Raw genomic sequence first — 72,089 nt, 5'->3', positions numbered from 1 at the left:
CCACTTACAACCCAACCAGACTGCTTAGGTCAAGCACAGCTTTTTTGGCCCGCATACCCAAGATAAGGAGGTCCAGGCGTGGAGGTCGCTCCTTTTCTTAAAATGCGGCTGGGCTGTGGAATTCCCTCCCCCTCCAACTCAGATCGGAACCCAAATTGCTAGTTTTTCGCAAACTGTTGAAAACCTGGCTGTTTTATAAATCTGACTACCTCTGATTGCTATTAACCAAGTGTGACGTCTGAGCGCTAGGACGCCTGAGGGTAAGCTACTGCGCTATATAAATAGTCTTTTCATTTTATTTCATTCATTCATCCATCCATACTGGTAGGCATTTTGTAAGTGTGCTTGGTCTGGAGAAGCACTAACTCAGGATTTAGAATGTAGCACAATGGTTAGGGTCGCCTTCACTAATAAGAATGTATTTCTAGCCAAACAAACCCTTTTTACCAAAATTAGTATAATGAAAGACTGGAACAAAAAACATAACTTTCTAACCTAGATTATGATTGTAATTTATGAACTGCACAGTGATCTCTGTGACAAAAGCAGTACCTTATGGAGCTATGCACATAACATCTGCATAGTACATGCTCTTTGCAGCAGGCATATTAACTCTCTTGCCTACCTTAGATGAGTCAAAACTGCCTCTAGACAAAACTCCAATCGCTCTCATGCAGGTATATTAATCACCAGAGTTATCTTGGCACTTTTATTGTTGTCTTAAAACTGTTGAATATACAGAGAACTCTGCTGTGCTTTTAAATCTGCTGCACTGCTACAAAACCAGCCCCCCCCTGATAACAAAAGCAGCCTCCACCCTTACTTCACCTGATGCTCTGTACTGTCATTCTGGCATTGTGTCATGGTTTTCAGAGCAGTTCATATAAAGGCAGACGGAGGCAGGTTTTTTGGGTTCCAGTGCGGAATAAGTTATCTGCCCCTATCAGAAAGGCATTTAGTTAACACGCAGGATATTGTGTGTAAAAAGTTGCAGTGTCATAGTCATGTGTTTTCTGTGTTGCTGAGTGGCAACAATTAAGTCATTCTGTGTCCCACAGTCGATGCAAAAATTGTTGCCCCACTCTGATGAATGGCCTGGTATTCAGAGTTGGAAGAGGGAGCGGTTCCGAGGGGCACGATGTGCCCATACTTTTTTATTTTCACAAAAATAGTTCCCCTAATTTATGTTAAAAGGCAACGTCCCAGGGAAGTTAATTCTTGCATTTGAGATGCTTCAGCTGAAGTGAAAGGGGAGAGTGTTTCCTGTGCTGTGAAAGGGAGGGACTGGCAAATGACAGGGTGTCTGTGGCTTAAAAAAAAAGAAAATGTGCACATTTGGTTAATCTACAAATGTAAAGGCTACCAGGATTGGCTTTAATTGATGGAGTCACTTGAGGAGTATTCTTTTTGAGAGGTACTGTGACCTGATGAGATGTGGAGCGAGTGCTTTTAATGGACAGTTCTAAAAATGTTTGCACTAGGTACAGACTGCATATTACTCATATCTATATTTTGGAAGCACTTTTGCATCTTAAACCTACATCTTTTTATGCACTGTGTGGGAGTCTATCTTATACTGTGCATAATGCAAGTTTACAATAATGATGTACATATTCAAGGTGCTTTTTGTCATAGACTAGGACCTCGTAGCACTAAAAACACGTCACTATTCCCTACTGCACAACCAGAATTCAGTACTGTGGCTCTGGTTATGCACACAAATAACTGCAGTGATCGCATTAGAGGTTTCACAACATAAAATAGTGCATCTTGCATCAATTAGTTTAACTTGCATTTATTTTTCATTTAAGGTGAGTAATTATATATGCAGGCACTTTAAGGTGAAAGACCAACAAAATAGTTACAGGATATTTTGTTCTTTTTAGCCACACCTTTAATTCCCCCCCCCCCCCACGCTCACTGCCCCTGCCCCTATTGGACATAGGATCACAGTTCCCATGCACTTCGATCACTGCTGGTGATTGACTGACATTGCTAATGAACAATTGTTTATAGATGGGGGAGTGTGTGTGTATGTGTCTCTGTGGTGTGAAGTGGAGCAGATGATAGGAAGTATATGCAGAAGCAACAAGCATAGGCCAAGCCAATGCATTCACGTTGGACTTGCTTACTTTTTTCAGGCGAAATCGTGTTACCTAATTTTTTGACATTGACAGTGTTTTTTGTTGATGCTGTTCCACATTAGTAAAAAAAAGAAAAAAGCGTATTTACTGACGTGAAACAGCATAGGCAAAACTGAAATAATTGGTGCCAAGCAAAAGGTCTGTCACGCTGACATAATCGTGTGTAATTTTATGAATTTTGGATCACACTTTTAATGCTAAATTCCTGATAATATGTCACTAAGCCAAGTGGCATAATTATGTTGCGGCAACATTTTAGTGCGAGGGCACAGGAACAACACCAACAACTAGAACATGAGCTGCTGTTGTTTACAGATCTGGAGTTTGTTTTGCACTATTTTGTTGTGCAAGATACATTCTTGAGTCCAAAATGGATGAAAGAATGCACTTTGTGCTAAATTATAGAGATAGATGCCAGTTTTGCATTTTGCATAATTTTTTGCCATTTTTATAGAAATTCACTTACTCAAATTGCAGAAATTTCGCACAAATTTATGAAGAGCCACTGCAATGCAGTCACAAACACCTGCACATGTGCTGCACCCTTTTCTAACTTTTAATTTAACATTCCAAGATGGCAAACGCCCATCTCAGAGCTGTAAATTAAAAAATATGGGGGACGACTTAACATAGATAAAGCAGTTCCAGCAACAAATTACAACTACTGGGTGGACCAAAACCACCCCCCTCCCTTTAAAAAAAAAAAACAAGTAACGCTGGCTTGTGAAGAGTGTTGTAAGATCAACAATGAACACTATTCATTGCTAAGAATTGCATTACCTGTTATTAATCAGGGTTAGTTTATTTAGGATTTCCCCACCGTAATAAGTAATTGACCCAAGCGTTATTGACCATAACATCGTTTATCAGAGAAAAGTACAAATGCAGGGTATTCTGGACCATCATCTAACCTTGAAGAATAAACCAATTTGGATATGTCCCCTGGTGTCTTCACTAATGCTATCCTGATCAAACACATAAGCGCCTTGAGACCCTAAAGGGTGACTAGCCGTGCTCGATAAGAGCTCTGATTGATTGAGCTACTATCTCTCATGCCATCATCAAACAATTGGCTAAACTTTACTGACCCTTAAATTACACTACTAGCACATCTTTGGTATGAGGTCAGTAGTAGGGGGGTACTTGTGACCTGCTGACCCAACCTATGTGGATTTAATGTTTGGTTTGTCGTCATAGGTAGTATCAAAGTGGGGAAGCAGGTCTTCTGATGCCAGTTGTGAAAGCGTAGCCCGTTGCTTGTACAGGCTGCCTCTGCCTTTATGTGTTGGTTGGTGACTGTGATGGACGAGTGGTATGCGTTGATAATATACCTTGCATAATTGTTCTTCAGCTGCATTTAGAGCTGGAATATTAGCAGAGTGGCCCAGTCTTCTTTTTAAATGAGTAATATGTATAGTGTCTTGGTCAGATAGCTACTCATTTCATGAAGCTTTATTTGGTGCATTCAAAAGTAATGACCATAAAAGCAAGCAAGCAAAATGTTAACAGTAGAGAAGCACATAAGTTAAAAAACACATAAGGAATTAAAAAAATTATACTCTTCCTGAGTTGAATAGACTTACATAAAAACGTTGCAATAAAAAAAACATTTGTCCGGCGAGTTCAATTCATAGATCATATTCATGGCATCCTCCACATTAAAAATAGCATATTTTTGGAAAAGTGCTTTTAAATAGACAATCCTCAAATTCATGAATAATGTGCAAATTAGCAAAAAGTGCAGGGTACTCTGCTTCGAGTGGCCATCACATGGGCATGGTCCAGCCGGCTGTCTCTTTAATTGTGGAAAAGCCACCAACCCATGGGCTATCCCCAGCCTAAGCCTCGTCAGAACAAACCTATGGGCTGGTTTGGTTACCACACTCAGATACGTTTGAAAGCCACCACTTTGCACATATTTATTGTACTAGGTAACCGAAGTGAGGCGCCCACTTAGGGCATCGCGTTTTTGGGCTCGGTGTGCCAAGAAAATGTTTTTTAAGTCCGACTTGGAGTAGTTTCCCACAGAGCTGGGGTCTGCAACAATGTTTAGTCCAAATATCTTTTGAAAGCTGTCCACAATATAACCGAGCCATGATATCTTTAAAAAGTAGTCCAGTTTCAGGCAGTCCACAATAATAGACCGGTTAAAAGCTCCCTCATCTGTAGTCCAAATGGCCCTCCATAGCAATAATGGTCTTAACATAATCAGGTCGCTTAAGTAAGTAACTCCGACCTCCCTATGGGTAAGATCAGTGGAGGCAGAGATGGGGACACAGAGCAATTTTTTCAAAAAGCAGTTTTCTTCCCTTTGCAGGCAATCGACATTTGAATGACCCCATAACCCTGCCCCATATAAAGCAATTGAAACACTTTTCGCTTTATATATTTGTATCATATCATTAATTCTTCTATCACCAATCTTAGTTGCAAATTTAAAAATGCCATAGGAACTTTTCTTCATTTTAGACCTTACATTCTGTAAATCATGGGACCAACTACCATTATGGGAGAAGATGACGCCCAAATAGCAAAATGTATCCACATCCTGAACTTTCACCCCATCAATAAAAAATACATTGTTTTTCCTGTTTCTATCACCACATACCATTGTATGGGTTTTACTTTTATTTATGACCAGCCTCCTCTTACTAATAAAATCAGAAAACTGGTTCATCAACAGCTGCAGGCCTATCGAGGTCCTTGACAGGAGCACAGCGTCGTCTGCATATAGCAGAACTGGGACACTTGTACCACCGAACTTGGGGGCATCTGCCTGCACTGTTTTCAGGGCCTGATCAACTGCGTTTATAAATAAAGTAAACAGAAAAGGGGCTAAGACACAGCCCTGTCTTATACCACGTTTAACATCGAAGTTAGGGGTACACTCCCCCCAACCCCAAAGCGCACACAAGTTTGCATTTTATCATATAATCTAGCTAGGAAGAAAATGATAGCCTTGGGTGCTCCAAGTTCCAACAGGACTGGCCAAAAAATTGAGTGGTCCACCAGGTCAAATGCACTACTCAGATCGGCAAAGCAAAGATATAAGGTACCAGGCTTAGCCCTGGTATACTTTCCGATAATTAATTCTAAGTTCAGGCATTGATCAAGTGTACCACGTCCCCTTCTGAAACCGTATTAAGAATCCAACAGAATTCCCTTTTCAGCTGCCCACTCCTCTAGCCTATACATCAGCACTCGGCTCATGATTTTTATTGAGAAGTCTAACAAGCTGATCGGGCGGTAGTTACTAGCTGCAGCCTTGTCCCCTTTCTTGTAAATTGGGACGATGATAGAGTCGCCCCAGGTCGGTGGGATCCGGGTAGTGACGGCTGCATTCAACGCCAGGGTTAGTATGGGTCCCCATAACTGCGGAACTGTTTTATAAACGTCCATGGGTACACCATCTGGGCCCTGTGCCTTACCACCCTTACTCAGTTTTATGCTGTGTTCCACCTCATCCAAAGTGATATCTAAGGGAACTATAGGCCAGGTACTTAAACTATAACTTGTAGAATCAGCACCTTGAAAGATGGCTGAGAAATGTGAAATCCAGGCCTCACTACTGACATTAGAAACAAGATGGGGAACTTTATTGTCACAGAGAAAAGGGGAATTAACGGTTGCCCAAAATAGGCAGCTATTTGAAGTTTCTGCAGCCTGTGTTAGATTGTCCCATGCTTCTTGTTGCAGCGCCTTCTTCCTTCTACACAAAGCCAATTTATAATCAGACCTCAAGCGGAAAATCAAAGTTTTATCCCGGGGTTTTGCTCCCAGGGCCACTTTCAGGCGGCTTAAAGTGGAGGTACATGTATGATCGAACCAACCCTTTCCTTTAGGGGGCTTAGCAGATCTATTACTAGTGAAGACTTCCTCAATAATTTTACTGATTTTGTTAAAGTAGACCATAGTATCAAGAGGAGGACTACCCACACTCAGGATCCCTTCAATTTCAGCCATGGATTTAGAGACGATCATACTCATAACAGTTGCTGATGTTTCCCCTTTCCATCTTATCCGTGTCCCATTTCGCCTATGTGGCTCAATGTCACACAAATGTTTAGTCGCCGGTTGTCTGCTGTGCATACATAGGTCAGTTAGCAGTACAATTCGATTGTGATCACTAAGTGACAAATCCTGCATAACACAAATCGAAGTACTTGGCACAATACAGGAGGACACCATAACATGATCAATGAGGGAGTTAAAATTCCTTCCAGTAAATGTGGGTATGATATGGCCATCCTCATCCTTCCCTTGTTCTAGTAGCTCTAAATCATAGGTTGCCATGAGATTATTAATAGCGTCACCATAGGCATTATGTGGAAAATGTGCTATACAATTGTCACTATCATCTAACATTCCACATGCCCTAGAAAGTGACAAAGGACAAATTGAAAGATTAAAATCACCTAACAAAATAAAGTTAAAAGAACATTTTGCTTCATAAACCAGCTTCACGAGTGCCCTTTCTAATTCGTCTATAACTAAATGACGGGAGCTATTAAAAACATTATTATAAAAATTTATAATCACCACCTCACAGCCACCCTTTTCCTTGACCCACAAAATTTGTGAGTGCGTTCCTACGTGATATATTTAACAACTGTAAGTGGTAAGTCGACAGACAATAGAAAAAGCAAGCCACCCTTCGCTCTACCATGCCTTGATTCTGTTGCTTCTAAGCAGTAACACACAAAACCATCGACACTAAGACTACTGGTACACCACGTTTCCTGTAGACAAAGAATGTCATAGGACCTAACTAAATCCGCCCAACCCGGGTTCTTTTCCTTAGAAGCCCACCCTGAAACATTCCAGCTCACCATAGAAGCCCCCCTCTTGACACTGCTATTAGACGAACTGGTCCAAGTATCAGACGCCTTGTCCCCATTCAGATCCGGACTGCCTTCAACTATACCAACTCTATTGGGCGTAAAACAGTTATAGGTCGAATCGAATGTCACCAATTTGGAGGCTTTTAGACTGGTCCCTGAATCTGTCCTAACTGACACATCCAGGCTAGGGATGGGCACTAATTCTTGATTACTGTTGATAGTAGTGATCAGAACCACATTCGTGTTTACCCTGGTTTCAGTTGCACCCCAACAGGATTCGTTATTAAACTTCCCCCCCCTTAGCTAAACTATGCCCCCGAACCTTTGGCTGTCAATCATTCATGTCCAAAGAACTTAAAGCTTGAAAGCTATTAAAAGTTGGAACCTCAAAGGTCGGTTTAAGGATAGGGAAAATGGGTCTACCCCTGGTAGCAACCTGCAGTACTTTATTCAGGTGGTCATAGAAGTACCCCAAAGGATGAACATGTACTTTGTCTGCATTAGGGTTTAGTGAGGCAGCTCTAAGTAAAACAGTTGCCACGTGTTGTGGGTGTTTGAAGTTGACAATTATACAATCACCCCTGTACACTTTCTTAGAGTTGCCGATCCAGTTAACTCTCCTGGTACTAAGTATTTGGTCGAAGTAATTTAGAGGAAACCCACACTGCTTATGTAACCAGGAAACAGTTTTATTTTTCAAGGAATCATGGGTTTCACTGTAAGATGATAAAGGGTTGGGGGCTAGGGGTGGCACATTAGTAAGAACCACCGTAAAGGGTGCACAATCAGGAGGAAGGTCTATATAACTACCCCTGCAGACTGGTAATTCCTTCTTACTAGCTGGTGCCACAGTGGCCTTCCTACTTTTATCAACTAGTACAGTGGCGGGCTTAGCCCTTTTATTCAGGGTCCCTAGCGGAGCTGTAGCCACCCTCTTATGCTGGTCCACCCTAGTGATTGATGTAACAACATTACTTATACCCAATAAAGCCCCTCTTGGTCAGATAGCTACTCAAATCCTCTATTGGTTCGGGGGTACTCTGCCTGCCCCCGTGTCACTGGTGGCCATGTTTCCCTATAGCATATTGCCTGTGACTTCCAAGGCCCGGTTCTTATCCTTCCATGTCTGTTGAAGTGTGTATAATGTGATGAAAGGTGAGTAGTCAGTCGTGTAAGAGAGAGGGAGGGCTAGTATGGCAGACAGAGAGTATCACATTAGTTTTAGAATAATTATTATCTATTTGTGGGTGATTAGTAACATTATTGAGAGAGAGAAAGAGAGCAGGCAGATAAGCAAACCTCATTTGTATAAGGTAACTAGTTTATAGCTAGTCATGTTCCATTATGTCCCAACGCTGCCTGCACCATGGTAAACCTTTCTGTGGCTGGGCTCTTGGTTTCCTATATTTGAAAACCAGAGATATCCTGTATCTATCCATGTCCCTTCCTGCCTATGTGTGAATTCATATGGGGCATCAAGCCCTCTCCGTACCCATCAAACACTGCTCCTCATTGAGCCCACCAGATCACCTAGGATGATATTATTTAACAGCAGAGGCCATAGGCACATAGGCACCGAATTCCTACTATCAGTGTCACAGAGAATTCAAGTGATAGAGTAGACCAATTTTTTAGCTATTGTGGATTAGACCAGAAAAGCAGAAATGTTTTGGATGATTCGTTTGACTGCTATTTGTATGATGAGCAGTCTGTCAATTGCATAATTTCTAAGCGATGATACACAATCAGAATCTACTTACAATCTTCACACTCTTGGATTGAGTTGGAGGTATGAAATCCTTGCACCACAGTACAAGAGCAAAGACAGAACGTGGTCCTCAAAAATGGTGGCATGACGATCTATTAATCTCACACACATTTATGATCTTCAGAGGACTTCTGATGTTTCATCCCACCCATGGCTAATCCCATTACCTCACGTGGGAAGAAGTCATGGCTGAACCCACAACTCACCAGCTTTATGATTGTAGGAGGTAATATAGTGAAACCGTAGCCTTGTCTCCCCCATTTTGCAGTCATGATCAGTGTACTTTGCACCTTTATGAAAATGCATGAACACGTATAAATATAAACTGAGTTATATGATACATATAACTCTAATCCTTCAAATAAAGTTACAACAACGTCCAAAAGAGGATACTAAAGAACAACATCAAGTAAGAGAGGTAGCTGAGCAAGATAACATTTTCATGGAATGACTGACTCTTCCACAAGACTTATTAAAATGCTAGTTTCCTCTACAACGTGTTGTGTAGGAGGCTACGCTGTAAGCATGAATATAAATGCAGCATTACTCAGTGACACATTTGTCTCAAGTAAGCGAATACAAGTTTCATATCTGCATCAATTTGTTTTCTAGATTTAAACCGTAAAGTTATTTTTGGTCAGGATGTCACAGTGGCACTGCACCATCCTCACAATGTATATACTGAGGTAGTACCTATAGCATAATCCTCTCCTCTCTCCACCTCCCTTCCCTTCTCACCACCCATAATCTCTTCTCCAAGAATACATTTCCCAATCGTTCATTTAACAGATAAAGAAACATTATGGAATGACTCCAAGTTCCAAATTCAATTTGTACTCTACATGGGGGAAACGGTTTTATCATTTGTAGATGGTCTTGTATTGCCAGAAACTTTATTACAGAGTTCTCATACGGCGCAGAATCTGGTAAATGTGTTGCTTCTAGGAAAGTTAGAGATACCCAGAGATTTAAAGAGTGAACAAAAATAGCAAACGAATTAGTAAAATTCGAACACGTCGTGTACAGCAAGTGAACGTGTGAATTCTGTATTCAAGAAACTTTGTACTGGTTCACATAGCGAGGCAAAACCAATATGCACTGTTTTGTTTATTTGGTAGTATGGAAAGGAGGAAGCACATTTTATCCATTCCATATTACAGTGGGGATTTTACAGCAGGAGGTAAGTAAAAGAATAGACCACTGCTAATCATGTATATCACACTTTTTGCCATTATTCTAGTCAGTGAACAATCCTTAAAAAATAGAAGGCACACTACTTTTGCACCATTTTGGATACTCCTGTTATATGAAAATGGAACAAAAGTATGTTGCCCCAAACACAGTCCAAAAGACCAGAAAATGCATTGCCTCCCCTTCTTATAATGTAAACATAGAGGAAAGAATGTAGAATCTGTGCATTGGTTGTCATTGTGCAAACACTGTGTAGTCCATTCCATGTTACTCAATCTACAAAATGTTGTAAAAGTGCCACTGAAAATGTGTCAATAATGTGAGACAGGTCTGCAGAGAAAGCAAAAGCATACAAGGATGTTGTAAACAAGATACACAAGATGTACACATAGTGTGAAAACATACACACCCAGACTAAACAATGTACATGGAGCGTATGCCATGATTAAAATAACAGGATGACCACAACTTGGACCATAACACAGACACAATCGAAAGGGCAAAAACATCTGGCACCATTTGGCTGCAAAAAGTGATAGCCGAACACATTTTGCTCCAGTCTGTAATAAAGTTCTTTATATCAAGGCCGAAAATATGGAAGTAGATTCTGGAACCATTGCTAAACATATATAACATTTTTGCTTGCACATTTAGAAAAGTCACATTGATTTTGCTTAAAAGATAGTCCCATCCTTCATTTGAAATAGCAATTAGCATAAATCAGTTCCTACTCATGCAAACGTTATTTGCACCATTCCCTGTGACAGACAACAAAGCGTGGTGTATATGGCTGGGCACGAATTTTTGTACCGGTGCAACGTTTCTATACTATGATGAAGGTGTTCACAGATGCACAGATAATAAAGGCACACATTTCGAGTGTTCACAGAATTAAAGCTTGAACATTGTGGAGACCACAGAGATAATGAATGTGTAATCATGCGTGTACACATACATTAGAAACCCATGAAAATAAGAGTGCACATGGATATCACCAGAAGGTGTACACAGAGATGATGATTAAAGACTGAAAGACTGCCCATTTGCACACATCATAGGGCAAAGCTGCACTGAACATGTTGCCTATTACAATCATGACGTGCACATTGTGGGAGGGACTAGGATTGGGAAATGCAAAACTGCTCATTGTTCCGTCCTTAGGGATACTAATGTGTAAGTCATAACCATATACTGAAAGCTGAGGCTGGAAAAAGCAGGACACTGAACCAGCAAAACCACACAAGCAGCTATCACAGAGCTCATTAAAGCAGAGAGAGAGTTGAAAAGAATGAAAAAGGTGGATGAACACAAGGTGCATCAACACAGGGTATACACTGGTTGAAAAGAATGAACACAAGCTTAATTTATATGTACATTGTGTAGAGAGAATGTAAACAAGGAGCACACAAAGCAACAGCAGAGGCTGAATAAAGATAGAAAGGAATGAACACTGTGGGCCCGATTCATAAAGGTAAACCTAGACCAAAAGAATAACTTTACTACTTTTCGGTATTCACAAAGTCAAGTTAATACTAGTAAAGTTAGACTTTTGGTCTAAGTTTGCCTTTGTGAACACCAAAATGTAGTAAAGTTAGACTTTTTATCTAAGTTTACCTTTGTGAATACAGAAAAGTAGTAAACTTACACCAAAGTGCAAGTTTACCTTTGTGAATCGGGCCCAGAGTGTGCACATATAATAAAAATGAACAGACAATGCATAAACAAAAGCTGCAACAACTAAAAAGAATAATTTCACACAGCATGAACAAAGGGTGCAGGTACACAGGGTGGACAAGGATTAAAAAAGAATGAACATGAGTGAAAGGAAAATCATAGATGCAAGGCATAAACGCGGGAGGGAGGGGGGAGGGAGAATTGCAGAAATACAGAAAAGTGAACATGATGTGCATAGACTATAAACAATTCTATGCAAACTATTAACACAGGGTGACCAGGCATTAAAAAGAGTTAACACACTGTGTGCAGACTATGAAAAAGAACCCCTAAAGCATGAACACAGAAAGAACATCGATAAACAAGCATTGGGAACGCCAAAAGGTTTTGCCTCTGTGACCTGTTCACTCTACCAGTGGTTTTTGCTCATTTTGTTAAGCATGAACAAACACATTATTTGAAAATGTGGATGACAGCCATGGCAGTCGCATACATTTGCAGCCACGCAAATGTGTCAAGACTCATGTATCTGAAGTGGGCATACATTTTTTTCATTAACTGATCCGAGTTGGATCTGTAAATAAAAATAACAGTGAAAAAGCACAAAAACACTTTTATTTCTAAAGCAGATCGGCCGCAGAATTTGACTACTGGGCCCACCTAAAAATAGGACAATGGAGGGAGAAAGAGAGGTTCATTGGAGGAGAGGGTTTGGGTGAGGGAAGAAAGCAAATAGAAGCATATGAGGGAGGAATCAACAAAGAAGGTAGGGGAGATGCACACAAAGGAGAGAGCACATCTGGGGCAATTGTAGAAGCGCACAGATGAGAGCAACAGAGCACGTGCTCTGAAAGAAGCACACAGCCAAGAGAGGATAACAGAGTGTGGGGGAGAGAAGCACATGGGCAAAAGAGAGCAGCATGGGGGAAGAGAGCATATGATGAAGATAATAAACACATGCACTTTCATAGAGTTCTTAAGCAAAAAGAAAAAAGAAGTTCCCTAAAAGTGAATAGTGGAAAAAGAAAAGTAAAGAAGTTATGTTCCTGGGCAGGGACAAACACTAAATTGTCAAGGCAAGTCATCTAATAAGTAGCAAGTAAATAAGAGTGAAAATAAAGCCAACCAATGGTAAGCAGAGGGCGGCAATTAATCTCACTGCAACTCCTTAGGAAGCTGACAAAAGATCTTTGGTAACCAGATAGCTTGAGTTGTCTTGTAGGCTTAACCTGAAAAAACAGAATGAAAGCAGGGTGCATAAACATAGGGTGTGCACAAAGCGAATAGAATGGACAACTAAGTGATAGAAGGATCATAGGTGTAAGCATTGATTAAAACATGAATTTAGGATATGCAAAGAAACTGATGCAGTGTGTACAGCTTGCAAAGGGGACGAACAATATGGACACAACCTGTGCACAGCTAGACAAAGCACAGGTGGTATACATAGAGTAAATACAAAACGCTTGTGAACACATTTTCAACACATTAGGGCCATGAAACTCTGACTGGTGCAAAGAAACAGGTCATGTCAATTTATACCATTTTGCTGCTTGTGTAATGAAGAATGGAGCAAACAGTTTGCTTCAGTAGACATGAACAATGCACCATGGAGATGTAGACATTGGGAGGGCATATCTACAAGGACATTGCGCCACCGGAGCGTCACTTTTACTGACACTCCAATGGCGCTATGCCATGCTCCATATTTACAAAGCAGCGCTAAGTCACTTTGAGTGGCTTAACGCCACCTCGTAAATACGCCCCTTTTCATGCATCACTTTGCATGAAAGGGGAATACAATGGGTGTTACTGTGGGTGTTTTCATGCAACACCCATTGCATTTTGACGCTGCCCTAGATTTACAAGAGTTTGTAAGTCTGAGGCCGCACCAAAACCTTACACCAATGAAAGGCAGGCATTTAGAATGGGGCAATGAGGAGAAATACTTTTATTTTTCCTCATAGTTTGCTCTTTCTATGTGTGCTGCATTCTGCAGCATACATAGCAGGAGTAAAACACCATTAATGATTGTTTATGTGCAGGAAGGTGTCCCTGCCTGCACAAATACTATCATTAAGTAATAGTGATTTGCTATTTCTATGCGTGCTGCATAATGCAGTACACATAGAAGTAGCAAATCACCATTATTGATTGTTTATGTGCAGAAAGGGAGACAATCATCCCTGCAACACAGGCACCCTTGCAAAATGGCACAATGGTGTCTGAGCTGGTGCTAGGCAGCTATTTTTACAGCCGGCGCCAGGGTAAACACAGAGGTGCACAGTACGTTTGTGAATACGGACCATCCCCATGTTTTTGAAATGACGCAGTGCTGCAAAATTGCTCGCACCACCACGCTGCCCCATTTCCTAGTAAATATATCCTTGGATTGTAAAACAGCATACAAGACATGCATTGCTTTCAAATCATTTCATGTGTGTGTATATTACTTTTGCTACTTACGTAATAAAAAGGAATACAATAATCTTGCACTTACATTCAAGTTTCACATAAATAGTAAAAATCATTTTTGAATTCAGTTTGCTCCATTGTTCACCCAATGCAAATACCATTTGCTTGATTCAGTTTTCCACAAGCAAAAACATGGTGTTTCTTCATTTGCTCTGATTTTGTGATGTGGCCGTCGGGTACACAGAAATAGTGAAATTAGAAACCCAGGGGCAAGTTTACAAGCCCCTTGCACCACTTTTGCATCACATTTCCCATGTTAAAAATGACGCAAACGTGGTGCAAGAGCCTAGTAAATAAGCTCCGCAGTGTGTAAACAGCATTACAGAAATCCGGAACACGGAATTTATAAAGAATTGTGTGTTTCTACTTTTCTATTCTGTGTGTACAAATTGTATTTACACTTCTACCTATCTGTGTAAATAAACGTGTGAACACATAGTGTTCATACCGAGAAACTGATGAACACTTGTTGTACAAGGAGCGCAGGGAAACAATAACACGAATTGTACACGTGAACATTGTTCCTTGACTAAGATTAGAATTTAAAATGCATGCTCAATTGTCAACTATGTCATTAACAATCAAAACAAGTTAAGACGTTGCATTTTTTGAACATGTTCTGCAGTATTTCTCATGAGAACAAAGGCATGTGTATTAGGCAATACAAATAGGCTTCTTTGATTTTTTTTGCACAATATTAAATGTGCACAAGGACACGCGGTGCAGTCTAAAATAAACTATCACTGTCTCGGGAGGGAAGAACTCTCCAATAAGGCTAGTTGATTGTGTCTTTTTTAATCTGGTCAAAAGTGTCTCCTTCACTGAGAAATACTTTGTTTCCTTCACTAACATCTCAAAAATCCGCATTGGTTTCCTGAAATGGTTGGAATATGCCCAGGTCGGTATAACAGTTTGATAATCTTAGTTACAGCGTTGATAAAACTTTGCATTCAATACATATACATTATATAATTTCAACGCTTCCCCGACAGCCCTTGTATGTAATAGATTTTTCATTTTTGGTGAGCCTGCATGATAATAAAAATTCAATAAATCTTTTAAACCACAACTGTGGCATATTCCTTATTGTAGCCTGTCTGCTTGTTTATGTATATCTAAACTTATTTTGTTTAATATAAATGTCCATTTTATATAGTTCTTAATAATTAGGCGACCTTCTTTCTGAGCTCTCCCAAAGACTTGTCAAATAATGGAACTGAGGTACATGTAGATAAAATGGTTTGCCCAAGAAGACACGATTCATTCAAATGGAGAATCCAGGATCACAAGTCAGGGGTCCTCATGCTTCCATGATCAGAAATGTAGCGGCTAGACGATTTTCAGATATACTAGCCATCAATATCTTTCAAGGACTATCCACATTTCTGGGAGATCCCACGCGGTTAAGCTCCAATGCACAATTGGAACTATGTTGTGGTGGAGGTGGGCTTCGGTTTAGAGATAACCTTCTTCTCCTTCACTCTCCTGTTCTGGAACCAGATAGTGATTTGTCTCTCGGAGAGGCTGGTGGCAGTGGAGATATGCCTGCGCCTGTCCTTGGTGATGAACTTGTTGGTGGCATACTCCTTCTCCAGCTCTCGCAGCTGGCTTTTGCTGTAGGGCACCCTCTTCTTTCTGTCCCGGCGGTAGGGAGTGCCATCCGGCTGATGGCTGCCATGATCTGAAATAGGCAAACAGAAAAGAATTAATTTATCTGGGAGAAGTCAGGACCAAGCCCCACCCACGTTACATACCCTAGGTCTGCTTAGAACAACGCTCATTTAAATCCCTACATACTCATGTCTGGTGAAGTATAATTCTATTGCCCTTTAATAGCTTGCTCACAAATAGCATAATATCATTTTCTTTGCTAATTCGAGTTTACACAATCTCTAGTCTGTGAAAAAACTTGATACAATGCATGTATTCTTATATTTTCCTCATATTTGAAAGGCTGAAATGTATAATGCAATCTCACTATAAAGACTTTTGATACTGTGTACATATATATATTCCTTGCACGAAGAACATATAAAGTCAACCTGATACCCTACACGTTGGAAGCCAAGACCCTCATCTGAGGTGTACCCCAACTAAGCACCATCTCTCAGTCCGACCATATTCCTGGAGCAGCCCGTACAGGTAAGAGCAGTGGGGCAGGGTGGGGGACTCGACAGATGACAACAAGGAAAACCGAAATATTTATTTAAGGTTCCCTCGTCGTCGTCTGTCGAGTCCCACCCCCACCCGCCTCACCGCTCTAACCAGCACGGGCTGCTCCTGCCTTATTCAACATCTACATGACCCCACTGGCTGACATCCTCAGATCATATACTTTCCAATGAAGACATTACCCAACTGATAATCTCTGTCAGACAAGACCCCCACGTGACAAAAAACAACGCTGTCATCTGCATGACCACAGTAGGCACCTGGTCGAGGTATAACTGCCTTAAGCTCAACTCTGACAAAACAGAAGTGGTGATCTTCAGAAGAAGAACCTACGGCAATGCCGTCTAAGCAGTGATCACCAAAAAGCTCATGAATAGACTCCAAACAATCCAAAACGCAAGACTCATCTTAAACCTACGCGATCATCAAAAATAGAATGGACACTGGTATCTACAAAACCTTTGGTTTGTATTCGAAAACCCTCATAGACATCCTGGTTTTATCGTTGCGGTGTATCTTTTATCCGCCCCCTCAGGAGTCATGGCGTATTCATAGGGTAGTCGATTAACATGCTGGATGCCTGCCTCACCCGAGGCTACCTCCGGTACAGGTAGAAGTGTTCAGAGATAATGGAAAAGGATAAAAATGGGATAAAAATAGTGTCTCACCTAAGAATTTATTTATTAGAAAAAAGAGGGGTAGGCACTATTGATAAAAGAAAGTGCAATAAGATGGTAATCGTGTTACTGGATTACCGCATGTCTTAAAAAATGTGTCAACATGTTTCAGCTCTCACGGCCCAGCCGGGTCTACAGAGCTTTCGTCAGGACAAAACACAAATGAAAAAAGGGATAGAAAGTTATTAACTCACACCACTTGTGTAGTTTTGATGATAAGTATGGTCAACTTATACTTAGATTCCCTGTGCTGTGGAAACAAAAGCCAACAATATCCATTATATATGTGGCTCCAAACGTGAGGTGAGCAAGCAGACATGTCAAAATTACATGTGGAGCACAAAACTCCTCATCAGGAGCGTACGCCATGCTAGTGGCAATTATTACCGTATCGAGAAAGGAAAGGATTAAAAACAATGTCCAATACAGGAAGTACATTCAGGATTGCAATGTATGCGATGTTATTTTTATAAAAGACCCACTAAAGTAGGAGGTCCGTGTTGGTATAACTCATTGTGGACGGAATTTTTAACCCTTAGTCTCGTGATCTATTTACAAAACACTACAACAAGGTGCGATATAATTACCTGTATTGAGCTCAATGATAGCTTCAACAGGGGTCGGAGAGTCGCTTGTGGTCTTTGCTGTTGTGGTACAAACGAGCCCACTCTGTTAGTAAAACAGTTATGTCTCTTACCAGATAATCGAGATCAGGTCCTGCTGCCATTCTTGCCCACGAGGTTCGGCGCTGCGTCCCTTGTGCTGACTCTGCCCCTGGCTATGGGCGTGTCTCGTTTTACCCTTCTTTTAAATTGGGCTTAGACATAAAGAACGGACTAATTGCGGGTAAAGAAGCTCCATGTAAGATGGTTGTCTCCCGATACAAGAAAGTGTACACATTAGGTGTTATACAGGATTAAATGCTTGATGTTATGTGGAAAAATATCCACAACAATCGTAGTGTATGTACAAAGGGCAATTCCGTCACAAAATTGTGAGTGTAGTTAAAAATGGTTATCACAAAGACTGGGACTCATAGTTAGTACACACTTGACTCAGTAGAATTGGTGCCACGGGATGTTATCGTTCATCCCCACAATGTCTGTTCTGAGACGGTCCACCCACCTTTGTTCTTTTTCAAATAGGACCTGCTCAGCGTTGTTGTTTTTGTCTAGTAGCATTTCAAGAACCGTCCATCTCAAATCGTCACATGAATGTCCTGCTTCCACGAAGTGAGTACACAGTTTGGTGGTGTTTTTCTTGAGTCTTACATTGCTTCTGTGCTCTCCTATGCGGAGTTTGATTTTGCGACAGGTCATGCCCACGTATTGTCGTTGGCAGGGGCAGGTCACTAAATAAATTACATGTGTAGAGTTACAATTTGTATGTTGTCTCTGGGTCCACAATAAGGTGTCTGTGAATTGTAGGACCTTCGTGGTCTTGGTGAACTTACAGACTCCACAGGTGCCACATGGGTAATGGCCTGTAATTGGGGCCATAGTGATATCTCTGATTATTGACTTCACTGGTTTCTTTTTTGGTCTAGTCTGTACGAGGACATCTTTGATGTTTTTGGTTCTTCTGTTGGCGAATCTTGGCTTGGGCCAGTTGAATTTGCCTGACGTAACAATCTGCCAATTTTTCCTTATCAATTTCTGGACGTCAAAGGTCGCAGGGCAGTAGGTAGTGACACATGTGACTAGATCCTTAATAGGTTTTTTACAGTTGTTTTGTAAGAGACATTCACGGGGCTGATGTTTTGCGAGTTTTTTACACTTAGAGATTACAGCTGGGGTGTAATCTCTAGATTGTAACTTTCGACTGAGCTCCTGTGCCTGTTTTCTGTAGTCACTCTCTTTACTGCAGTTACGTTTGTGTCTTAAAAACTGACTGTAAGGGAGATTATCCCGCAAGGGTCGGGGGTGGAAACTTTGATAAGAGAGTAGGCTGTTTTTGGCTGTGGGTTTGGTGAAGGTTTTGGTCTCCAATTTCCCATTTTCACAAAAAATCGTAAGATCCAAGAAGTCAATATGCTGGTTACTTGAGGTGAAGGTGAATTTTAACCACCTATCTCTCCCATTGAGCCATTCCATGAAGGTAGTGAGATCTAGTTTTATATCCCAGATTAGAAGAATGTCGTCAATATAATGCTTCCAGTGTATTATACTGGAAACGTAGGGGTTGGTATTGTTGAGGACAAATTCTTGTTCAAACTGGCTCACCGTCTCAGAACAGACATTGTGGGGATGAACGATAACATTCCGTGGCACCAATTCTACTGAGTCAAGTGTGTACTAACTATGAGTCCCAGTCTTTGTGATAACCATTTCTAACTACACTCACAATTTTGTGACGGAATTGCCCTTTGTACATACACTACGATCGTTGTGGATATTTTTCCACATAACATCAAGCATTTAATCTTGTATAACACCTAATGTGTACACTTTCTTGTATCGGGAGGCAACCATCTTACATGGAGCTTCTTTACCCGCAATTAGTCCATTCTTTATGTCTAAGCCCAATTTAAAAGAAGGGTAAAACGAGACACGCCCATAGCCAGGGGCAGAGTCAGCACAGGGGACACAGCGCCGAACCTCGTGGGTAAGAATGGCAGCAGGACCTGATCTCGACTATCTGGTAAGAGACATAACTGTTTTACTAACACAGTGGGCTCGTTTGTACCACAACAGCAAAGACCACAAGCGACTCTCCGACCCCTGTTGAAGCTATCATTGAGCTCAATACAGGTAATTATATCGCACCTTGTTGTAGTGTTTTGTAAATAGATCACGAGACTAAGGGTTAAAAATTCCGTCCACAATGAGTTATACCAACACGGACCTCCTACTTTAGTGGGTCTTTTATAAAAATAACATCGCATATGTTGCAATCCTGAATGTACTTCCTGTATTAGACATTGTTTTTAATCCTTTCCTTTCTCAATACGGTATTAATTGCCACTAGCATGGCGTACGCTCCTGATGAGGAGTTTTGTGCTCCACATGTAATTTTGACATGTCTGCTTGCTCACCTCACGTTTGGAGCCACATATATAATGGATATTGTTGGCTTTTGTTTCCACAGCACAGGGAATCTAAGTATAAGTTGACCATACTTATCATCAAAACTACACAAGTGGTGTGAGTTAATAACTTTCTATCCCTTTTTTCATTTGTGTTTTGTCCTGACGAAAGCTCTGTAGACCCGGCTGGGCCGAGAGAGCTGAAACATGTTGACACATTTTTTAAGACATGCGGTAATCCAGTAACACGATTACCATCATATCGCACTTTCTTTTATCAATAGTGCCTACCCCTCTTTTTTCTAATAAATAAATTCTTAGGTGAGACACTATTTTTATCCCATTTTTATCCTTTTCCATTATCTCTGAACACTTCTACCTGTACCGGAGGTAGCCTCGGGTGAGGCAGGCATCCAGCATGTTAATCGACTACCCTATGAATACGCCATGACTTCTGAGGGGGCGGATAAAAGATACACCGCAACGATAAAACCAGGATGTCTATGAGGGTTTTCGAATACAAACCAAAGGCTTTGTAGATACCAGTGTCCATTCTATTTTTGATTATCGCGTATCTGTCCAGGGGAACTGAATGGACCTCTAATCCTCTTCCCTCCACTTTGATATAAATCATCTTAAACCTACCTCTACGTATCCACAACCCTTACACCTCAGGGAACTTCACTGGCTCACCATACCCAAACGCACTCAGTTCAAACTTCTCACACACATATACAAAGCACTGCACAACACAGGCTGTGCCCATCTTAACAGTCACGTACAATTCCAACAACCTCCCAAGTATCTCTGCTCAGCTGGACTCAGTCTAGCCAGTCTAGCACATGTAACGCTGCATGCATAAAAACAGAGCAGGAGGCCGCACTTTCTCATACATTGCCGGAATTACCTCCCTCATCACGAGAGGCTCCTCATCACTTCTCAAGTTCTGCAAGACAATGATGACCTGTTCCTTTGAATAAGCAACTTTCTCACCTGCAAAGCGCCTGAATACCCTCACAGGTGATTAGAGCTCTATTCAAATAAACATAGCATATATATATATATATATATATATATATATATATATATATATATATATATATATATATATATATACACACACACACAGCGATCCTGACCTTACTCGAAGAAACAGACACTAACACTCTGCAGTATATAATCACAGAAATTGTACTGAATCAGAATGCTCTGAGACGCGTTTCGGTGGACGGACCACCTTGTTCACAGAAGTCAGCACCAGTAAAGTGAGGACATTTAAAACTTTGCCATGGGAACTATACTGATGTCATGGACATAAAAGGAATATACATATTCTATATAGGCAGGTTTGTTAACATTACAATGCCTGTCACACATTAAGTTCAGAACAAAATAGTTTTTTTAAATAAAATAAATTCAACAAAACTTAGCATTGGAAATATTGATTACACTCCTGTGTGCACATTGCTCGACAAGTTTCAGTAGAAATACTAATCACATGGCAATCATTGAGTGTCACACATTCTCAAAGGTCATTAGTGCCCTTTAGTATCACATGTACCCATACATTGCACAATATATGAAAAGTTTACTGTTCTGCTCGGTCACATATAAACTGGTCAGTACCTTAAGAGACTGGTGAATGTTAATACGTTATATGTGCCTACACAACCTGCCCACATGGGCATGGGATCTAAAATCGAGTTCATACATAGGTAACATACTGGACTCCACCTCAAAAGACCATGTGCTGGGTACATATGCAACAGGTGTTACTCTTAAGCCCAACCAAGACAAATTCCAAAATTAGACCCAATGCTATTAACCCACGGCAAACAAAATCATAACAAAAAAATCCAGACACATGCACTGGAAAGGCTGCTATGGAGTGGGTATGGCTGAGCTAGGTTACAAGAGTTCAACCCATGTGGGATTTTGCTATTGAGCATGATGATATATCTTGATTCTAGCTCTCTCAATTGTTGCTCCCTATTGCCTCCTCTGGGGTTTTTGGGAATGGTGTCAACGACATAGTACACCAGATCTTTCGCGGATCCATGGTGGTGCTCATGAATATGTCTAGCTACAGGGTAGCACTTGTAAAAGATAGTTATTGTACTAAGGTGCTGCAGGATCCAGATGTGAACCATGTGTATGGTGCTACCTACATACTGCTTGGAGCATGAGCATTCCAATATGTACACTGCAAAATCTGTCTTGCAGTTGTATCTACCTTTGATGATAACAGGTGAGTTTCCCAAAGGTGACTGGATGTTTTTCACATTTCTTCTGTGTTTACAGGCTTTACACCTGAAACATCTCTGAAAGCCTTTATTGTATGTCAGCCACTCTGACCCACATCTCGGTTTGGGTGTACTTTGGACCAGTTCATTTCTCATTGATTTAGCCCTTCTAAATGGGATGAGAGGTACACGAGGTATATCTTGCCCTATTACGGGATTAACTTTTTATCAACCACCAGTGTCTGTATAGGATGTTCCGGAGTCTGGCATGAAACATTGAAAAACCAGTTATCAGGCGTATCTGACTTGAGTCTGTGTCTCTGCGCTTTCTCTTTTTGGTCCCAATGAGCAGAGTTTCCATTCTTTTATTGTCAACTTTGTCTCTAGCTGTGTTCAATATTTCACTCATATAGCCCCTTTGGGACAAGCAGTTAGACAAGTCTGTCTGGACCTTTCTCAATGAGTTCTCACTGCTAGGGTTGCGCCTCATATGCAGATTCTCTGCATACTGGATGCTCTGTTTGAGTTTTGTAGGATGAAAACTGCTGGCATGCAGATTAGAATTGCAAGCAATTGGGTTTCTGTATGCTTTTATGTGCAGTCTGTTGTCTTCTACAAACACTACCACATCTAAGAAATGGACCTCACTTTTGCTGATGTCATATGTGGATGAGAGATTTAAGTTATTCGCACATGAGGCTATATTATCAAGAACGGCGATAACATTATCACCGTTTTACTGGCAGGAAACTGCAGCTAAAACGGCGATAATGAGCTTGATAATATGTCCTTGTGAATTACTATAGAAGCCCAGGTTCTGGTCTGATAGGATCATGGTGAGAGATGTTTGTCTGAGTCTCCGAACCAGAAAGGGAATGAGAGGGAAAGGTGGAAAAGTGTAGGCAAATATTCCTGACCAACTCATCCATATTGTGTTGCCCTTGAATAGTGGGTGTGGGTACCTAGAGGAAAAGTTTGGGCCTTTTGTCTTTTCGGATGTGGCGAAAAGGTCTATTTGAGGAAGACACCACTTTTGAAAGCAGGGACGGAGGACTTGTGGGTTGAGTTCCCACTTGTGGTTCTGTTGCTGTATCATGCTGAGGAGGTCTGCAAAATCGTTGTCTACTCCTGGCAGGTATTCCACTAAGAGATAAATGTGATGGTGAAGAGCCCAATTCCATATGGTCTGAGACAGCTGTGATAGCTGAGAGGACCGTGTCCCCCCTGTTTTTGTAAATAATAAGTGGCTGTCATATTTTCCATCTAGACTGTTAGAAATGGGATTTTTGGTAGGCTAGGACATAAGCCAAAGCCAGGCAGAAACCACCCATCTAGTCAGGATAAGGGAGTTACACTCCTAAAGTAACCTCTGTTCACCCCTTGGTAGCTTGGCACGAGCAGTCAGACCTATCTTAGAGGCAGTGTTTGAAGCATTTGCACATAACCAATAGTAATACAGTGTAAGCACTACAAAAGGGCACCACACCAGTTTAGAGAAATATCCAATATTTTTATATACTTAAAACAAGACCAAAAACGATAAAAATCCACAATACAGTATTTAGAAATCTTCCATTATCAAAATGTGCTTGAAAAATAGTTTCTTGATGTCGATAGCTCCCTCCGAACTATCACGGCGTTGTGAACAAACAAATCCAAACAGTTCTGGCTGACCGCGGTGTCGCAGGCAAGCTACCGTGTTGGGAAGACCCGCAAGACAGTACCTTTAGAAATGCAGGGTGTTGGCGACCTCTCGTTGAGCTTCCGAAAGCACGGCTTCCACTGGCGTCGGTTTCAGAGGTCGGTGCAGGAGTCGCTGGGGCCCTCGAAGACACACGTGTTGCAGATCGAACTCCTCTCTGTTGAAGTCAGGAGCGCTGGCGTCGGCAGGCGCAAGGTGCTGTTGTGCGAAGTGCAGCGGTACAGTGCCCTCAGGTCGCATTGCGAGCAGCGGCTCGGTGACGGCGTCAGATGACGTCGATGGTGAAACCAGGACGAAGTGAATGTGGTGATTGTCGTGGTGCTGGCAGGTCGCAGTGCAAGCAGCGGCGTCGTCGTTGCTGAAGCGCTGTTATCGGCTGACAAACTGGACTTGATGGCGCTGGCATCGGTAGGCCATGGCTGCGGTGCGGTGTAACTTTACGAACGGTGCCCTTGAACCACGGTGCAAGAAGTGGCATCGATTTCGGCGTGGAGCGGCAACGTCTGGGATACCAAGGCATCATCGTGAAGCGAAGCAGTGCGGAGTGTGGTGCCCACAGGTCGCGGTGCATGCAGCGACTAAGCATGGGCGAATTTTGCGAATCTCGCGTTCGCGATTTTTGCGGATTTGCGAACTCGCAATCCGCAAAATCCGCGAATTCTCGCGAATTTGCGGATTTTTTTTTTTGTGTTTGCGCGGGTTTCTGCCAGTTCGCGAGGGTTTTGTACACTTTCGCAAATTGCGAACTTACCTGTCGGGTCGCAAGTTTCGCGAACTTGTTGTTTCTACGTGTCCAGCCTGTTTGGGACACTCTTCTTCATCACTGCCACTCTCTGTCACCACTGCCACTCTCTGACTACTCATGCCACCCTCTGGCCCACCCATGCCACCCTCTGTTTCATCACAGCACCCTCTGGTTGTCCAGTCAGTGTACATTATTGTGGCAACGCAAGCACACCTTCCCTGCCTCAAGTGACCTGAATTAATTTGGGGCTGATTAATGTGTCACAGAATATTTTTTTAGCTGGCACCTGCTTCCTTAGTGCTTCCTGATTAGTGATCTTTTGCACTTGCTAAGTGCTTTCATTGTTGCAAAATTAGTTACAACACCTGCCCTGCCCCAACTGACAATAATGAATTAGGGGCTGATTAATGGATTTGAACTTCCAGCCTGGCTCCTGCTTGTCTCCCTTAGCTGTAATTCAGGACCTTTGTGGCATATGTGTAACTATTCTGAGGTTCAGAGCAGGGTCACATAATAGTTGCAACTGGCAACTGGCAACTGAACTCTGGAGGGGCCCCTCAGGAAGCACTACAGGAAATGGCTACAAATGATGAGCCTGAACTTTTGAACCTGGTAAGTAGTTTCAGTTTTGCTAAGATCGTATTTCTGCAATTTTGCACTTATTCGCGGGGCGCGAAGTTGTACTGGGAAGCCGCGAACTCACGCGAACAGTGCGAGCAGTGCGAGCAAAATCCGCTGCTCGCGGATTTGCGGATTTTGCGGGAGATTCGCGAATCTCGCGGATTGCGAATTTACCGAAAATCCGCAAAATCCGCGAGCGAAACGGATTTTCCGCCCATGCTTAGCAGCGACTTGGTGGTGGCGTCAGCAGGCGTCGTCAGTGAGACCAGGGTCGGGTGCAGCGTTGCGGCAGTGCCCTCTGCAGTGCTGTCAGGACATGAAGTCGGCAGCGGCATCGTCGACGGGTTGCTTTTTCTTCTGTTGCAGCACACAACACACAGTACTCAGTGCTGAGGGCAGAAGAGTTTGAAGTCTTTGCTGTTCCTGAGACTTCTTGAACAGGCGGCAAGCTCTACCTCAAGCCCTAGGAGAAACTCACAAAAGTAGATTGCAGAAAGTTCAGTCCAGTCCTTTCACTGCCCAAGACAGAAGCAGCCGCAGCAGGCCAACACAGCAAAGCACACAGCAAAGTGGTAGTTCCTTCTATCAGCTTCTCCAGCTCTTCTTCTTGGCAGTCTTCTTTGTCCAAAAGAGTTCTACAGTTCAGGGGTCTGGACCCCAATATTTATATCCCAACATCCTTTGATCTCTTAGGCAGAGAGTATCTGTGCCCAGCCAGAACCAGTTCTGCCTTCTCTGGTGTGACTTCTCGGCAAGGAGGTGGAGACGGCATTGTCAGAGGCAGATCAGGCCCTTTGAGGTGCAAGGAAATCTCCTCCCCTCCCCTAATTGCAGCCCAGGTCTATTCAGCCCTTTCCTGACCCACCTATACTATCTGGAGCCACTCCTGCTCTCCAGACTTCTGTCATCCAAAACCTAGACAGGCAATCCAATTCCAGCAGAGGCACACGGGATGACTGAGCAAGAAAATACCTACTTTCTAAAAGTGGTGTTTTAAAACACAGACTGTAAAAATCACCTTCACTATAAGATGTATCTTTAGATTCTGAGTTCAGGCATACTAAACTTTATTTCCCTACCTAATTCCCAGCTCCAGTTATGTTTATAAGATGTTATAAACAAACTCCCCATTTTGTCCTATGGGAAACAGGTAGCCTTGCAATAGTGAAAAACGAAATTGCCGTAATTCAATATCAGGACATGCTACACACACCAGGGAATGTCTTACCTTTCCGATACACAGCACCCTACCCACAGGGGTACCTTGGGCCTACCTAATGGTGCAAGACCTGTAAGAAAAAGGAAGGTTAGGGACTGGCAGGTGTGTGCACTGGCCAAATCGACATGGCAGTTACAAATTGTGTGCAGACTCTGCAATGGCAGGTCTGAGTTACCTTTTCAGGGCTACTCGTGTGGGTGGTACAATCAGTGCTGCAGGCCCACTATTAGCATTTGATTTGCAGGCCCTGGCACCCTCAGTGCACTTTAAAAGGGACTAACAAGTAAATCAAATATCCAAGCATATGCACTTTAGCACTGATTAGCAGTGGTAAAGTGCCCAGAGTCCTAAAACAACACAAACAGGTCAGGAACAAATAGGAGGAAGAAGCAAAAGGTTTGAGGATAACCCTGCAAAAAGGGCCATTTTCAGCACAGACTAGGACAACCTTATGAGATAGATGAGGAAGGGAGCTTTTAGCGCTACAAGGATCGATTGAAGTTTCAAGTAGTTGATGTGTAGGGTTTGATATTTGGCATCCCACAGACCTTGGTCCTGTAGATAGGTACCCCATCCCATCTCAGAGGTATCTGTTGTGAGAGAGAGGTGGGGAACAGGATCCAGGAGAGGCTGCCTTGGTAGCAAGTTGTTGGTGTTCCACCATTGCAGAGACTGGTGAGTGCGGCCGTCTATCAACACTAGATCCTCGAGGTGACCCTGTGATTGAGATCACTGATGAGCTAGACATTGCTGCAAGGGATGCATGTGCAACCTTGCATGGGGAACTATGGCAATACAAGAGGCCATCATTCCCAGCAGACGCATGAGTGTCCGTACTGTGAGAGTTTGGTTCGGCTAGAACTGAGGTAGAGATACCTGAACATTTTCAATTTAAGCACAATTAGGATAAATAACCTAGTCCTAAATGCGTGTTGAGGATCCCCCCTAAGTAAGGTTGAATATGGAGAGGTTGAAGGTGAGGCGTGGGAATGTTCATTGTGAACCCTAGTGTGTGAAGTAGATTCACTGTCAATTGAGTTTACTGTCGACACTGAAGGTGGGTACTGGCTTTGATGAGCCAATAGTCCAGGTATGGAAATACATGAACGTTTTGTCTGCACAGATGTGCTGCAACTACTGCCAAGCATTTCATGAAAACTCGAGGTGCTGTAGTCACCCAGAAAGGTAGAACTATGAATTGAAATGTGTTCCTGCTATGTTAAATCTGAGGTATTTGCAGTGTGCAGGGTGTATTGGTATATGGGAAACAGGCGTCCTTCAGGTTCAATGTTGACATAGTTGCCCTGTTGGAGAAGTGGAATAACATCCTGTAGAGTAACCAAATGGAAATGTTCTGATAGGATGTATTGGTTCAAGGGTCGGATATCTAAGATTGGTCTTTGTGACCCGTTTTTTTGGGAATAAGAAAATAGAGAGAGTGCACCCCTTGTCACTTCTGTTCAAGTGGGACAGTTTCTATAGCCCCTTTGAGAATTAGTGCTTTGACTTCTTGTTTGAGAAGTGTAAGATGATCTTGTGACAACCTGTGAGTGGGAAATGGGATATTGGGTGGTATAGAAATGAGCTCCAGACAATAGCAATGTTGGATAATGGCTAGTATCCATTGGCGTGTGGTGATGGATTCCCAAACTGTGTGGAAAAATTGTAGTCTGCTCTTTTATGAGCCGTTGCAGCAACTATGGAGTCAGGTGGGACTTGATCCCTGCTAAAAAATGGGTCAGCATGAGCTGCCTTGAATTTTTTGTCCGCCCGTGGGGTGATAACTCAGGCACGGCTGGCTCTTTAAAAATGATGTTTACATGCCTCATCATGCCAGAAAGCATGGGTAAATACTGGGTATCCCTATGTGTGGAATATAGGGTGTCAAAAAAACTCCTGTTCCAGAGATTCTTTGTGAAGCTCAACACTGTAGAATGCAGCTGTCCTGTCAATGACTTGTTTGAAAGAAGTGGCATCTTCTGGAGGGGAGGTACGAGAGGGATATAAATCCAGGTCGTTGGGGGTAAGGCGATCAGTGTCATATGCATCCCACGGATTGGGATCCCCAATGGTACCTGTAACCACCCATCATATGTACCTGGTGACCCTGGAAGTATAGTAGCAAGTGGGTCATGTGCTGGAGATGTAGAAGGCAAAGAAGGGGGTGGAGGTGGTGGAAGAGGAGGCTGATGTGTAGGGCTGGTGTCCTTCATCTTCCTTTTTTTGAGGGATAGCGCTGTCCAGTGCTTCTTGGAACAACAGCTTCCTATTTGGTGGTGGAGAAGCAAGGATCCATATTGTAACTTCCTGGATCTGAGTTTTCCGTTGCCTAATGTCCATTTTCTTGAGAGGGTTTGATTGGAGACATGGAAGCCAAAGCAGATTTAGAGGTTTTCAGCTCTATAATTTTCAGACCCGAGGGTTTCGTGTGAACCAGGGTTTTTGGTTGGCACTGAGGTAGATGTGGTTGGTTGCCGGTTCGATCCCAGAGGTTAGTCTCGGTCCGTAGAGGTCAATACCAAAGGCTTGGCCAAAGTATCAGTTTTCAGTGCCAGGCTCGAGGGTGGGGCATCCGCAACGGTCTTTCAGATCCAACCATGTCCCGAAGAGAGTGGTGGTGCAGCGACCTCTTTATGAGGATGTTTGGAGGCGTGCTTGTGTTTTGGAGCAGTGTCAGGGACAATAGTACTCACGCCCTAACCAGATGGAAGGCTAGGCATCTCCATATCGTTTACGACATCTAAGCCAGAGGTTTCCTCAGGGGAGAAGACGCCTTGTTCATCTTCCAAAGTTGGCTCCTTCTGGGCATGTTCTTCGCTGAAAATGTTGAGACATTTCCAACCGATGCACCCTTTAAACCCAAAGGGTTTTCTTGGACCAAAAAGACTTACATGCGTTGCACACGAGGTGTTGGTTGTGTGCGGATAGTTTGCGTGGCAAAGCGGACCAAATCTGAAAGGTCTGCATTCCATCAGAAAAGCATCCTCGATGGAAATGAGTACATGCAGGAGTAGGTCCGACACAGGTGGCGTCCCAAAGGGTGGTCAGTTGAAGCCTGAACCAGAAGTGAAAAATGCGATCAAAACAATACCGTTGAGGACAGTAAAAAGAACTAAAGACTCGTACCAAACTGAATCGACACACAGAGCAAAGGCAAACACGTCCAAACCCGACAGTGGAGAGAAAACAATCTAACAAAGGAATCGATGCCCATGTGTAGTATCACCGAGAGGAGTCACTAGGTTTTGTGACTTGAAAGACTTCTTTGAAGAAAAACAACCTGCACAACTCCGGACCCAACACGAGATGGCAGGAGTATGCAGAGCATGTGTATCTACAGTGTATCTACAGCCATCAGAAGCCATCAAAAATATGTTTTCTTTGGCTAATAGTCTCACTCACAACTATAGAGATGCTAGCACCACCTTTGTAATGACTTGACTAATTTTACTGCAATACTGGTAATTATTTAAAAACCCATACATTATGGGAACATCAAACCTTTGAATTATCTTCCATTATTCAGGGAAATTATATTACTATAAATGATGGTTTTAATTCAGTGTTTGACCTTGTCTCTGTCTGATGTCCATCTTACTAACTAGTTAATCTCTAAGCATTACAATACATTTGGCCAAAGGACGCATAAGAATGTATGACCAGTTTCATATTTGCTATTCTTAAATCAGCATCCTCTTCTTCAAATATAAATATAACCTTAACAGTATAATTACAATTGAGACCATTATCTCCTCAGTACTGCGGAGTGCTGTTGCAAAACCCATCACTTCTTTAGTCTATTGTGCTTCCCAATATAATAAATAATGTATTAACAAAAGCCCACCTTCTACACGAACTAATGAAATGTTTTCTATTATTTGTTCATAAAACAGTGCAATCCAGAACCTAACCTGCTGCTTTCTGTAAACTCTGTAATGTCAAAAAGACTATATGTGTCCTACTGACTACATCATATTGACGATACAATATATGAAATACAAAGAAATAAAGAGATTCAGTCAGACCGTCTCTAGTTAAGGGTGACTCAATATAGGCGCGTATGTGTTCAATTTCAACCAAACCTACGGGAAAAGGCTTTTAGCAGTTTCAAAATATGACTTTCCGGCATATCCATTATGGCTAAAGGGGTCAAAGGTTAGCCAAGGTTGTATGGAGGGTACTAAATCCAATGACAAATAATGTGCGAATCACCACAGTTTGTCCTGCTTGATGAAAGTACGTCTATTTTCCAGGAATGTGGTTCGTGACTCCATTCGGCACCTTTTCTTGGTATAAACATTGTTTATCCTACTGTTTTTTCTGATCCTAGGCAAAAATTGGATGTCTGCTGTGCATGTCCCAGTGTTATCCATTTCAGAATATCTTGATGAACACTAGATAATACTTTGCAAACTATAGAAGCTGATGATAGTCTATACGCACACACATTTTTATAGTTTGCGTAAATGTTTGCAAACATTGCTGGTTACAAACATTGCATATAAACGTGATCCACACAGTGAAGTGTCGGCATGCCTTTTAACATACACACAAAGAGACCACTAGTTGTAGGGGGTTTAAAAACCTCCAGGGCTAGAAAAATCTCAAACAAACACAACAACTATGGACTAAGTCTACTCCCTATGGAGCACTAAAGTCACACCTATTATACCCTACTATATACATATACTGGTAACGAGCTGTGTTGAGTTAGAAGATCAAACATGCTCCAGTGTTCGCAAATATCACAGAAACCGTACTCATCACAAATTATGATGTTTCAAAATCCAACCATTAATAGAGTTGTAAAACTTTTGATTAAAACACATTACCAATGTATGCGTTAGCTTTCATAAGAGGTGAAATTCAGAAAAAATAATTAAGCAACGTAACGCCTTATGATGTTCACAGATATCTTCATTTGTTAAAAAAAACATATCACGTTTGCCTAAACCAGGGGTCACCAAACCGGTCCTGGAGGGCCGGATCCATGCCAGATTTTTAAAATAACTACATGTATCTCAATGGGGATATCCCAAAAATCTGGCATGGATCCGGCCCTCCAGGACCGGTTTGGAGACCCCTGGCCTAAACCATTAAAAGTGCGGAACATCCATAATGGGGGGCGGGGGAGGTACAGTTGGTTTGGTGCTAATACTGGGTAAGACATGAAACCTCTATAGATAACAGTCTCGAAATCATACAAACCGTTATGCACTCACCGGCATACTCACTGAGTTTCTCATTTATACCTTTGGTTTAAGATGATGGGAGCGGAAATTGAGGTAAAAGTGAATTAACTGAATTGGGTTCACACTGTATACAGCCTAATTAACAGCTAATATTCGAGGTCTCATGGAACCTTCAGACTGAACTATGTTGCATGGGGTACCCCATGCAACATATCGGAGGCCTTGAAAAAGCTGCAGGGTGCCTAAACATGGAAATGTGAGTCAAGTGTTTTTGGCTGCACCTACAAAATAAAAAGTACCAGATTAGTTTGTATGAGTTACTAATAAACTCCGTAATAACATAAATAATATGTATCAGGGATGTAAATGTAATAAATACAAAATCTGAATGTAAAAGGAAAATGTTCAAGTATGCCTTCCATGGAAAAACAGTATAGGCTGGCTGCCCGGCCGTACAGGAATTTTGGGCAGATGTGGCTCAGCTGGCAACATCTAATTTTGGCTGGGGCTTCCAGCTGTTGGTAAGGAATATTATGAGGGGGTATAAATCGGTCTTCGATAATAATTGTATAGGCTCGCCTACATATAGTTAGGTCTTGGATAGTGTCATCTACACCTCAGGTTGCTGAATGGTGGGCGACTATAAGTCAAATATATGAATGTGCAGTGGCTGCTACTAAGGTTAGAGGTCTTCAAGCTGTAAACAAATTTGCATACTATTACCAAATATTAGATATATATTTGAGGCGGAGAAAACGGATACACTCCGAAAGACATTCTAACACTCGGAATGCGCATATGTAACTGAATGAACATACATCTGTACGAACCATACATGCACAATCCATTATTCTACACTGACCAAATATATGTATATAGGATATTCAAGAGGATGCACATTTGGACCCCTCCCACATACAAAATCTGAGCCCCATCAGGACAGACCAATTCACTGTTTGACAGAGGCTGACTAAACGTTCTTAATACGTTAGTATCCCTCCTAAATTAAACATGGGTTAGTCCTACACAGAGCAAAAGTAAACATATGTTTGGTATGTTAAGACATATTTACTAATATTTCACACAATGCGGTGCATCAAGGGCTAGAGAGAGTGCAGAAATGCTCCATGTTTACAAAGATATAAAGCATTTCTGCTCTCCCCTTGCCCTGGTGCACTGTATGCTGCCTAGAGCCAAGTCAGGCATCCTGGCACTACAGTGCCAGGATGCCTGACTTACGAGCTGGATTGGTTTTGTGCAGGAATCCTTAGAGGCATATTCCAATTTCTATGTGTTATGTTATGTTATGTTATTTGTATTTGTAGCACGCACAGATACTCCAAGGAGTGTCCCGGCGCGAGCCTTCAGGAGTGAAGAGAGCCAGTTTAAATAAAGAGAAATGTTTTCAGGTTCTTTTTTGAAAGAATGGGGTCCTGAATGCTACGGAGAGCTGAAGGCAGCTTGTTCCATGCGCAGAGCAAATTTTATGGCAAGGGAGCTGCCACCCATCCTTTGCAATCAGAAACGGGGGACACAAGCCAGGAGTTGTGAGGCAGAGCGCAGTTGTCTCGAAGGAGTATATAAAGATATTCGCTTTTGAAAGTAGGAATGGACCTGAGGAATGAAGGGCCCGATGTGCTATTACTAAAGATTTAAACTTAACCGGTTCTGCTACGGGCAGCCAGTGGAGTGTGCACAGATGTTGTCTCATGCTGCTTCTAATGGAGATGTTGAGGAGAAGCCTGGCCGCTGCATTCTGTACCACCTGTAGTCTATTAAGCAGATAGCCTGGAATGCCAACATACAGAGCATTGGCATAATCTAATCTCGATAAAATAAGGGCTCGGGTGACCGTTTCTTTAGCGGCCCTAGGGAGGAGTGGAGATATTTCCTGAGGGTTTTAAGTAACCCAAAACAGTTCCCAGTTACCTTCTTGATCTGGGTTGAGAACATAAGGTTCTCCTCAAACCAAACCTCCAAGATTCTTAGCGGGTTGTCCTGTTGAGGCTGGCATAGCGAAGTCAGATGGCCACAGTGCCTCTCTAAACTGTGAAGGAAACTTTCCATAAAGGAGAATTACAGATTTCTCCTCATTAAATTTGAGTTGTGAGGAGGTCAGTCAGTGGAAAACTGTGGTCAAGCAATTTTTAACAGAGGAGGTGGAGCACTCATTTTCCCCCCAAGTGAACAGGAGCTGGGTGTCGTCAGCATAAGCAATAATTTTGGCCCCCAAATCCTCCGCCAGTGGAACCAAAGGGGTAACATAGATGTTAGACAAGAGGGGACTCAGGGAGGACCCCTGTGGTACCCCAGTGTGCAGCACACATGGAAAGGAGTGGAAATAAAGATATTAATCCTTCTTATGCTTCTGTCAGGTAGGCACACCATTTTGGAGGAAACCCAGATTTACAATTCTTTGTAAATCTGAGTTTGCATCAAAATAGATGGATGGATACATGGGAACACCCATGTTTCACCCATGTAACGTCTACTCCACACAACATAACACAAAGAAGCACTGTGTGCTGCGTTACATTACTTTGTATTTACTAAGCCACCAAAGTGGCTTTGCGTGGCTTAGTAAATGGCAAAAATTATAGTAAATCTGGTCCTCAGTATCTAACATAACACACAAACTAATACACAATTATGTGCAGATCTGAAATGCATCCCAAAAGTACTATAGTCATACCAAAACCTGTAGAAACTAACACATAGTTCTCTCTTCCATACATACCAAACACAAACCTTTGGAAACCCTAGCATCTTATCAAAGTCAACATACACTAAATAAAAAAATACCTGTATACATATATATACGATATGCTAAAAGTCACCTATGCCCACCACATAGTCCACTCTATGAAATGAGAGAAGACATACATTTGTATAACATATAAAAGATTCTGCATACACAACTCTCCCTGCAATAAGCACACATCCACAAAATTCGAATGCACATTTATACAAATTTGGAATTAGTGTACAACCCTAACTGTATCTGATTCAAACTGAAAATACATTAGAATTCAATACTCCTATATTGCATGCTTCATATGTCTATATTTATGTATATTTGTTACTGATTCATTATCATTCACTTTGGGGTGAAAAAAAGAAATGCATTTTTAAATTCAAATATAAAAATAAGATGACTAAATTAATTCAAAGTTTAAAAAGTAAGTAGTTATTATGTAAACTCAACCCTACATTACTAATAGACTAATACTAAAAACCAAATGAATGTTTTGCCAAAGAAATACATTGCATACTTATAATCATAACAAACCACGCTCAACCCAAAAACAACAAACCATGTGGCAACGCCAAATTAATTTGAAGAAACTCTGACCCACATTAAAAATACAACTGCTTAAACCTAAAAAAATACATCTGGCACATGACCATTATATAAAACACATTACAAACAAAACAAGCATTGGAAATGCAATAGGTCTCGCAGTAGTAAAGTTTGAGCTATAGGTGTTATTTATTTTTTTGTTTTTTATTTATGTGTTGTTTTTTCTAAATAGCGAAATTAATAGCTTTCTTCTTTACAAAGCCAATAGTTATAATTTTTGTAAATGTGACACCTCTAGCATTTGTAAAGCAACATGTTTTGTATTAACGGGACTTATATGTGACTTATATGTATTGAAATAAAAAAAATCAATGGCTTAAAAAAAAATGAATAATTAATACGTAAATAAAATGGATTTTATTTTATATTGCCAATAGCTTAAAGTTTATAAAATATATTTAGTTTAAGATGCTGTGGTTGCGCTGAGTGAGGGTGAGTGAGGGTGAGGGTGAGTGAGGGTGAGGGTGAGTGAGGGGTTGAGGGTGAGTGAGGGTGAGGGGTTGAGGGTGAGTGAGGGTGGGTGAGGGGTTGAGGGTGAGTGAGGGTGGGTGAGGGTGAGTAAGGGTGAGTGAGGGTGAGTGAGGGTGAGTGAGGGTGAGTGAGGGTGAGTCAGGGTGAGTGAGGGTGAGGGGTTGAGGGTGAGTGAGGGTGAGGGGTTGAGGGTGAGTGAGGGTGAGGGTGAGTGAGGGTGAGGGTGGGTGAGGGTGAGTGAGGGTGAGGGGTTGAGGGTGAGTGAGGGTGAGGGGTTGAGGGTGAGTGAGGGTGAGGGTGAGTGAGGGTGAGGGATTGAGGGTGAGGGGTTGAGGGTGAGGGAGGGTGAGGGTGAGTGAGTGTGAGTGAGGGTGAGTGGTTGAGGGTGAGTGAGGGTGAGGGTGAGTGAGGATGAGGTGTTGAGAGTGGGTGAGGGTGAGTGAGGGTGAGGGTGAGTGAGGGTGAGTGAGGGTGAGGGTGAGTGAGGGTGAGGGTGAGTGAGGGTGAGGGGTTGAGGGTGAGTGAGGGTGAGGGTTTGAGGGTGAGTGAGGGTGAGGGGTTGAGGGTGGGTGAGGGTGAGTGAGGGTGAGGGGTTGAGGGTGAGTGAGGATGAGTGAGAGTGAGGGGTTGAGGGTGAGGGGTTGAGGGTGAGTGAGGGTGAGGGGTTGAGGGTGAGTGAGGATGAGTGAGAGTGAGGGGTTGAGGGTGAGGGGTTGAGGGTGAGTGAGGGTGAGGGGTTGAGGGTGAGTGAGGGTGAGTGAGGGTGAGGGGGGGAGGGGTCGAGAGGGAGGGGTTGAGGGTGAGTGAGGGTGAGGGGTTGAGGGTGAGGGGTTGAGGGTGAGTGAGGGTGAGGGTGAGGGGTTGAGGGTGAGTGAGGATGAGGTGTTGAGGGTGGGTGAGGGTGAGTGAGGGTGGGGGTGAGTGAGGGTGAGTGAGGGTGAGGGAGGGTGAGTGAGGGTGAGGGTGAGTGAGGGTGAGTGGTTGAGGGTGAGTGAGGGTGAGGGGTTGAGGGTGAGTGAGGGTGAGGGGTTGAGGGTGAGTGAGGGTGAGGGGTTGAGGGTGGGTGAGGGTCACATTGTACCTGCTACGCGGAAACGTGAATTCTGACGTGGAGACGTGTTAGACGTGGGCCGCTGTTTCAGCACAGTTTTTTCGATTCAACATAACTTTAGTATTTATTCATTTTTCTGTGCACGCTGGTGAAACTGCAAGTCACAGAACACGCTGAACTGCTATCGAAATAATGATTTGGATAATCACACAAAAAGGCCAGAGGGGAGCGTTTAAATGACCAAATGAGCATCACTTGCCAGCCAACAGCTGGTGCATACACATAAGAGAATTTGGAACACGGTCGAGGAACTAAATGTGCCCGTTCATCAACACTTGCGAGAGGCACGTCTTGAAAGGGTGGTTTAAAAAAAATCCCAAGCGCTGTATTATTTCTACCAAAAAGAGAGGAGGCATACGCAGGAACACATCACATATATATTTGTTAGTAAGATAGCTCAGTGGACTACTGCATCCACTGCAGAGATCTCCAATAGTCTAAAAGGTGTACGAATCCCGGCAGGCCCGCTATTCTTTACGTCCTTCTAATCAAGCATATATTGCCAATCATGCTCTCCAGGGCGCACACGTATGTACAGCCACACCCCCTCCAGCTGGCAACCCATATTGTTACACGCAGTCAGAGCCGCGCGTTCGCGTCAAGGCGATATGTAAAGGCCAGGGGGTCTTACAACCTGCCATTTGCTTCAACATACCCGTATTCTGTTTACTAACGTCAGAGGAGTATGACATCACAGACACACGGTACAGTGGCCAACATTAGAGCATGTTTTGTTGTTAAAAGGCCAGCGGGGCTTCTTAATCAGTATTCAGCATCTTTGGCACAGGTATTACAGGTCTGGTAGGTCTGATCATGTCACTTTGCAGCATTTACGAGTTGAGCTGGGGGATGGGGCGGAGCGGGTAAAAAATAAAAAGACGGAGGGAAAGCAGATAAGGGGAGGGGGGAGGAGAAATGCGACACAGCGGGAAGGGGAGGGGGCGGAGGGGTTAGGTTCTAAGGATTCAGAGTGGACTGCATAGGTTTGCATGCGGACTGCTAAGAAAAGTCTGTTGATGCAGAAAGGACAACAAAGCCGTGGGCACTGTACCATGAGTAATAGGCAGGTAGGGATACAGAAAGGACTATAGCTTTTGAGACTCCGAGGAATGGGCTGGGATGAATGCATAACAGAATATTAGAATCTTAGACCGGGCTGTGACAACAGTGCAGAAGGGGCTTTTCAGCCTAGCAAATGAGGCGCGAGGTATTGGCGGCTATGCATACTGAAAGGATACTTTAGCCAAGTGCATGAGAGTATGAGGAATAATGTGTTTGCGAAGCAGAATTATATGCAGTCTTAGGCAGGCGACTCGGTTTCATAAGTCTTTGTAGCTGAATATATATATATATATAATATAATATATATAATATTATATTTATCAAAGCTTCCCGGTAAAAACAATTGTATAGCAGCACAAGTGATCAGCCTGGTGCCTATCGAGCACCGCTTGGAAGCAATCTATGTAACAGACTAACTGATTATGATAGTAATAGGGTAAAAACAAGCTACACGTGCTTCCTGAAAATAGTAACATAACATGCACTACTCGTATACCTCTCACCACTTACTGCATTTGGTCTAATAGTGTGTGTTTTTACCTTATAATCAAAGGTACTTGTTTTATCAGACTTGGAAAGATGATAAACGTGTCGTGATTTGAACCTGTGCCCTGCAGGTTACTCACCCCAGCAGCAAGTGTTACAATCAACTAATCTATCTTACCTATCAGTGCCTGGATACCCTTGCTGGTTATTAGCCACGCTCTAAAAAATCACATAACATCAGCGATGTTCACAAACTCTTCTGTTCCGGGGCTGTGAGTTGAGGGGGATGCAATTCGAGATAAACAAGGCAACGTTAGAAGCCAGAGGAAGAAAACAGGTCTGGTAGGTCTGATCATGTCACTTTGCAGCATTTACGAGTTGAGCTGGGGGATGGGGCGGAGCGGGTAAAAAAAAAAAAGACGGAGGGAAAGCAGATAAGGGGAGGGGGGAGGAGAAATGCGACACGGCGGGAAGGGGAGGGGGCGGAGCGGGTAAAACTAAGCAAACGAGACGGAGGGAAGAGAGGGGAGGGGGGAGGAGAAATGCGACACGGCGGGAAGGGGAGGGGGCGGAGCGGGTAAAACAAGACGGACGTGCACGCGCTTTTAAGCTCAATGCGCATGCGCATTGAGCTTAAAAGTCACGGGCACTGCAAGGAATCGCCACGATTCCTTGCAAGTTGGGGAAAGAGTGGATAAGTCCCAATACTCTCGCTTGCTCGATGCGCATGCGCATCGACAGGCGAGACCTAATAAAGGACCTACACACGAATGAACACACCACATTAAAACATGACATAATAGAACAGTTGAGAAATTGTGTAGAATGCCATAATATATTACATAATTTGGAAAAACTAAGGATAAAGTATGCATTGGCTAATTAAATGTGCATTAGCACTAACTATTGAATCACTTTATATTTTAGACTTCACTATGTTATCAATTTTATAAGTGCTGTTCATAAATTTAAAATTCTAGTTTTCGAACCCTGAGTGGTGTCTAGTCCGTACACCTATAAATGCTACAAAGTGAGTGGAATTCTCGCAACAAACCAGAGCCCACAACATATATAGATATAAATATGCTCCATGCCGGCAAAGTGTCTAAAACTGTGGTCAGCAATACCACAACGAAATATTGTCCACAATGGCATTATATGTTACACTATGGTCAGCAACACTGAATCAACACTAAGAATATTATTTTGTTTATAACTCTTTGGAGTATGATACTGCACATATCTTTTGTAAAACAATATATAAATCTTTTTGAAGGATTTCCTGGTCAAATAGCACAGATATCTAAGTCAAATAGCACAGATATCTATGTCAGACTCTTGTAAATCTTGCTATTGTTGGAAATACACGAAATAACTCTGTCAAATTTCTTATGTACAAAGTGTCTTTATAGTTTTCATTTAAAATATTTTGTTTGTTGAATAATCTTTGAAAAGCCTGCATTAAAATTGTTTGACACCCTGAATCTGTTTTACATTTTTTCTTTAGTTCAGCAAAGAATTAGTTTGTGGAAACAATTGAGAACTTTCTGAGTGTTAAAGATTTTGGTCTTCAAAACAGACTTACCAGATTCACAAATATAGCAGGATTTTCCTATTGTATTTCAAGTTGATCTTTCAACAAAAAAGAATGAGATAACAGGAAAGTCTCAGAAGGGCTCATCCTCCTAATGATATGTACCAAAAAGAAAAGAGCCTGTCAGTGTTGGATGAGCTAACCCTGCACACGATAAAGAAAATGCTTGGGTTACTTATATAACCCTCACTTACCATGGTTACCCCTCCATGGTGGCATGCTTCATCATCGGGTTAATCCCGTTCTGCTGCAGAACAGGGCATGCTATGACCTACGAATTATGTGGGAGCACTTATAGATATATTCTAAATTATGAAAATAGGAGTGGCTGTGTCTTATGTGAGAAGATAAAAATACCTACCTGGTAGGTAAGTGCTATTTTAATCTGACCTCCGGAAAGCATGGTTAAAAAAACAGGGAAAAGGTAGAGCGTATTAGTGATAATGTACCTGTCCTTCTACTTGTCTACATGTTTCAAGCAAAAATTCAAGGCTTTTCTCCAGGACCAAAGATCTAACTTCCTGATACCACTCCCTATATAGTGCTGAACAGCTGCACACACCCTGCATGCTATTATAAAACTACAGCACCTACTTGGAGTTACGGCTCGTAATATAAATAATGCAAAACTCTTGAATCATGGGTCCTTTGGTGGAGAGGGGCGCTTGTAGTCACACTTATGCCAAAGCGTCACCTCGGTGCAATGACCTAGGTTTACCAGCCAGGGGTAAGATTAACATGCAGTGTGGGTTCAGCTATTGAATACTATAAACAGAGTGGTATCAGGGAGTTAGATCCTTGTTCCATCCACTGAGCGACCTCCGACAACCAGGTCTTCAGTGAGTGAGACAGCAGTACTGGCTGCATTCTGTAACAGGGTGACAATAATCTGAGTATCATCGGCATATGATATGATGTCAAATCCGTGACGCTCAATAATATCAGTCAGGGGGCGGATATATAGATTGAATAATGTAGGACTCAATGAGGAGTCCTGAGACACTTCCATACTGCAGCGGAAAAACCTGAGATTGAAAAAGTTTTTCCAGCACCTGAAAGGTACGTTGCTGAAGAAAGGAGGGGAACCCTTGCGGGCTTTTTTATCAACACAACAGCAATACAACCACTTAAGTAGGAGGGATAGGATACGGTGTCGATGGCCGCACTCAGGTCCAATATCAGTAGAGCAGCAGCTTCACGTCTGTCAAGAATTTTAAGAGTGGAGTCAGAAGCAAGCAACAGGACTGACTCTGTAGTGTAGAAAATGCAATACAACAACAGTGAACTGCGCAGAAGCTCCTTTTCTTCGATGAACCTTGAAAGCTGCTGGTTGACATATTTTTCTGCAATCTTTAAAAAGAAAGGGAGGAGCAAGATAGGTCTATAGTTCTCAGGCTTAGTTGGATCTAGTGAAGGGTTTTTAAGGAGACAGACTACCTAAGCATGCTTCCAGTGACGCACAATCTGGAGATATTATGTAATTCACAGAGCACATGTAGCACAGCTTCCGCTCGTCGCTCCAGAATGGCAGGGGAGGCCGAGAGGAGAGGCAGACTTAATAGACGCCATCACGGGAGACAGGTTTGATGGGTTTAAACTATAGCAGCCTCATACTGCCGGCTGATGGTTCGTACCATTGATTGAGACAAGGAGCATTCCTAGAAGCCTCAGAGAAGGAGGAGTAAATGAAAGCTACTTTATCAAAAAAAGAGCTGAGCAAGAGCTTTACAGCTAACCTCAGAAGGCGGGGTAGAGGGTGAGACTCTGTCCAACAAACAATTGAAAATGTTTGAAGCATGAATTTTTAGCAGCTGCAATTTTATTGGCATAAAATGCACGACGACTATGCCTGATGCTACTGTGATATGCCTTAAGAGCTGAGCAATAATTAGCCTTGCTGGCAGTGTCAAAATCTCTGCGGCATATGTGTTCCAAGCGTTTCCAGTTCTTTTTAAGAGCAAGTAATTTGTCACTGAACGAATCAGGCATAGGCTTAGTTTTTCGTGTTAAGCTATTTGCCAGTGGTGCGATTTGATCCCGAGTCCTAGAACATAAAGATAAAAAAATACCAGACTTAGGGGCCCATTAGAATGTCGGGCGGATTGCCCCCGCCATGCTGGCGGTAGCCACCGCTGGCCTGGCGGGGGCAAACCGCCCGACATCCTCACCAGAATTCCCCCCCACCATATTAGAATGGCGGGGGGGACCGCGTCGGACGGAAAGACCGTCCGTCGCTTTTCCACCCCGGTCGCCTTGCGGCCGGGGCGGAAAATGTTTAATATGGTGGCGGTGTCTATTAGACACCGCCAGCCATATTAGGATGGGCTTCTCGACATGCCGCCACGGAAAGGCATGCGGTCTTCACTCTGGGGGCCCCCTGTGGGCCCCCAGAGTAAAGGAGGGTTGGGGGTTGCACACGGGGGTACCTGTGGTACCCCCCTTCATTTGCACAAACAAAGCGGCAGGCACCGCGTGGTGCCTGCCGCTTTGTTTGTGCAAATGCATTAATTCATTTATAGCATTGTGGCGGGCGGTGCAGAGAGCACCGCCCGCTACAATGCTATAAATGCAGGATGTGCCCGCCACTGTGGCGGGCACATCCTAATACCCCCCACGGGACCCACGCCCTAATGGCGGGCGGTCCCGAATTCCAACAGGATGGCGGGGGACAAAGTCCGTCCGTCATCCTAATGTGCCCCAAAGTGTGTATTTGTAAACTACAGCGTTCCCTCGTTAGTGCTTCTTGGTGCTGAATAACACATTTTTGTTACCCAACTCAGTGATACTCATTTTATCAACTTAGGAAGGACGAAAGGTTGAGTAGACCTTCCAGAATTTGAACCCATAAGAATGAAGTCTGTACGGTTAGTGTTATATCAAGTTGCCAAGGTATCCAGTGACATCACAAAACATCAGGCTGAAGGCTGAGTACTATATAATGTTGCAGAACTCAAGGTAGGGTGATGCAACCAACCTTTTATCACAGGCATAGCGCAGGCCCCTATAGTCCCTGTGGCAGAGGGGGACTCCCAAACCATGTAGAGGACCCACATTCACCCATACGTCATTGAATATTTGTGAGATATGGGAGACACAGGGGCCCGTTATCACATTCTGCTGGGGCCCAATCATGTTTCGCTTATAAGTACTTTATGGCTTATAACCCCAGTAATAAATAGAGATTTGTCTTCAGGGCTTTCTGTAACAGTCTTTAATTTAATTGCAATACACAAAGATTAGCGAGGAGTGGTGTTTTATCCTTCCACTGTGCAAGTGGTTGGTCTTCACAAACCTGCATTTTTTTAGAAATCAGTGCATCCCAGTTGCAGCTAGTTTCTCTCAGTAGTGTTTTGAAAAGTAGCTAGTTGCTATCAAAATTCCTACTATTATTCATTTTCTTAAATACACCTATGGTGTTTCTTCTGTTCTTTTAAAATCTAAATAAAAATACTGATGATCTTCAAAATGTAGTGTTGACAATCAGTAGACATAAACTGTAATGTAAAAAAAATTAAATAAAACAAGCAATTACAAACCTCATAGATTATTTTTACTGCAAGCATCTATTGTATTGTAAATTAATATTTATATAGCGCTTACTACCCCTATGTTGGGTGCTGAAGTACTTGCCTACATTGGTAGCAGGCTACACCATGTAGCGTATGTGTTTGGACGGGTGTTTTCTTTGTTTAGATCTTCTATGGGAAGTGTTTCTGTGTCGTGCGTGATGACCACTGAGGTGCAGTTATCGTGTCACACAAAAAAAAGGAAATATGCTGTGACCTACATGTTAAGGACACATGCTAGCAAAAAAAAATGAACAAAAAATGTACAATTGCAAATCATTTTAATAAATGTGTACAGGTTCTGCTAGTAGGTGGGCTTAGTTAGAACAGATACAGAAACCCTTTCTAGGTCAAGCCTACTAGACAGACCAGTTGTCTGGTTACGGACATCATATTTTGGGCTTACCAAGAACACACAGGTCCTTGTAGCCTGCCTATTGCTTATCCATTAGTTGACTTTTCTGTCATTCCAATTTGCCTGCTTCTTATTTGTGCTCCCTTGTCAGTCTTGTGTTTGTCCCCCCCATGGAGCATGTCTTTTTATTGGTTGGCCTCTATGGTTCTACTGCGTGCGTTTCAAGCACTACTTTTTAGGGTCGAGCCAGTGAGAGCATGTGTAGGCGCATGCATCTCGCTTGCAAGACACTCTTGTATACAGAAAATGGTTTGGAGCTCTCCCGTTGCTTACCATTTGTTGTCTTGTGTGACACTCTTCTTTATAGCCTCGTATTTCGTCTAGGCAGGAGTAGTGACCAAGCACTGGTCGATTCAACTTAATCAGTACCCGTCCGCTGCTCCCAATGCAAAGCACCTGTGTTTCTTTCTTATGTGTCATTTCTTAAATTATGCTTTAACACATAATCGTGCAGTACACCCCACTCCAATCCCCTCCAATCCATGTCAATCAACCCGATCTCACTCCACACCAATCCGCCCCAATCAATGTAATCCACCCCAGACCAATCCAATCCACCCCACTCCAATCCAAAACAAACTGCCCCACTCCAATCTTCTGCACTCTATCTCTACCCCACTCCAATTCAAGACAATCTGCCCCACTCCCATTTACCACACTCCACACCAAAACAATTTGTACCCACTCAATCCAAAACAATCTGCCCCACTACAATCCACTCCAATCTGCCCCACTCAAGTCTGCCCCTCTCCAATGTGCCCCATTCCAATCCGAAACAGTTTGATTGACTCTAGTCCGCCCCACTCCAATCTGCCCCATTCCAATTCAAAACAATCTGCCCCACACCAATCCGCCCCACTCCAATCTAATTCAACTCACCCCAATCCACCGAACCAATTCCAATTCACCCCCTTCCAATTCACCGGTGTGCACCTGTTACAACGCATTTTTTACAACGCACTACTTTTACAACGCATCTATTACAACGCAGATACTGTTACAACTCATGTTTTTACAACGCATTTTTTTACAACGCAGGTACCTTTACAACGCATACCATTACAACGTAAGTATTGGTAAGTATATAGTTATATTTTAAATGTTATATGTTTGTGGTAAAGGGGTATTTTTAGGGTTCAGGGTCAGTTTTGGGTTTTAGGGTAAAGGGGTATTTTTAGGGTTCAGGGTCAGTTTTCTGTTTTTGGGTAAAGGGGTATTTTTAGGGTTCAGGGTCAGTTTTTAGTTTTTGGGTAAAGGGGTATTTTTAGGGTTCAGGGTCAGTTTTTAGTTTTTGGGTAAAGGGGTATTTTTAGGGTTCAGGGTCAGTTTTCAGTTTTTGGGTAAAGGGTTTTTTTTAGGGTTCAGGGTCAGTTTTCAGTTTTGGGGTAAAGGGGTATTTTTAGGGTTCAGGGTCAGTTTTCAGTTTTTGGGTAAAGGGGTATTTTTAGGGTTCAGGGTCAGTTTTCAGTTTTTGGGTAAAGGGGTATTTTTAGGGTTCAGGGTCAGTTTTCAGTTTTTGGGTAAAGGGGTATTTTTAGGGTTCAGGGTCAGTTTTCAGTTTTTGGGTAAAGGGGTATTTTTAGGGTTCAGGGTCAGTTTTCAGTTTTTGGGTAAAGGGGTATTTTTAGGGTTCAGGGTCAGTTTTCAGTTTTTGGGTAAAGGGGTATTTTTAGGGTTCAGGGTCAGTTTTCAGTTTTTGGGTAAAGGGGTATTTTTAGGGTTCAGGGTCAGTTTTTAGTTTTTGGGTAAAGGGGTATTTTTAGGGTTCAGGGTCAGTTTTCAGTTTTTGGGTAAAGGGGTATTTTTAGGGTTCAGGGTCAGTTTTCAGTTTTTGGGGTTCAGGGTAAAAATAAATTAAAATTAATTTTAAATTAAATTATTTAATAGAAAATAAATTAAATTATATTACATTGCATTATTTTTGGGGTTGAGGGTCAGTTTTGAGTTTTTGGGGTACAGGGGTACAGGGTAAAAATAAAGTTATAATTTTTTTAATTTACAATAATTAATTTAAATTATATTTAATAAAATTACTTTAATTTATTTTTGGGGTTTAGGGTCAGTTTTGAGTTTCTGGGGTACAGGGGTACAGGGTAAAAATAAAGTTATATTAATTTAAATTTAAATTTATTAACGGAAATTAAATTATTTAAAATTACATTAAATTATATGTTTAAAAATTAAGTTACTATTATAATATTAATATTAATATATACTTACCAATACTTACGTTGTAATGGTCTGCGTTGTAAAGGTACCTGCGTTGTAAAAAAATGCGTTGTAAATACATGCGTTGTTACAGTATCCGCGTTGTAAAATCCGCGTTGTAACGGTATGCGTTGTAATAGTCCGCGTTGTAACATCATATATCCAATTCACCACAGTCCTCCCCACTCCAATCAAATCCACCCCACATCAATCTAATTCACCCAAATCCATTTAATCCCACTCCAATCCATTCCACCTATCCCAAATCCAATCAACCCCACTCCAAACCATTCCCCCACCCTGATCCAAAAAACAGCCTTCCCTCTCCAATCTGTCCTACATCAATTAGCCCCACTCCAATCCAAAGCAATCTGCCCCACTCCCACCCAACACAATCAACCCATTCCAATCTGCCCTACTCCAATCCAAAACAATCTGCCGCACTCCAAACCAAAACAATCTGCCCCACTCTAAACCAAGCCATCTGCCCCACTCCAACCCAAAACAATCTGCCTCACTCCAATCCAAAGCAATCTGCCCGCTCCAATCTGCCCCAATCCAATCCAAAACAATCCACCCCACTCCAATCCACCTCACCCCAATCTAATCCAACCCAATCCACCTCACCCCAATCCAATCCACCCCACTCCAATCCAATCAACCCAACTCTAATCCAATCCACCCAACGCCACACTGATTCAATTCACCCTAATCTAACCACCTCCAATCCACCCCACCACAATCCAGTTCACCCCACCCCATTCCACCTCAATCCAATCTAATCCACCCCATTGCACTCCAATGTATTCCACTTCAGTCAACTGCATGCCTATTTAATCCATCCAACTCAAATTCACCCCACCCCACCCGATTCCAGTCCATCCCCTCCAGTCCACCCCATCCAATTCAATCCACCCCAGTCCAGTCCACCTCTGTCCAGTCCACCCCACTCCAGTCCACCCTACCCCAATCCACCCCATTTCAATCCACCCTAGTCCAGTCTAATCCACCCCACCCCGTTCACACCAACTTCACTGCAGTACAATCCACCCCACTCTACCACAATCCAATCCACCCCCCCCAGCCGCCAGTTCAATCCATTCCACTCATTTCAATCCATCCTGCCCACCACACTCCAATCCACCCCACTCCAAACCAATCCACCCCACCCCACCCCCATCCTGTCAACCGCACTCCGGTCCAATCCACTCCACTCCATTCCACTGCATTCCAGTCCACCCCACTCCAATTCAATCCACCCCAGTCCACCCATCTCCAGTCCACCCCACTCCAGTCCGTCCTACCCCAATCCACACCACCCCATTTCAATCCACCCCACTCCAGTCTAATCCACCCCATTCTGTTCACCTCACTTCACTGCAGTACAATCCACCTCACTCTACCACAATCCAATCCATCACACCCCAGTTCAATCAACTCCACTCAATCCAATCCATCCAGCCTACCACACTCTAATCCACCCCCTTCAATCCAATCCACCCCAGCCCAATCCTGTCATCCCCACTCCGGTCCAATCCACCCCGCTCCAATCCACCCACCCCACTCCAAGTTAATCCACCCCCTCCAGTCCAGTCCAAACCACCCCTCCACTCCACTCTAATTTACCCCACTTCAAACCACTCGACACTAATCCAATCCACACCACCCAATCCACCCCTCCCTTAATCACCACCCCTCCCCAAATCAATATAACCCAACCCACTCTAATCCACCTCACCCCATTTCAATCTGCCCCACTCCAATCCACCCCATCCAGTCCACCCACTACAATCCTCCCTACTCCAATGCACCCCATTACTTTAATCCACTCCAACCCACTCCACCCTATTCCACCCCACTCTATGCCACTCCACGCCACTGCAAGCCATTCCACGCCACTGCACTGTATGACACTGCACTCTACAACCCTTTCTGCCACAGAACTCTACTCCCTCCACTCCACTCAACTCTACAGCCCTTTACTCCCCCCACTCCACTCTAGGACGCTTCATGCCACTAACTTTTAGCCATGCTGAACAGCAGCCGCACGTGTGTACAATATTGCAAAACCATATTGCCAAAGCCTATAGCTCTTGCATATGCAAGACCTATTGGATTTGCCAATGATTGTTTCTTTTGGGTTGAGTACTCGATGAGAGTGCATGTGCTTTCCAGCCGTCTCTCTCATGTACTTTTCTTCCCCTGCACTCCATGTTGCTCTGTCGCATATGTGCTTTTCTTCCATGTTACACTCATTCCATTGCTTTCTCACCCATGTGCCTCTCCCTGCCCGTTCCACATTGCGCTGTCACCTGTATTGCTCACCCTGTGCCCCCTTTCTCTCTTACCTGCTACTTCTCCATCTTACTCCTGCCATCCTTATCACTTCTGTTCTCCCCACACGGTGTTTCACCCCACACATGCCCACTGCGTCGCAACCCCCACCCCATCACACTGGACATCTATGTTGCTACCTCAACCCTCACCCTGTGTTGTTCCTCCCACCTATGCTTAAAAAACAGCTTTTTTTTAATTTCCCGATTCAACAATGATGACTGCTACATCTTAGGGCATTTTTGTACTTGGCTTTCTTTGGCCATGCTGCACAGTATCAGGAATGTTGTACAGCATGGCTAAAAACCATAGGCAAAGCCAATACGACCAAAGGGTGAGACCTATTCGCTTTGCTAATTCTTTTTGGTTTAATGCACATCACAGAAAAAATGAATGTTTTGGAACAAATATAATGTACTATTGCTTTTGAATTACTGTAACATGAAGACAGTCTAAACACAAAAGATTAAAAAAAATGTTTTAAAGGATATAAAATACAAGAAAATGGGATTGGCAAAGCAATGTACTGGCTCACTAGCCCAGGCACTGAAATGCACTTTTATTTTAGGAAAATGTACACGTAATCTGGAAAAGAATTATCACAATACAAGATAGCCAGTAACTGAAAAGGGCTGTGGTTGGTGGAAGCAAAATGTGAATAACAGTTGAACAGACCAAAGGACGAAGGGGGATATATTCAAGTATGTATTCTATATTTATGATTTTTTGTAATTACATTACGCTAACGAGACATCTAAAGCGGAGTCTAGGCCAGACCCGATAAACACTTACTTTACATTATCCTCCTACATTTTTAAGAATAAAAGACGAGTGACGTATTTTCTCCTTTACTTTAACCTATTTATCACAGAATGTAGATATTTTTAATTGTTGTTCATTGTGTATTGACTATGCAGAATTTACTAGGAAAGTGTAGAAGGAGTCATGTTATGTTATATGTTATATGCTGTTTTATTACGCGCTCAATTACTACCGGAGTATCCTGGCGCGGAATGAAAAGAAAGGAAAAAGCCAAAAGAAAAAACAGAGCAAGTTGTGAAGTCATTGAGGTTTGGTTATTGAAAATCGTACTGATCTGACATCATATTAGTGATACTAGTTTTGATAACAGTTGAGATGTCACTGTTGTACTGGTCACCTTGCAGCAAATATCAATGATTCTGGTAGTTTATATGAACATCACTCGTAACTTGGCAATGTTTCAGCAATGCCCAACTAACTTTTATCAATATAGGTAAAGAATTTCAAAGTTTATGAAGTATTCTTCAAATTTGTTTTCAAGAACTTTTTTGCATGGAATACTCAAGAGAGAATACTAAAAGCGGAATGGCTAAGACTGCATCAAATATATATAAATATGATGTGTGTTTATATATGTGTGTGTATATATACATATGTGTGTGCGTGTGTGTGTGTGTATATATATATATATTTATATATATACATATATATATATATATATATATATATATATATATATATATATATATATATATATCCCAAGCACAGTCCACTGTAAATGTGTCAGCCGACACAAACAGGAGCACACCGCAAGTCCGTGCAAAAAAATGTATTTATTTCATAAATGGAAAACCGCCCTCCAGCGTTGACAGGAGCGTTTGCCCGCTCTGGCTTTGTCAATGTCAATGACTTTGATAAAGTGTCACCATTTTAAAGTGAAAAAGTGCGCGTGCATGTTTAAAATCAATGGTAAACATGAAAGAAGGCTCAGTTAATGCTAAATGCTATACTTTCACGTCGGCCATCTTAACATGTAGTTCAGTTTCAATAAATAAACCATGTTAAAAGCACTTTCAGCTTGAATCGAGGCACATCATTACATTTTCAGAAAAGAAACATTAAAAGGATAAGATTATATCAAAGTAATGCATTCGAAAAAAGAAGGAAAACCAAAGTAACAATATACAATGCTTCCTCTCTGTGCCTATTTGCCTTCCAATGCCATTGTAAATACAGTGACAGTAGTAGTGGTGTCTCTCATGATTATTTAATATCGACTTAAGGACTTATATTTTCATCTTAAATTTAATGAAAAGACAGACGTAAGTGCTAAAGCTATAGCCCTGAATGGGCTGGGTTCAAACATGGAGCAAAAGGAGGCAAGATACTCTATTAAAACCAATTTGTGCTACTTAGCCTAAGGCAAATAGGCACAGAGAGTAAGCATTGTATATTGTTACTTTGGTTTTCCTTCTTTTTTCCTTTTTCAAATGCACTACTTTGATATAATCTTATCCTTTTAATGTTTCTGTTCTGAAAATGGAATGATGTGCCTCGATTCGGGCGGAAATTGCTTTTAACATGGTGCATTTATTGAAACTGAACTACATGTTAAGATGGCCGACGTGAAAGTATTGAATTTAGCATTAACTGAGTCTTCTTTCATGTTTACCATTGATTGTAAACACTTATTCACTTTAAAATGGTGTACCTTTATCAAAGTCATTGACATTGACAAAGCCAGAGTGGCAAAACGTGTCTGTCAACGCTGGAGGGGGGTTTTCCATTTAAAAAATAAATACATTTTTTGCACGGACTTGCGGTGTGCTCCTGTTTGTGTCGGCTGACACATTTACAGTGGACTGTGCTTGGGAAGTTTACGCGGCTCACCACTGCGTTCAGGAAGCACCCGAGGTGTGTGGCGCAAAGGCAGTGGTTCAAAACCTTGTTTCATATATATATATATATATATATATATATATATATATATATATATATATATATATATATATATTTATATATAGATATATAGATATATAGATATATAGATATATAGATATATAGATATATATATATATATATATATATATATATATATATATATATATATATATATATATATATATATATATATATATATATATATAATTCACATAATACACAACTCGACAGCCATGTTGTTTTTCAGTTCACTTTTTTGTAACTCAGCCGCTGCCAAATATTTGTTTTTTTTTCATGGCAGTCGACATAACTAGTTAATTTCAGTGTTTTTGCATGTTTGAATTCAAACTTACCTCATTTTTTTGCCTGTCTTTTTTCAGTGAATTTCAGTGGCTTTACTAAGATTTATCTATTTTAAACCCCTGCTGTTCACTGCCTTCAGCCAGTCCATGAGCCCAATCACCCAAGGATCTCCAAAGCATGCTGCGCATAGCCTTTAGCAGTGAACAACTGGGGTTGCCCGCACGAACTGGCAAGTATCCAGACCTTGCGCCCAACATGCCACTGCCACCCCTCACTGGGGGTTGGGCACAGGACTTGACATGCGTGCTGGCACTGCACCCTACCTTCGACCTTCCGACCTTTGTTTCCGTGCCTGGAACTCGCGAGTTGGAAGGGACTCATGAGTCAAGCACAAAATGGCCGCCAAAGTCAGCACCTAAAATGGCCGCTGGTGTGCTGGCGTGTCACCTCGAACTTGTGAATCGCCCTTTGAACACATTGCTTTTTTCAGGTGTGATGTAGACTTTCCACATGTCTGGGTACCCGTAACCACTGCCCAGCGGTGGGCCACTTTTGGGCCCATGGTTGTGTACATTTCTTTTTCACAGTGTGAAACTCGCATGCCAGTATGGTCTAAAAAATAATTCCAGCCATAACCTAGCCAATAACACTGTCTTAAAATCTGAATCTGTGATTACCAAGATTAACTTGCGAGTTTAAGCAGCAGAGCTATACAAAAGTGTTAAGACTTTAATGCCTTCACTGCATCTTTTTCAAACAGTAATATCTCAAAAACAACTGAACACACCAAACCAAAAAATCACATATTTTGAATTAAGATCTACTTTCATGCTAAGTTTGGAGTAAATCCACTCAGGCTTTAAATGAGATCAACATTTTCTATGGAAGCTAAATAGGAATCCACTCTTTTTTTAACCCCTTTTAACTTTTTTACTAATGCATGGATCTTCACAAAACTTGCCATGCAAAAACATAGCTGACTGATTTCACCGGTTTTCAAATGTCATACAAATCTGTGCACATGGCCAAACGTTATAGGCAAATCAAAATGGAATGTGTGACTTAAACATACCTACACAGTGGCTATTTATATATAGAGAGAGATTTGTGTGTATATATATAGATATATAGATATATATATATATATATATATATATATATATATATATATATATATATATATATATATATATATATATCTATATATATATGAGCAGAACTTAGTCTTCAGAGCACCAAAATGCATTTGTGTATATATATATATTTATGTAAAATTACATTCAATAGGTAACAAAACATTTGTTCTGCGCTAAACTTTCAGTGGCAAAGCTTAATGTTCCAAGATCAAGAGATAACTGTTATTTGATAGATATTATGAAGTCCTTGAACTGTGAATATTTCAAAGAAATCTCTTTTCATTGTCACAGATAAATATTTCTTTTGTCATGATAAACCCTCCGGAGTCGATCATTGGTAACAGTACAATTAATATTATTAACATTATTTTTATTTTTAACACACAAAAGCTATGCCGTCATACCTCCTTTTGGTTTGGTAGACTGCACTGATATGATACAGGTTTTAACAATTTCTATGGATGGCCAATATATTCGGTGCTCTTAAATATTAAGGAGTAAAAAGTTACTGTGTCTTAGGAGCATAGCTTTTGCAGTATCCGTATGTGAAGTCTTGCTCAAGTTGGGTCTATTGTATACGATTATGTGTCGATTCGTACCATGTGGTTTGTAAAATGTAGTGGTAGTGTGGGTTCATCCAGAATCTAACTGAGAGTATTTGTCTGTGTGCCTGAGTGGGATAATCGCTATGCTAGTAAAAATGTATAATCAAATCAAACAGATGTGCAAAAAGGCACCTAGAAGAACTTTGAGTTGCTGATAAATCCACTTAGTGTTAAGGTGATATTGTCAACCAATTCCTCATCAGAATTTAAGCCATCAGGGGGTTTTGTTTGAGGGTCCATGATATATTTCAACATAAGGATTCTAATGGTTGCTACAAATAAGCGCCCTCCGGTGTAATGATAGAATTATGGGTGTAATTTCTGAAAGAGATTTGGTATCAGCAGTAGTAGCCGTGCGTCCCGATACAGAGGAACCACATAGTGTGTGTGTATATATATATGTGAATATATATATATATATATATATATATATATATATATATATATATATATATATATATATATATATATATATATATATATACATATATATATATATATATATATATATATATATATATATATATATACACACACATATATATATATACACACAAAGGCACAAAGGTTACAAGGACGTTATAGTTAGGAAATAGCATGAGGAAATGTTGAAATTCACTAAAAAAACAAGGGTTACAAGGATGTTATAATTAGGAAATATAATTTTTAAAACTTTAGAAATTCACTGAAAATAACAAAGTTTACAGGGACGTTATATTTAGGCTCAGATTTTACATGCACAAAACCATGGAAATTCACCAGTTATAGTTATCTCAAGTAACTATAACTCGTGCCCTAAAGTAACTATAATTCGTGCCTCCGCCACACACAGTTTTCTCATCAACAATTTCATTGCAAATGTTGCTGTGATATTATCAAGGAGGTCATTGAAGATGACATGAGTGATGTAACATGTGGGGTAATTAGCAAGGCGAGTGCGTGAGTGATAGTTACCATAGGGCAGGAGTAACAAACAGGGTGATTTGCACAATGTCCCTTGCATGCCTGTTCTTTTGTGATTAAAGGAGCGAGAAATATATATATATATATATATATATATATATATATATATATATATATAAGATAAGATCGTATTACATTTTGGATATCAGCTTTTGTGTCAAAGAAAGTAAGATTCATACAAAAGTGCACAGAATAATAACAGCGGCTAACTCCACTTTTCATGCTAATAGTGGATCCCCAAAAAATCTTAAAATGGAGGCTACCTTATGGTTAATTTTTAAGAGTGTGTAGAATGTGTTCTATGGATGAAGAGTTTGCTAATGAAATACAAGTAATGAGACAAAGATTTAAAGCTTGTGCATATCTGAAAGAGGTTTTGAATGCTGCCATAGGTAGAGCTAGTTCTATAATCAGGGAATTAATGCTGTACAATAATGACAGATCAATGGAAAGAAAGAGAAAATATAAAAGATGTCAAGAGACTATAAAGTGTTGAATCTTCTTGAAGTATAACTGGCACAATCAGAGTTCCAAAAGATTTTAAGAAGAAACTGGAATATATTATTTCATGATGAGCAACTTAAGGGTTTTGTGAGTCCAAATCCTAGCATGACTGTATGACATATCCACAATCTGGGTGATATTTTCACAAATGTTTTTTTCAACCTGAATGACGGGAAAAAATATTGGTTGGGCAAAGATGGAATAGGCTTTGTCAAATGCAGTTCCTGTAAAGCATGTAAATTTGTAAACGAAAAAAAGCCCTTTAGAACTTTGGATGGTCAGGAGAGTGAAATAAAAGAAAGAATTATGTGCAAAACTGAGCACCATCAAGAATTTGCAGGCTATGATTTTGCAACATATTAGAGCCATTAAGAACTGTATTAAAAAGTATCCAATTGTGAAACATTTGATTGAAAGACATACTGGCTTGTTGAAGGATTTTAGATTTTATGCCATTAAATATGTAAAGGCACATCCTAGAGGTGGAGATCGGGAATTGGAACTAAGGAGGAATAAATCAAGGCTGATTTTGTTAGTGGGAACAGAAAACCATTGGGTAAATTATTTAGATGCTGAACTTCATGTTCAACTTTAGAAACCTAAAAATGATATGAATCTTGTGTGCCACTCTGATCTGATATTCTTATGGACTGGTATTGGACCTGGACATGTTTTATACATCATCAACATGCTCTTTTGACTTCAATACTTTAATACTGTAGAAGAGGTTTACAGTTTTGGACTAATGATGCATAAAATAATTAACAGCTTTAGCAGATGTAGCACCTTTTGACCCAGAAGGGTGTGTTTTTTGGAGTATATATTATGCGATATATGAATTGTACAACTGCAATTGCATCTTGGCACTACGGAACTTTAAGGGTGAGTTTTATGCTAAACAGGAGGAATTGGGTAATGGTTGGTGTACTGTGATGCATTAGCACTTTAGTAATATGTGAAGACTTGGTTTTGGATTGATTGGGACCATACGTGTTTAGATCGAACTTTCATGATTTGAATTGATGTAGTTGAAATGACAATTTGGCACTGTAACATTTAATTAGTTTAGTTATGTATAACCCATAATACATCATTAGATTATTCAGGAGATGTGATGCATTTGCACATTAGGATGGGATTTCCTATTTATCCTGATATGTTTGTGCTCATACCTTTAAAGGGTACCACTTTCCACCATGATATACTGCTCTTTCCTCGATTTAGGTACTGTTTTGTAATTGCACTATAACTGGGATTTTTTAAGGAATATTACATATATATTGGTTAGGCTAAAATTGTACTGGATAGTAAGATAATGATATATGATTCTTGCTTCACTATGAATTTACATTGTATACATTTAAGGAACTTGATTATAATTTAGATTTCTGATGACACTATGTTTACACCTTGTTTGCGTGAACAAAATTGTCATGATAAGGCTCATGGTTTAGTGGTTCCTGAAGAACTATAACTGAGGTAAGACTTAACTTTGTTAAAATGGTGGTGTGACGAGAATATAAGGGAGTCCAGTTGCTGGTATAAGCCGAAACGCGTCTGCCGTTATTTCCTATGGTGAAATGTAATGCAGAAGAAAATTTAAATGTCAAAATGATGATTTGGTCATAGTGAATTTCAATGTTGTCACCGTGTCACCAGACTTGGGCCGTAGTGAAAAGCCAATAGAGAAGGTTCATCAGGAGATATTTTATATATATGTAAATATGTGTGGGTGTATAACCAACTAATGGTGAGTACATACACATACATGGATTGACAAAGGCTGTTGCTACCGCCGAAACGCATCCCTCCTGTTTGCTGGGTTGAGGAAGGCCCAACACAACAAAGAAGCCTTATCCCTGCAGACCTCGTGTGCGTGCTCTCTTCCGTTCAAGAGTGAGAGTTGTGATGATATTCACAGTTAGTTGGTTAGTTATAATTCAGTAAACACAAAACGTAAACAATTAAATAGTTTGTGTTGTGGCAAGTTTAATTTTTACATTTAGTGCTCTTTGAATTGTACCCAACCTTCAACTGTGATTTTTCTCAGTGATTAAGCCGCATTCACCTTGTACCAATACCTTTCACCTTGGAGCTTGCACAGGTACAACACTCAGCCTCAGCCTTGATGACTTTACTCGTTTTTTCAATTAAATTAAATTGGTGACTTTCATGAAATTTTCAAATTTGAGAAAATTATGGTTTTGGGGAAACACTGCCTGTCTCTGAATACAAAATGGTGTCTGCTTGCACACTAATTTTAGAAAAAATCATGAATTTAGTCTATGCTAAAAGCCTTTTGGACTATTTTTCATATATTTTTCCATACCTCTATTACCATATCCCCCACACCGACCCCCAGCTGTTTAAAACCATCCATCATGCTTTCCCTTTGCTCTGCGATTTTTTTCCACGACGCGCAATTGATTGAAAAAATTAATTTAGCCACTGACAGCAAGTCACATTCTTGAAAAATTAAAATATGCTTGAAGGAACTTTTCAAGTTTCTCACTTACAAGTTTAAGTGGGCTCTCCAGTATAGAGAAAAAAAGACACAATTACCAATAATTGGCGTGCAAGCATATTCCTTTGTTTGATGGGTGTCACTGGGGCTTGAGACATCTTGTGACATCATTCACTGGATGGCCCCTTTAAATAGACAGTCTATCTCTGAATTTTAACTCTTTTGTACCCACTCACTAAATGTTTTGAATGTTGATATCTCAAACGCTATTAAACAGATTCACACCAAATCAAAAACAGCCCTCTTTTTGAGTAAGTTTCTACTTTCATGACAAGTTTGTTGTAAATCCATTCCAAAGATTCTACTGTATCTGTGAGCTAAAACAAAAGTTTCATTTTTTTTTTAAAGTCCTCTTTTAACTCTTTTACCCTTGAAGGGATTTGGGCGGAACTTCGCAACCCACACCTTAGCTCGTCTTGCTATGGGTGAGCAAACTGTTCCATAGATTTATCAAATAGCGCCAACTTTTATAGCAACCTAGAACATTTTCAATGTGAAGAATTGCTTAACTTTACCTACTGAGTCACTAGTATGACTGTTTGATGTATATATTCCAAATAAGCGCATCCACAAAGATGAATATGCATCGAGTGTCCAGTGCAGTTTTGCCTGGAAAATTGACCAAGGCCATATTCATGGCAGAAACGCATTATAGGTTGTTGGGTTATTAAATAGAATTGCATTATACACCTTCAGTGCGAGTTTTCATCTTTGTGGATGTGCCTATTATGAATTTTATTACTAGACTGCCCTGTCAGTCAAACGTGACACCCCTGCCATGGTAGATGTTCCGTGAGGGGTTGTATGTTTTTGGGTGTGTGTGAAGATCATACTCACCTAGTTATTGTGTTGTTATCTCATTGAGCAGATTGAACCCCCTTTGCTCTGATTATGGTTAAACCCATGTGTGTATCATTATTGCCCACAGAAAAAGAACATCATATCCAACAATGCATTGTGGGAAGGTTGGTTACATAGGTAACCATACATGGCAAATGGCAGTGCCTTCTATTCTTAGGAGTGTAACCGTAATGTTATTTAATTTTAAAATATTTCGATTGAATATTCATTTCTTTTTGTAAATTGGGTTAATTTGTGATCTTAGTAGAAAATCATAATGTTTCATAGTGAACTTCTTAGATTGTTTAATGATAAACTTTAACCACTGCCTACCGTGCCCAGAGACATGCCCAAACGTGGTGCACGGGGGTGGGGGGACTTTTGTTGTTACTTAAGCCCAGGACTCATCATCTTCATGTATAAGTCATACCTATGATGGTACTAAAATTGAAACAAGTTCTACAGACCATGACAAGCATTGTTAAGTCAATCTAAGTGCTACATAGTAGGGTTTGTGAACCACAAGTCAGATCCCTGGAGCCTCCCCTTAAATATGTTTTTCTAATTAAATGGGATATCCATATGGGGGCGACCTTGCTGCATCGTGGCAGTGACGTGCGCCCAACCCGCACTCATATATTCCTGAATAATTTTTCACACTGTCTATGCAAACCAGGTTTGCAGTTAGCAGACTTCAAAATGGCTGCCTGATCGAAAATGTTCACTCCAATCAGACTACCAGCTCAGATCCGGCTTTTGAGATCCGTGTACCTCTATTTCCGGTTTAAGCAACCAATTAGCAATATAGTAATACACTCCTTTGACATTGTTTTTCAATGTCAAAATGTCAAGGATATTAAAAAAGCAGGTGGATATACATTAAAATTAAATGAAGAACACAAGGACAATTGGCCTATACCTTTAAGTCAATCTTCGTGTTCATCCATCCAGCACATTTTTCTTTTTTCCTTGACAAATTTCCTACAGATGGTACAATAGAAAATGCAACTTCTGCTTCCCCATTAAAAACCTGCTTTACTAATCTGCATAAACGTTTTTAATATCAAACAGACGTGTGCAGGTACCTTTTTGTGACTTTTTTTTGCACATTTGTCTAGCGAAGCAAAAGCAATCAAAAATCAAAAAAAGGGCTATTTTAATGAAAAATTTGATTGAGACAGTCACTCTTCATGACTCGCTTATTAGAAGTCTGCTCTCTACTGATATCGCCTAAACAAGATATCAAATATTTATCAGGTGTTACATAATTGCCATAAAGTAGAAACTTGCACTAACAAAAAAGCTAAAAAAAAATTTATGTAATATAAAAATAATTAGCCAGTGTATAGTGTGTATCATACTCAGCGGTTAGGGGCCTTCTTGGTCAGCACTATATAAACTTAAAATTGATGGATGGATTCAGTAATTCCTTCTTTCGTTGTGTACAAACAATCACTATTGGGCCTTGCAATTTGTTATCAGGTTACAAGTATCAAACATGATTATATGACTATATTCCACAGTTATCTGTAACATATCATTTCTATCTTTCTCTGTTTCTAGATAGTTAGATAGATAGAAGCAAACACATATATAAATATATGTAGAGAGATTATATATAGCAGGTAACTGACTAATACGGTTCAATATTCCATTGAGTCGTTTTGATGACATAATAAACCATGAGGCCAAAGGCTGAGTGGTTTGTAAATGTCCCCAGAACCTCGAAGTGGCAATAAAGGACCATCTCACACGTTATCCATTATGTATTTGTTTATATTATATTTTATTCTGTTTTCTTCAAAGTACAGTTAACAGTATCACTGATTGGAATTACCATTTTTAACGTCTGTTTTTTCTTTCATAAATTGTTGATATAGGAATCAACAACAGTGGGAACCAGTGGATGCAAACTGTGGCTGCACCATTCGCCACATAATTATGGATTTACTGCATTTACCACATAACCTACATAGTTTGCAGATTTGACGAAAATGTTCCTGCTGTCTGTGTCAAATGGATGAAAACAATATCACCAGAAAAATTGTCTCAAAATGTGCATTTTGGCTGCACAGTGTATGCCACATTATCATGCTATCCCTTCACAATGGTAAAGCGATGCAGTGAGTTTGGAGGCTGTTATTATAATGATACTGTGATTAGTGAAATATTTTCCATATTTCACAGTTCCCTGTGCATTATATTTTTTGTACCTTGAGTTTTCTGGAAAATAAGCACACAAACATAGATAGATAGATAGATAGATAGATAGATAGATAGATAGATAGATAGATAGATAGATAGATAGATAGATAGATAGATAGATAGATAGATAGATAGATAGATAGATAGATAGATATTCTGTGTTTTTCTTGGTGTGTTTATGTATGGATGTATGTTTTGTAGTTGAATTTATATAGCTCCACATATCCCTGACGAGGCGCCAAATCTCGTTAGGAGACAGCTAGCACAGAACTGTCTGTTTTGTTTGGTTGGAAGGATTGTGGGTGTATTGAGGCCTGTGTGGAAAGTGTTTTGTTGTTTCACATATATATGTGTGTGTGTATACCTATGTATTAAGTGAATGAATATATGTGCATATCTGTAGCACTGAGCACTTCACTTTAGCTATTGATATTTATCCACACAAATGTACGTGTATTTGTGCCTGTTTATAAACACACACTACGTGCTATGTATGTGTGTGCACGCGAGTGTATGTGTGCATCTCGTTAACGTGTGCGTGCAGGTATGCTGTTTCATCCAGCAGCATGGCTGTTGTTCTGGTGTATACTGCTAGTGACCTGTGATCTCGCTGGGGCTAACTACCTCCTCCAGAGTCCTCTACCACACACCGTGTACTAACTATGTCTATTATTCCCTCACTCCTCCACAATTAGTATTACCCATATTTGTGCATCTTTTGCACCAACAAAGGTAGGCAGTTCTACTTTCTCCGGAAAATATTAGAATGTTTTCTGGGCGCTGATCACACTCTAGAATATCTTAAACAAATACATAAATGGTTGATATGTTTACTGTATCTATGCATAAATGCGGGCATAATATCTACATATATATGCATCAATTTTCGATATACCTATGTGTGTGTTACTGCCATCGCGTGTCTGTGCGTGCGTCATGAGTGTTATTTCTTAATGTATACATCATGGAAATTATATATATATATATATATATATATATATATATATATATATATATATATATATATATATATATATATATATACACAGAGATATATAGTTCTACAATGGATGTCTATGTAACCATTTAGTCTCCTTCTTCGTGGAGTGTATTCTCCATTGATGTACCTATTTAAGGCCTCTGTGATTCGTACCTAGCGTTATTTCCACAGGTCTGTAAGGACCGGTCTGTATTGTTATTTATGTACCTCTTTAAGGCCTCTATATAAGGCGTACCTCACGTTTTTCCACAGGTCTCTACTGACCGGTCTGTGTTGTGTTATTTGTGCCGGTAACGATGGGCAGTTCGTAAGTGGCCTGTGGGCTTCGCAGCTGGTGACTTTCTTACCTGTGAATTGGCTCTTCCATGGCGACCCAGCCGGGCTCTGGTCCTTGGGGCAGCACACCTGGTTATTCCAACCCCAGTGCTGGAAGGTGTCGGAAGGATGGGGCTCCCCGGGCCCCCCGCCGATGCTCTGCACCACGGAGAGGTCCAAGTAGCTGGCCATGGGCTGGTAAGGGCCTCCGTAGCCCGAATAGAAGGCCACCTCCTTAGGGCGAAGCTCCTCCGGGCCCCCGGGCGTGTCCGTGTACTTCTCAGCGGGGTACCCCGAGAGGGAGCAGGCCTTCAGGGGGGCTCGGGCCACGCGGCACGAGTAGTACCCCCCTCCGAAGTAACCGCAGCCCAGAGCGGGCGCCGTGGAGCCGTGGCACGAGGGGGCACAGGGCTTCCCGTGGTCCATCGAGCTGGCCGGCAGGTCCATAATGGAGTAACCTGCGGCCACGGGGGTGGGCGAGTGCCTCCCCAATGCTGAGGAAGGGCCCCCCAAGGCCGAAGAGTGTCCCCCCAAGACTGAAGGGGTCACCCCCAGAGCCGAAGTATGGCTGCCACCCATGGTTGGAGAGTGGCCCCCCATTTCGGAAGAGTGACCCCCAGACGGTCCCATAACACCCCTGCTGTGGAAGGGGCCGCCCCCCAGGAAGCCATCCATGCCCCCGGCGGCGGGGCCGTTCAGGGCCGAGCTCCGGGAGCTCCTGCTGCAGCCTGGGGGAGCTTGGGAGGGCTGCATGGCTTCATCCTGCCTGCTGTCGACGCACTGAACGTGAGTCTGGCAGCGGCCGCGCCCATTGGCTGCCTCCAGCCCGCGGGGGGAGCATAGGGGGTAATAAAGTGTCAGGGCAGAGTTTGTGACAGGAAGAGCGCCGTGCACCTCACGAGGGGGGAGGGAGGAGGCTGGAAACGGAAAGGACATGAGAGCCGCGACATGTGACGGGCTGCGAGTGGGACAGGTACAGCCAGAGGAGTGTGTGCGTGTGTTTAGGAGCTGTCAACGTTTCCTTTGTGAACTAGCTACGCTTACATGAAAGTACACCGAGAAAGTAAATAGATTGGTTATATATCGACATCTTAATATCTTAACAAACATACAGACCGTTTGCACACAGTCCCATGATCAGGGCACTGTCAGCCAAATACACTCTTACTACAAAAATCCAAAGAGGGAAGAAATTAGAGGCTTATTTATGAGAGACTTGTTCTGTCACTTTTTTTGATGCTCCGGCGGCGCAAGCCTCTCAATCATATCTATGAGGCCACAGGAAGCCACTCTGCTTTGCTTTGCATAGCCTTATAGATACGGAGTAAAAAAAAGCAGCGCAAGTCTCTGGTTGCCTTACTATGGGTCCGGGAGGCGTTCCATGGGCGTTGCAGTGGGTTTTCCCACTCAACACCCATGGATTTTGACACATCCCCATGGTTAATTATTCATGTAAACCTGGGGCAGCACCCAAACCTTACGCCTCCCTGGAGCAGGCGTAAGGAGTAGACATATTTTTAATATCTCCTTGTTATTTCTTTTTTCCATGTGTGTTGAGAAACACGCCTCTCTGGATTGTTTTTGTGTGGGAAGGTGCCCCTTCCTGCACAAAAACAATTCTGTATGCAACACAGGCACCCTTGCTGCCTGCATTGGCGCTAGGCAGCAAAGTATGCGGCAGCGCAAGGGGAAAGCACAGGAATGCGCTGTATTTCAGAAACACGGTGCGTTCCTGCCCTTTCACATTGGTGTAGGGCAGAGCAGCAAGAAGACTTGCGGGGCTGCCCTGCGCCAATTCCCCGTAAATGAGGGCTTAAGTATTCATTGAGACTTACATACTTAGGGACGTATTTAGGAAAAAGTCATGCAATGCAGTGCAGCAAGTCACGTTGCTGTGCTGCACTGCTGGCAGGGAAAGGACAGGAATGTGCCGTGTTTATGGCACATTTCTGCCTTTTCCTGTGCAAAAGCGCCCTGCTGGCAGCCTACCGCCAACGCAGGCACCCTTGCATGTGCAAGGGTGCCTGATTTGCATGCAGGATTGTTTTGATGCAGGAAGGGAAACTTCCTCTATCTGTGCTGCAGAATGCTGCATACTTAGAAAGAGGAAATAACAAGGAAAAATAAACATATTTCTCCTCGTTACGTCTCTGCTGGGAAGTCATATCTTTTTGGGGCATTCCCAGGTTTACCAGTTCTGGCCAATCTGAGAATGCGTCAAAAACCACGGGTGTTGACATCGGAACACCCATGGAACGCCCATGGAACGCCCATGCAACGCCCATGGAAGGCCCTTGGAACGCCCATGCAACGCCCATGGAAGGCCCATGGAAGGCCCATGCAACGCCCATGGAAGGCCCATGGAACGCCCATGGAACGCCCATGGAACGCCCATGCAACGCCCATGCAACACCAATGGAAGGCCCATGCAACGCCCATGCAACACCAATGGAAGGCCTTTCAAGGGGAGAGCAAAGCTATGCTGGGATTTTCACTGCGTTGCCTTACTCCAGATTTATAGAGCCCCTCAGGGCCACGCAAAATGGCCTTGCGCGGCTTCATAAATCCGACCTAAGGTTTGCATTGCTCTTGCACCACCAGATAACAAAGCAGCTCGTAAACAGGCCCCTTGTGTTCCAGAGAGAGTGTGGAATTGACAGTGGGAGCACAGATCTTGAATAAATGCTGCTGTCAAGGCCCCTCTTGATTATTTCCGCTTGCGGTCTGCTGGTGCCCTCCCTGTGGGTAGCATTTCATCAAAGAGGTGTGGCGAAATGACAGGGGTTGCTGCATTTCTCTTGTGAATTGCCGTAAGTGAACACAGCATGATGAAAACAGGCCTGAATCTGTGCCCTCCACCCCTGACTCACACACTCACATGCACTCCTTACCATCAAAAGGGGGCAGGGCTTTAGGTGGGCCGCGTCTGGCCAGTGCTCAGCACCGGAAGTTCTATAAAGCAGGTGCTGACTCTACACTTTTGCCCTCAGGGTGAAAAAAAAATCTTAGCTCCGCAGCAGGGCCACCCTTTACTGTGTTTGAGGTAACTTCAAAGAGACTCGCTATAGTGTTTTCACAGTCTCTTCATTTCAGAACTGAAGCGTTTTCAATATTCGATACAACGAAGGCATAGTTATTGCTGACTTGTGTTACACAATCAACAACCATTGGTAAAGCCAATAGCCCTGGCTTCTTGTAGGTGTAATGTTACATGTTGCATCAGTATTATATATCTGAATGCACTGACAGAAGCAGCAAAATACTCGTTGGGCGGCACACCATGCTAGGCACAGATTTTTAGTTTGGGTATATTAAAGTCACGCCCTTCAGTACATCGGCCACGCCCCTTTGAGAGAACCCCTCGTTTTCTCACTCCACTTAAAGCCCTGAGCAGTGGGGAGACACGGAGGATCCTAAGAGGCGTAGGCCCAAGATCACACATTATAGGTGATCTAGAACCCTGAGATCAAAACCTAGGGGTTGTGAGCCTCCTGGCCCAATGGGGCTGTGGGTAGGTGCGCATGAGCGGAAGGGGCTGGGTTGTTATAACTGATATGTGCTGGGCATGGATACACCTCCAGGCGGGTTTGTGCAAGGGTCTGTGTAAAAATACTCCCAGCGGCTCACCTTCGCACACACCGCGTTTGTGCCCCTGCTCCTCGGCGGAGTTCAAGGCGGACGTGCCAGGACAATTCTAGGGCGGGTTTGTTTAACAAACACACTTTCTGAAAGCTTTTTACAGCCGTGGGCCCCTGCGAGCTTCCTTCGCGGATATCTGCTACATCGGGAGAGTCCATGTCTCGCCGCCCTCAGGGGGGGAGAAGCGTGGGTCGCGAGGCATGGCCCTTTGTGGTAGGACCGAGCCCCGTGGGGCGGGAGAAAGGACCTGTGTGCTGCATGACTGAGCCCCGTGGGACAAGGGAAGGGACCTGTGTGGTGCATGGTTGAGCCGAGTGGGACAGGACCGAGCCCCATGGGGCAGGAGAAAGGACTTGTGTGATGCATGGCTGAGCCGAGTGGGAAAGGACCGAGCCCCCAAGGGCAGGAGAAGGGACCTGTGTGCTGCATGGCTGAGCCGAGTAGGACAGGAGGACTGAGCCCCGTGGGGCGGGAGAAAGGACCTGTGTGATGCATGGCTGAGCCGAGTGGGGCAGGCCGAGCCCCGTGGGACAGGAGAAGGGATCTGTGTGCTGCATGACTGAACCGAGTGGGGCAGGACCGAGCCCCGTGGGGCGGGAGAAAGGATCTGAGTGCTGCATGACTGAACCGAGTGGGGCAGGACCGAGCTCCGTGGGACAGGAGAAGGGACCTGTGTGCTGCATGACTGAACCAAGTGGGACTACAAGACCGGGTCTCGGGAGACAGGAGCAGTGGCGTGGTGCTGCACTATCGAGCCCTGGCTGTGGGACAGGAGAAGGGATCTGAGTGCTGCATGACTGAACCGAGTGGGGCAGGACCGAGCCCCGTGGGACAGGAGAAGAGATCTGAGTGCTGCATGACTGAACCGAGTGGGGCAGGACCGAGCTCCGTGGGACAGGAGAAGGGACCTGTGTGCTGCATGACTGAACCGAGTGGGTCAGGACCGGGTCCCGGGGGACAGGAGGACAGGAGGAGGGGCTGGTGCTGCACGATCGAGCCCTGTGGGTCAGGAAAAGGGGCCTGTGTTGCTTGGCCGAGCCCCTTGGGGCAAGAGAGGGGCCGTGTCCCGCACGACAGGGCCGTGGGGGCAGGGGATGGGGCCTGTGTGCTGTACAACAGGTCTGCAGGGGCATGAGAGTGGTCATTTGTGGGACCGGGCAAGGCCTTAGGGGCAGGTGAGGGGTCATATCTGCTGCCGGGCTAGTCCTTAGGGGCAGGAGAGGGGAGATGCTAGCTGTCGCAGCCTTACAGGGTGGGGAGGCCAGAGGGTCCCGGTGTGCTGCTGGACAGGACCTTAGGGACAGGACTGTGTGCTGCAGGACAGAGCCATAGAGACTGAGGACAGTGGCCCTGTGTGCTACTGGACAGAACCTTAGGGACAGGACTGTGTGCTGCATGACAGAGCCTCAGAGACTTAGGAGAGGGGCCCTGTGTGCTTCAGGACTGGGCCGTGGAGACTGAGGACAGGGCCCCTGTGTGTGGCAGGACAGAGATTTAGAGACAGGACGGGGCCCCTGTGGTGTGCTGCAGGACAGAGCCTTAGAGACAGGACAGTGCCCCTGTGGTGTGCTGCAGGACAGAGCTTTAGAGACAGGACAAGCCCCCTGTGGTGTGCTGGGGGACAGGCCCCCTAGAGACTGAGGACAGGGGCCCTGTGTGCTGCAGGACAGAGCCTTAGAGACAGAACAGGGGCCATGTGTGCTGCAGGACAGTCTTAGAGACAGTACAGGCAAGCACAGGGTTTAAACATTGCATTCTATGTATGCTCTTCCTGCCTGATCTGTATTTCTCTGCTGAGGAGCGCTGTCATTCTGAGCCGTCGCTTGAAGTAACATTGTAGCCCTTCTCTATTTTTGTGAAATGTCCGGGTTTTTAGCTTAAATATTCTGGTCACCCTATTCTGTTATCTGGGCACCGCAGACCCTTATTCCACCCGTCACCCCTGCACTAGGCCCGGTGTCTTGGTGAGGGAGGGGGGGGGGGGGGTGTTGTGCAGTCCGATTATAGAAATCACCAGGGCGTACATGAAATGAAAATGAACGAAAGGCAGACATCGAGAGGGAAACAAACTCATGTGCTTGTCCGGAATAGTATTGTTTGGATCGAAACATTCTCTGCATTAACATTGCTGGGCTGAAAATATCTTGGTTTGTTATTTTATCTGTGACATTTCTGGGCCTGAAACAATTATTGAGCTCAAACATTTATTGAATCTTGGCATTTCCTGTGCTGGGGCTCTCCTTGAGGACTAACACCCTCCTTGGCTGACATTTCTTGGGCTGAGACATCCCTTGACTAACCCCCTTCGGCTGAAATGTCTTAGACTGAGGCCCGTTGGCTGACATTTCTTGGACTGAGACAAGTCTTACACTGAGACACCCCTCGGACTAACTCCCTCAAGCTGGCATTTCTTATACTGAGACATACATGTCTTAAACTGAGACGTGCCTTGATCATCTCCCCCTACCGGACATTACATGGACGCAGACATGTATTATTGGCCCTGGCCCGTTGGCTGACATTTCTTGGACTGAGACATGGCTTACACTGAGACATCCCTTGATAACCCGTTGGCTGACATGTCTTACCCTGAGACACCTTGGCTCAAATGTCTTAGGTTGAGACGCCGTTTGGGGCTGAGACATTCTTAAACTCCGACATTGCATGTCCATGTCTCATGGTCACTGCGTCAACCTACAGCACCCGGTTACTCGGCCCACATTATTCGTGCGTCACTTACGGTACTTACATGGCCGCCGGACCCGGTCCTCTTCGGGCGTCCCCGGGCCTGGTGGGGCAGAGGCGGAAACAGTAGATCGGTTCCGATCCAGGGAGACTAGAAGCAGTAGAGAGCATCGATCAGCCCCCCCCCCCCCCCCCCCCCCTGCGCACACCCTCGGCCCCCTGGAAGACAGTATGTGGCCGAGACGTGCCCGCGGAGACGTGCCGGGTCTTGAATGCGGAACCCCCAGGACTGCCCTGCAGTGGCCTGAAAGACAAACATTCTCCGTATCCACGGATTGACGTATGCATGGGCCTCTACTCTATTCACTGCGAAGGGTCCCCGGGTCCGGACGAAAAGTGCTTAAACAGGAAAAAAACAAGAAGTCATCGTGTTAGGCGGTATCCTATTATATACCCAGGTATCTGTATACATCTATATACCCACATATATCCTCTTGGACGTTCACTTTTATCGAATTATTAACTACTGGAACACGACCAGCCTACTCACCGTGCGGGTACTCATTGTCTCAAGGTTACAGCTAGGCTCGCATTTCACGCAAGCACTGCTTTACGCACGCGCAGCCACACCCGCGCGCACCCACGCTCATCATACAGTCATATGTTTATATTTCATTATTATTATTGATTTTGTCACAAAAGTCATCCAGAAAATTAATGTTCACCTTGTACTATTCCATAAATTTCAAACTTAACTCAAAATGTAAAATATTATATTATGGAAAGCTCAGCGGAACAAAATGGAAAACACTTCTACTGATATTGGGTTACACGCACAAAGGAGAATAAGAAACAAACGGGAAACCTGGGCTTGAAAGAAGACCGAATTATCTTGGCCTGGGCTCCCAAGTATTTTACCAGCAATGGCACAGACATGACTCCGTATTTCACCGTACTTGTCTCCTCTGTGCACATCGGACGCGTTTTTTCACCGTACTCGACCCCTTCAGAATACATCAACACGTTATTCCACCGACCTCCTCCCCTTCAGCACACATATAACACGTTATTTCACCTCGCTCGTCCCCTCAGTACAGATGGGACACGTTATTTCACGTACTGGCCCCTTCAGCACTCACAGAACACGTCATTTCACCGTACAGTACATTACAAATGGGACACGCTATTTCAGGTACTGGCCCCTTCAGCACGCACAGAACACGTCATGCTCTCATATCACAGTTATCAACACAAAGAGGATGCTTGAATTTCCAGAATGGCAGAGCCAGATTTCGGGTGCACCATTGATTCCTGAAACAACCATCAGTGGTGGGTTCGGGGTGGTTGGCATTAAGGGATCCAGAGCCTTGCAGCCAATCAGTGGATCCGAGCTATCCGAGGGTGCTCTCCAGAAGGACTGGTCTCTGAACCAACCCATGTCACGAGGCCCAAGGACCCGCGTTCATCACCAGCGGCCCAGCACGTGTCAAGAGGCCGGCCAGGCCCAGGCTCTGCTTCGTCTCAGCAACCAGTGGAGCCAAGAGTTAGACTAAGTTTAGTTTCCGCCACCATTCTACACGTACACGGCCTGTGTGCGAGTCACATTAAAAGTCGATATCAAGATTCCAAATATCCCAGCCCACAGAGGATCGACTTCCAGTTCAGTGTGCAATACATGTATATATGATATCTCGTTAGGGGTAGTAAGCGCTATATACATGCAATTACAATACAATACATTATGTTTACATGTGTTTATAAAGCGCGGAGGAGGTATCCATGGCGTTTGAGCGCTATATTGAAGAAACTGAAAAAGGTTATTACAATTACCGACAGATGAAATATATGTGTGTGTAAATATAATGGGGCAGATTTACAAGCCCCTGGCGCCACTTTTGCGTCACTTTTCCCATGTTAAAAATGACGCAAAAGTTGCGCATGGGCCTTGTAAATCTGCCTATATATATATATATGAATATATATATAGAGAGATATTATATATATATATATATATATATATATATATATATATATATATATATATATATATATATATATGCTGTACTGCGGTGATAAGCTCGAATTCGTCCTTTATACCGTAGTTATGAATGAATGTATGTATATATATATATATATATATATACACATACATACGCATACACACATTCATAAATAACTATGTATGGTATAAACGCCGAATTCGAGCTGATCACCGCAGTACAGCAAAAGTGACACAGAAAGACCCTTTTTGCTGCCTCTCCACTACCATTGTCGAGGGAGGGTAGGGGCATCTCTTAGTCATGACCAGTCCCCATATTTGACAATGATAACAAATAACATATTACTCTCTGCGCATAGACGTGTATACTATAAATGTACGATTGTATATGTGTGTGCGTGTGTCTGTAGCGGTATGTGTGTGTACGTGTGTGCATGTCTGTATGCGTGTGCGTCTGTGGGTCTGTATATGTCAGTGTACCTGTGTGTGTGTGTGCGGGTGTCTGCACGTGTCTACAGAGAGAGAGCGATGGTGAGACAGAGAGAGTCATGTCAACACATAAGTGGCCCGTGTGTCCGCGCGCCTGCGCAGAGATTGGAAGGTGTAGCTTACGGTCTGATAACACATCGGGCTGTTTCCCTCTGAAGCCCGGGGTGCTTGTAAACGATTGCAGAGCCCCTCGAGCGCACGATGGAGCCATAACACGTCAGCCATTATGCACCTTTCGTTATGTGTAAAACATGGTAAAGAGTTCTTGAGAATGATGCAAAGGCTTGTGCGATACCTCCGAATGACGGAAGTGGCGTGGATCCCTTGTGGGTGTATTTCTTTTAAGGTTGAAGTGACACCCCTCACATTAACGAAATCACCTGTGCTCTTCTGTAGGAAGACCCCACCCGCCGCCCCTCTTTCACTTTCCTCTCTGGCCTTGGGCCTGTCCCCCAGGTCGCCTCGAGTCCGGCTCATCGTGGGTACAAGTCTCTTCCGCTGAGTGTGTGTTTTAGAGGCATTCAATAAAAAGGTTTTAGTGTGTGAGCAAAACAGCGCTTCAATTGAAACAAAACACCTGTGACTGCACGATAACCGGAGCAGGCAGATGACACATGTGACTGCAAGACAACCAGGACAGGCAGACGACACAACAACAACACATGTGACTGCATGACAACCAGGGCAGGCAGATGACACAACAACAACACATGTGACTGCATGACAACCAGGGCAGGCAGGCGACTCAAAGACACCTGTGACTGCAAGACAACCAGGGCAGGCAGATGACTCAAAGACACTTGTGACTGCATGACAACAGGGGAGGCAGATGACTCAAATACCCTTGTGACTGCATGACAACCAGGTCAGGTAGACGACACAACAACAACAACACATGTGACTGCATGACAACCAGGGTAGGCAGATGACTCAAAGAAACCTGTGACTGCATGACAACCAGGGCAGGCAGACGACTCAAAGACACCTGTGACTGCAGGACAACCAGGGCAGGCAGACGACACAACAACAACACGTGTGACTGCATGACAACCAGGGCAGGCAGACAACACAACAACAACACGTGTGACTGCATGACAACCAGGGCAGGCAGATGACACAACAACACATAATAATAATAATAATAATAATAATAATAAAGAGCTTATAGAGCGCTCAGTAACGCCATCACGGCGTGTCCCCGCGCTGAAGCTATCAGTGAACAGCGTGAGAGCCTAGGATCTACGCAGTGTATAGATGTGTTTTAAGCATGGCCCTAAACCGCGATTCACTGCTCTCCAGTCTCAGAGCAGGGGGAAGTTTGTTCCATTGTTGAGCTGCTTGGAGCGAAAATGAGCGTCCACCCATTCTAGCCTTCCTAATCCTGGGGACTGTCAGCAGTCCGACACCCTCCGAACGGAGGGTCCTAGTAGGTTCATATCGGCTGACTAGATCCTTTAGGTATGCGGGCGACCTGTCCCAGACAATTCGGTGACAGAAGAGGAGGCACTTAAACAGCACACGTTTCTTCACAGGCAGCCAATGAAGCGCGTCCAGCGCCTTTTTCGAGTTAGCTCTCCTTCTTAACACCAGTCTGGCGGCGGAGTTCTGTATGACTTGTAGGCGGCCTATGCTGCCCTCGGTTGCCCCAAGGAACAGAATGTTTCCATAATCTAACCGCGAGGTCATCAGTGCCTGAGTTAGTGTCCTTCTGGCCGCTAAGGGAAGGAGGTCTAAAGTTTTATTTAGGGTCTTTAGTACTCCAAAACATTTGCCCACAAGATGCCTTATGTGGCCATCATATGAAAGAGAGGGGTTCATCCAGATTCCTAAATTCTTAGCCTCCTGACATGGTATGGGGGTAGGGCCCAGACATGTGATTGCA

The 72,089-nt window shown here is 42.8% G+C and overlaps 1 protein-coding gene across 1 annotated transcript; it reads right to left on the bottom strand.

The window, feature by feature from the left end:
* Positions 1 to 13,763: 13,763 nt before the first annotated feature.
* HOXB13 (homeobox B13) lies at positions 13,764 to 62,155 on the bottom strand. The gene is made up of 2 exons (XM_086924249.1): positions 61,428 to 62,155; positions 13,764 to 15,774 (listed from the first exon to the last, which is right to left on the bottom strand). The coding sequence occupies exons 1-2, from the start codon at positions 62,146 to 62,148 to the stop codon at positions 15,521 to 15,523; spliced, it is 975 nt and encodes a 324-aa protein (XP_086780375.1). The 5' UTR covers positions 62,149 to 62,155; the 3' UTR covers positions 13,764 to 15,520.
* Positions 62,156 to 72,089: the final 9,934 nt, after the last annotated feature.

The sequence above is a fragment of the Lissotriton vulgaris genome, chromosome 5 (genome assembly GCF_964263255.1).
Source record: "Lissotriton vulgaris chromosome 5, aLisVul1.2, whole genome shotgun sequence".
Classification (NCBI taxonomy): Eukaryota; Metazoa; Chordata; class Amphibia; order Caudata; family Salamandridae; genus Lissotriton; species Lissotriton vulgaris.
This window is presented reverse-complemented; position numbering and strand designations above follow the sequence as displayed.

Excerpts from the sequence above, each read along its gene's own strand:
- HOXB13 (XM_086924249.1), bottom strand. The coding sequence starts at position 62,148 with ATGCAGCCCTCCCAAGCTCCCCCAGGCTGCAGCAGGAGCTCCCGGAGC. Across the intron at positions 15,775-61,427 it reads ATGGAAGAGCCAATTCACAG|ATCATGGCAGCCATCAGCCG; the intron begins GTAAGAAAGTCA and ends TGCCTATTTCAG.